The 72,089-nt window shown below is 43.6% G+C and overlaps 2 protein-coding genes across 2 annotated transcripts in view; both read left to right on the top strand.

The window, feature by feature from the left end:
* The first annotated feature begins 20,229 nt into the window (after nucleotides 1-20,229).
* On the top strand, nucleotides 20,230-33,759 carry LOC136161884 (histone-lysine N-methyltransferase PRDM9-like). Its single transcript, XM_065927014.1, has 10 exons — nucleotides 20,230-20,305; nucleotides 20,711-20,827; nucleotides 21,132-21,239; nucleotides 25,366-25,415; nucleotides 27,166-27,322; nucleotides 28,150-28,251; nucleotides 28,466-28,737; nucleotides 29,322-29,389; nucleotides 30,460-30,653; nucleotides 32,315-33,759. The coding sequence occupies exons 1-10, from the start codon at nucleotides 20,230-20,232 to the stop codon at nucleotides 33,757-33,759; spliced, it is 2,589 nt and encodes an 862-aa protein (XP_065783086.1).
* A 29,442-nt stretch (nucleotides 33,760-63,201) lies between these two features.
* Nucleotides 63,202-72,089, top strand: part of LOC136161881 (histone-lysine N-methyltransferase PRDM9-like) — a 13,669-nt gene continuing 4,781 nt past the window's right edge. Inside the window, exons 1-7 of the mRNA XM_065927012.1 lie at nucleotides 63,202-63,270; nucleotides 63,674-63,797; nucleotides 64,103-64,210; nucleotides 68,331-68,380; nucleotides 70,185-70,341; nucleotides 71,168-71,269; nucleotides 71,483-71,754. Coding sequence (XP_065783084.1) covers nucleotides 63,202-63,270; nucleotides 63,674-63,797; nucleotides 64,103-64,210; nucleotides 68,331-68,380; nucleotides 70,185-70,341; nucleotides 71,168-71,269; nucleotides 71,483-71,754 — 882 coding nt within the window. The remainder of the gene's footprint in view (nucleotides 63,271-63,673; nucleotides 63,798-64,102; nucleotides 64,211-68,330; nucleotides 68,381-70,184; nucleotides 70,342-71,167; nucleotides 71,270-71,482; nucleotides 71,755-72,089) is intronic.

Raw genomic sequence — 72,089 nt, 5'->3', positions numbered from 1 at the left:
ACTGGTCAACCACTTGTAAAAAAAATGAAACTAGAACACTTTCTAACACCATACACAAAAATAAACTCAAAATGGATTAAAGATCTAAATGTAAGACCAGAAACTATAAAACTCCTAGAGGAGAACATAGGCAAAACACTCTCCGACATGAATCACAGCAGGATCCTCTATGAAACACCTCCCAGAATATTGGAAATAAAAGCAAAAATAAACAAATGGGACCTAAAGAAACTTAAAAGTTTTTGCACAACAAAGGAAACTATAAGCAAGATGAAAAGACAGCCCTCAGATTGGGAGAAAATAATAGCAAACGAAGCAACAGACAAAGGATTAATCTCAAAAATATACAAGCAACACCTGCAGCTCAATTCCAGAAAAACAAATGACCCAAACAAGAAATGGGCCAAAGAACGAAATATACATTTCTCCAAAAAGACATACAGATGGCTAACAAACACATGAAAAGATGCTCAACATCACTCATTATCAGAGAAATGCAAATCAAAACCACAATGAGGAACCATTACACGCCAGTCAGGATGGCTGCTATTCAAAAGTGTACAAGCAATAAACGCTGGAGAGGGTGTGGAGAAAAGGGAACTCTCATACACTCTTGGTGGGAATGCAAACTAGTACAGCCACTATGGAAAACAGTGTGGAGATTTCTTTCAAAACTGGAAATAGGACTGCCATATGACCCAGCAATCCCACTGCTGGGCATACACACCGAGGAAACCAGAACTGAAAGAGACACGCACCCCAATGTTCATCGCAGCACTGTTTATAATAGCCAGGACACGGAAGCAACCTAGATGCCCATCAGCAGATGAATGGATAAGGAAGCTGTGGTACATATACACCATGGAATATTACTCAGCCATTAAAAAGAATTCATTTGAATCAGCTCTAATGAGATGGATGAAACTGGAGCCCATTATACAGAGTGAAGTAAGCCAGAAAGATAAAGAACATTACAGCATACTAACACATATATATGGAATTTAGAAAGATGGTAATGATAACCCTATATGCAAAACAGAAAAAGAGACACGGATGTACAGAACAGACTTTTGGACTCTGTGGGAGAAGGCGAGTGTGGGATGTTTCAAGAGAACAGCATTGAAACATGTATATAATCTAGGGTGAAACAGATCACCAGCCCAGGTTAGATGCATGAGACAAGTGCTCAGGCCTCTTACACTGGGAAGACCCAGAGGGAGCGGGTAAAGAGGGAGTGGGGAGGGGGGATCGGGATGGGGAATACATGTAAATCCATGGCTGATTTATGTCAATGTATAACAAAACCCACTACAACATTGTAAAGTAATTAGCCTCCAACTAATAAAAATAAATTAAAAAAAAAAATCCAATACTCACATCCATACATGAGCACTGGAAAAAGAATACACTTGACTAGACAGAACTTTGTTGACAAAGTAATGTCTCTGCTTTTTAATATGCTGTCTAGATTGCTCATAACTTTTCTTCCAAGGAGCAAGTGTCTTTTCATTTCATGGCTGCAATCACCATCTGTAGTCATTTTGGAGCCCAGAAAAATAAAGTCAACCTCTGTTTCCCCATCTATTTAGCACGAAGTGATGGGACCGGATGACATGATTTAGTTTTCTGAATGTTAAACTTTAAGACAATATTTTCACTCTCCTCTTTCCCTTTCATCAAGAGGCTCTTTACTTCTTCTTCTCATTCTGGCATAAGGGTGGTGTCAGCTGCATATCTGAAGGTATTGATATTACTCCCGGCAATCTTGATTCCAGCTTGTGCTTCCTCCAGCCCAGCGTATCTCATGATGTACTCCGCATATAAGCTAAATAAGCAGGGCGATAATATACAGCCTTGACATACCCCTTTTCTATTTGGAACAAGTCTGTTGTTCTATATCCAGTTCTAACTCTTGCTTCCTGACCTGCATATAGGTTTCTCAAGAGACAGATCAGGTGGTCTGGTATTCCCATTTCTTTCAGAATTTTCCACAGTTTCTTGTGACCCACACAGTCAAAGGTTTGGCATACTCAATAAAACAGAAATAGATCTTTTTCTGGAACTCTCTTGCTTTTTTGATGATCCAGCGGATGTTGGCAATATGATCTTTGGTTCGTCTCCCTTTTCTAAATCCAGTTTCAACATCTGGAATTTCAAGGTTCACGTCTTGCTGAAGCCTGGCTTGGAGAATTTTAAGCATCACGTTACTAGCCTGTGAGATGAGTGCAATTGTGGGGTAGTTTGAGCATTCTCTGGCATTGCCTTTCTTCGGGTTTGGAATGAAAACTGACCTTTCCAGGCCTGTGGCTACTGCTGAGTTTTCCAAATTTGCTGGCATATTGAGTGCTGCACTTTCACAGCATCATCTTTTAGGATTTGAAATAGCTTAACTGAAATTCCGTCACCTCAACTAGCTTTGTTCATAGTGGTGCTTCCTAAGGCCCACTTGATTTCACATTCCAGGATATCTGGTTCTAGGTGAGTGATCACACTATCATGATCATTTGGGTCATGAAGATCTTTTTTGTACAGTTCTTCTGTGCACTCTTGTCACCTCTTCTTAATGTCTTCTGCTTCTGTTAGGTCCCTACCATTTCTGTCCTTTATTGAGCCCATCTTTGCATAAAGTGTTCCCTTGGTATCTCTGATTTTCTTGAAGAGATCTCTAGTCCTTCCCATTCTATTGCTTTCCTCCATTTCTTTGCACTGATCACTGAGGAAGGCTTTCTTATCTCTCCTTGCTCATCTTTGGAACTCTGCATTCAAATGGGGATATCTTTCCTTTTCTCCTTTGCTTTTCACTTCCCTCTTTTCACAGGTATTTGTAAGGCCTCCTCACACAGCCATTTTGATTTTTGTATTTCTTTTTCTTTTCTGTATTTTTGGGGATGGTCTTGATTTCTGTCTCCTCTACAATGCCATGAACCTCCATTCTTAGTTCATCAGGCACTCTGTCTATCAGATCTAGCCCCTTAAGTCTATTTCTCTCTTCTACTGTATAGTCATAAGGGATTTGATTTAGGTCATACATGAATGATCTAGTGGTTTTCCCTATTTCTTCCCTTTCACTCTGAATTTGGCAATAAGGAGTTCATGATCTGAGCCATAGTTGGCTCCTGGTCTTGTTTTTGCTGACTGTATAGAGCTTCTCCATCTTTGGCTGCAAGGAATATAATCAACCTGATTTCGGTGTCATCCAGCTGTTGATGTCCATGTGTATAGTCTTCTCTTGTGTTGTTGGAAGAGGGTGTTTGCTATGACCAGTGCATTTTCTTGGCAGAACTCTATTAGCCTTTGTCCTGTTTCATTCTGTACTCCAAGGCCAAATTTGCCTGTTACTCCAGGTGTTTCTTGACTTCCTACTTTTATATTCCAGTCCCCTTTAATGGAAAGGACACCATTTTGTTGATTTTGAGATTGCATCCAATGACTGCATCTCAGACTCGTTTGTTGACTCTGATGGCTCCTCCACTTGTTCTAAGGGATTCCTGCCCACAGTAGTAGATATCATTGCTCATCTGTGTTCAACTCACCCATTCCAGTCCACCTTAGTTTGCTGATTCCTAGAATGTTGATGTTCACTCTTGTCATCTCCTGCTTGACCATTGCTAATTTGACCTGATTCATGGACTTAACATACCAGGTTACTAGGCAATATTGCTCTTTATAGCATCGAAATTTGCTTCTACCACCAGTCCCATCCACAACTGGGTGTTGTTTTTGCTTTGGCTCCATTCCTTCATTCTTTCCAAAGGTATTTCTCCACAAATCTCCAGTAATATATTGGGCACCCATCCACCTGGGGAATTCCTCTTTCAATGTCTTAACTTTTTGCCGTTTCACACTGTTTATGGGGTTCTCAAGGCAAGAATACTGAAGTGGTTTGCACTTCCCTTCTCAGTGGACCACATTCTAACCTAACCCTAACCCACACATCTTAGTTCACTTATTCTTCAAATGTCAGTGTTCACTCTTGCTATCTTCTACTTGACCGCTTCTAACTTACCTGGATTCATAGACCTAACATTCCACGTTCCTATGCAATATTGCTCTTTGCAGCATCAGACTTTACTTATACCACCATACACACCCACAACTGTTTCCGTTTTGACTTAGCCTTTTCATTCCTTCTGGATTTATTTCTTCACTCTTCTCCAGTAGCATATTGAGCACCTACGAACCAGGGGAGTTCATTTTTCAGTGTCATATCTTTTTGTCTTTTCATACTGGACAACTGAATACTAAATGCCAGCTGACTTGCTAGGCAGTTAATATTCAGGAGGATTCAGGTTTTTGTAGCTGTTCAGTTGCTAAGTCTTGTCTGACTCTTTGTGAACCCATGGACTGCAGCATGCCAGGCCTCTCTGTCCCTGACTATGTCTGGGAGTTTGCTCAAACTCATGTCTGTTAAGTGGGTAAAGCCATCCAACCATCTCATCCTCTGCTGCCCACTTCTCCTCCTGTCCTCAATCTTTCCCAGCATCAGGGTCTTTTCCAATGAGTCAACTCTTTGCATCAGGTGGCTAAAAGATTGGAGCTACAGTCCTTCCAGTGAATATTCAGGGTTGATTTCACAAGAACTTTCTCTTCAACACATACAAATTATTAGTACAGCTCAATTAAAAAAAAAAAAAAACTCACCAAAAAAAAAAAAAAATCAGCCAAAGGTCCAAATGCATGTTTCTCTAAAGAGGTCATAGAGTCGGTGATAAAAGCATATGACAAGATGCTCAGCATCACTTGTTCTTTGAGAAAGGCAAATCAAATATACCATGAGGTATCACCTCACGTTGGTCAGAATGACCACATCAAAAACCTACAACAATAAATTCTGCAGAGGGTGTGGAAAGAAAGAAACCCTCCTACACTGTTGGTGGGAATGTAATTTGGTACACTCATTAGGTAGAACATTATGGAGGTTCTTTTAAAAACTAAGCACAGAAGTACCCAGTGACCCAGAAATCCAATACCTAGAAGTAGATTCAGAATAAAAGGCAAATTTTTAAAAGACACCTGCACTCCAAAGATCATGGCAGCACTAGGTACAATAGCCAAGACAGGGAAGCAACTTAAGTGTACAAGGACAGACGAATGGATACAGAAAATGAGGCACATATACACAATGCAATATGGCTCAGACATAAAGAAGGATGAAATAATGCCATTCCCAGGTATAGGGATGGAACTAGAGGTGATCAAACTAAGGGAAATAACTGAGAAAGGGAAAATATTAGAGAGTATCACTTCAGTGGAATCTAAAAATGGATACAAATGAGCATCATTACAAAATGCAAACAGATTCACAGACTCAGAAACTTAGGCTTACCAAAATGGAAAGGTGGCAGGGGGTGGGGGGAGTAATTAGCTGGTACAGGTCAATATTTACATGTCAAAACTGGTGCGGTTTTTGTTGTTTAGTTGCTCAGTCATGTCTGACTCTTTACAATCCCATGTACTGTAGCCTACCAGGACAAAGGATGTCCGATGCCCATGGGATTCTCCAGGCAAGAATACTGGAGTGGTTTGCCGTTTCCTTCTTCAGGGAATCTTCCCAACCCAGGGATCGAGCTCAGGTCTCCTGAAAGTCTCCTGCATTGCAGGTGGATTCTTTTACCACTGAGTGAGCAGGGAAGCCATAAAACAGGTGCTGAAGGGCTCTAAATAGTCACAAGTTTGACAGAGCTTTAAATGACATCTGCCCTCAAGAACTGTCCTGGGGTACTTCATCAGAAAAGAATTCCAAACAGGGCCAAGTTGCAAGAGGCCAGTTTCAAGAGATAAATTGTACTCACAAAGTATAAAATAATAAAAGCACGTGGATAGATAGTCCACACCAATAATTACTAAATCAATGCCAATCAAAACTACACTAAAGTATCACCTCACGCTGCTCACAGTGGCCATCATCAAAATGATCTACAAAGAATAAAGATTAAATAAATAAATAAAATAAAACATATGCAAAGAATATACGGAAAATGAAATCCTCCTACAATCTTTTTGGGTATGTAAACGGTGAAGGCAGTATGGAAAACAGCATGGAGTTTCCAAGAAATACAAGACACAGAGGTATCCTATGACCCTGCACTCCCACTCATGGGCCTAGGTCCAGAGAATGTGAAGTGAAAGTCACTCTGTCGTGTTCAACAGTTTGTAGCACTATGGACTATACGGTCCATGGAATTCTCTAGGCCAGAACACTGGAGTGGGTAGCCTTTCCCTACTCCAGGGGATCTTCCCAACACAGGGATCAAGCCCAGGTCTCCCGCATTGCAGACAGATTCTTTGCCAGCTGAGCCACAAAAAAAGCCGGAGAATACTGGAGTGGGTAGCCCATCCCTTCTCCAGGGGATCTTCCGGTCCCAGGAATCGAATTGGGGTCTCCTGCATTGCAGGTGGGTTCTTAACCAACTGAGCTATAAAGGAAAGCACAGGTCCACAGAAAATCACCATTCAAAATGACACGTGCACCTTGATTTTCAGGGCAGCACTCCTTCAATAGGCAAGACATGGAATCCACCAAAAGGCCCAGTGGAAGAAGTGAAGACAAGACGGAACAGCTATAACTGGAACACCACTCAACGGTAAAACAGAGTTAAACAAGGATGCTGTCAGCAGTATGGTGTTCGAAGAAGTCATCACCCCAAGTGAGGAAACTCAGAGACAGAAAGACAATATCATGAGATATCACTTACAGGGGTAGCCTATAAATTCATACCAATGACATAATGTACGAAACGGACTCCACAGCCTGCGAAAATCAAATTATGAGTATCAAAAGAAGGAAAGAAGGGATAAAGACTTTAGGATTTATATACACACTAAGATCTAACAAATTGAAAAGCAAATAGGACCTACTGATAAGAACAGGGAACTCTACTACAGAGACTGTAATAATCTATATGAGGGGAAAAATGGAAAAAGAATAGATTCACTTCTATGTAAAACCAAATTAAGTTTCTGTACAGCTAAAACCAATAAAACAATGGAAATCAACCTGACTCCAATAGAAAATAAAAATTAAATTACAGAAAATCCATCTAGGGGACCCCAGACAGCGGCGACCCTGCAGATTAGTTCTGTGATACACTGTGATGTTAATATGACACCGCCAGAGGTTTTCACCCAACAGAACACAGAGCAGCAACCCATTCAAAGGTGCCTGACCTCATGTGAATGTCCCAAGATGAAGAGAAGAGAAAGACCACAAGTTAATCAGGGCAACACCCTCAATTCAGATGTTGGCGATCTCCAAGGGGCAATGCACACAGAGGTGAAGAGCAGACACGGGGTCTCTGGGCACAGGATCCGGACCCGTGTGGACGGGGTGAGACCCACACGGTCCCCAAAGCCCTGCATCTGCGGCTGCATGACTCTTGGTTAGGACACCAGGTCCCTGATGCCTGGCCCCAAAGGCGGAAACGAGTGGGTTCCTGGAACCTCCTGAGTTCCTGAAAGCTTCTCTCGTCCCAGCGAAGTCCTCCTCTCCTGCCCTTTGGTTCTGTCTGATACTAACGGTTTTGACAGCTCTCACGATAATGTTGAACATATTGCCTTGGTTCCAGCAGGCTCCGTTCTTTGTTTTCCCACTGAGGTGTTGAGAAAACACACCAGGCGCGGGGCTAGAAGACGGCAGGCAGGTCTGGTGTCTGCTAAGCAGGGAAGGCTGAAGGGAAAGTGATCACATAGCAACCTCACCTGCTGCCCGTTGATTTTTTGCCTGATCCTTGCAACCTGGAATCAGTGAACCACGTGAACCTGCCTCCCTACTCAAACTGAATGCGCTGAAAAACTGGAATAATTATCAAGTAGCACACCTGAGGAGTCTCCATGAGCCTCAGGGCAGGTGAGCCTGGCAGGGGGAAAGACTAAGAGCCCTACTGCAGCACTGACCCCTGAGAGGGCCATGGAACCCCTCTCAGAGCAGGGCACATTACCCAGAGAGGCCCACCTCAGCTCCAGACCCCAGACCTCTGAGCACTGACATTCAGACACAGGCACGGAGTTTTCCAGGACGGAGGCCAGGCCCAGTCTGCACCCAGGTCTCCACGTCCTCGAGCACACAGAACATGGTCAGGTGTCAATATTCTCATTGCAGAAAGCAAGCAGTCTTGTCTAAACATAATCAGTGCAGTCAGCATTGAAAAGTCAAAGTATTCATCCTTCAGACATGTCTGACTGTTTGTGACCACATGGGCTGTAGCCCTCCAGCCTCCTCTGTCCATGGGATTCTGCAGGCAAGCATACTGGATTCAGTTGCCATTCCCTTCTCCAGGGGATCTTCCCGATCCAGAGATGAACCCAGGTCTCCTGCACTGCATGCAGATTCTTTACCATCTAAGCAAACACGGAAACTCCTAGACTACCATGCAGACAGAACTTGGTCAGGATTAAACTAGCATAAATTTGCTCTCCCTGGAGGCACAGGTCTCTCATCTTTGGACAGGGGCCTCACCCTCAGGTGGGAACTAGCAAGTAAGTTTCTCAAAGAAAAACTCATCACTGGGCCCCACCTGTCACCCATGTCAGGAAACCGAAAGAATCTTTGTCATTAAACACTTTAACAGGCAAAACAAAACTGTTATCAGTATCTTTGGCCATGTGGTGGTCAGGATCCAGGGAAGATCCAGGGATTTCCTAGAGTTGAGTCCAGTGTCTTGTAAAGACAGACAGACAGTGCCCTGATTCCTTCTCCCATGCTTCCAGCAGGAGGCAGCCACACTGGAAGCCTTCTAGAAAAGGATATTCTTTATCAGAATAAGAACTGTTGAAATGGAAAGCATACTAGTTAGCATTTGCCAACCTAAAATATTCTTAAAAGCTTTGCCCCCAGATCTTTGCGGTTCCCACAGGTTCCTTTGTGTTCAGATTGTCAAGGTAGAAAGAATCCATTGTTTCAAATTGGTTTCATCTAATTCTGTTATTTGCTATTATATGAATGAAAGCTCACACTTGAAAAAAATACATAAGAAAATTGTTGCAAAAATAATTGAGTCAAGGAGCCCATAAGCTGTATGAACTCTGCCTTCTAACAGTTTCAGTTTCAAAGACTGAGGGCAGGAGGAGAAGGGGATGAGATGACAGAGGACGAAATGGTTGGAGAGCATCACCAACATAATGAACATGAGTTTGAGCAAACTCTGGTAGATGGTGAAGGACAGGGAACCCCAGCATGCTGCAATGCATGGGGTTGCAAAGAGTTGGACATGAATGAGCAACTGAACCACATCAAGCTTCAATTTTCTGCCTGGAGAAACCTGATAAAATAGGCACCCTGATTTTGTCACTTCTCTGTTTAAACTCTGCTAAGATGAAATTGATATTCACATAACATGTAAGAGTTTCTGAGTTTTGAGATGTCACACCAAGGTAAGAGGTGCTAGTGAGAATAGATCGCTGCTGGCGGGCAAAGCGTTCTTCAAACAAAGCTCTGTTTCAAACTGGATTTTGTTTTTAATTTTTCTTTAATTGGAGGCTAATTACTTCACAACATTTCAGTGGGTTTTGGCATACATTGACATGAATCAGCCATAGAGTTACACGTATTTCCCTTTCCGATCCCCCCTCCCACCTCCCTCTTCACCCGACTCCTCTGGGTCCTCCCAGTGCACTTGGCCCGAGCACTTGTCTCATGCATCCCACCTGGGCGGGTGATCTGTTTCAACATAGATAATATACATGCTGTTCTTTCAAAACATCCCACCCTCACTTTCTCCCACAGAGTTCAAAAGTCTGTTCTGTACATCTGTGTCTCTATTTCTGTTTTGCATATAGGGCCATTGCTACCATCTTTCTAAATTCCATATATATGTGCTAGTATGCTGTAATGTTCTTTGTCTTTCTGGCTTACTTCACTCTGTATAATGGGCTCCAGTTTCATCCATCTCATTAGAACTGATTCAAATGAATTCTTTTTAATGGCTGAGTAATATTCCATGGTGTATATGTACCACAGCTTCCTTATCCATTCATCTGTTGATGGGCATGTAGGTTGCTTCCATGTCCTGGCTATTATAAACAGTGCTGCGATGAACATTGGGGTGCACGTGTCTCAGATCTGGTTTCCTCAGTGTGTATGCCGAGAAGTGGTATTGCTGGGTCATATGGTAGTTCTATTTCCAGTTTTTTAAGAAATCTCCACACTGTTTTCCATAGTGGCTGTACTAGTTTGCATTCCCACCAACAGTGTAAGAGGGTTCCCTTTTCTCTACACCCTCCCCAGCATTTATTCTTTGTAGACTTTTGGATAGCAGCCATCCTGACTGGCGTGTAATGGTACCTCATTGTGGTTTTGATTTGAATTTCTCTGATAATGAGCGATGTGGAGCATCTTTTCATGTGTTTGTTAGCCATTTGTATGTCTTCTTTGGAGAAATATCTGTTTAGTTCATTGGCCCATTTTTTGATTGGGTCATTTATTTTTCTGGAATTGAGCTTCAGGAGTTGCTTGTATATTTTTGAGATTAATCCTTTGTCTGTTTCCTCATTTGCTATTATTTTCTCCCAATCTGAGGGCTGTCTTTTCACCTTACTTATAGTTTCCTTTGTTGTGCACAATAGATCACATCCTGGGCCATAAATCTTGTCTTGGAAGATTCAAAAAAATTGAAATCATTCCAGTCATCTTTTCTGACCACAGTGCAGTAAGATTAGATCTCAATTATAGGAAAAAAATTGTTAAAAATTCAAACATGTGGAGGCTAAATAACACACTTCTGAATAACCAACAAATCATAGAAGAAATCAAAAAAGAAATCAAAATATGTATAGAAACGAATGAAAATGAAAGCACAACAACCCAAAACCTATGGGACACTGTAAAAGCAGTGTTAAGGGGAAGGTTCATAGCATTACAGGCTTACATCAAGAAACAAGAAAAAAGCCAAATAAATAACCTAACTCTACACCTAAAGCAATTAGAGAAGGAAGAAATGAAGAACCCCAGGGTGAGCAGAAAGAAAGAAATCTTAAAAATTAGGGCAGAAATAAATGCAAAAGAAACTAAAGAGACCATAGCAAAAATCAACAAAGCTAAAACCTGGTTTTTTGAAAAAATAAACAAAATTGACAAACCATTAGCAAGACTCATTAAGAAACAAAGAGAGAAGAACCAAGTTAACAAAATAAGAAATGAAAAGGGTGAGATCACAACAGACAACACTGAAATCCAAAGGATCATAAGAGACTACTACCAGCAGCTCTATGCCAATAAAATGGACAACTTGGATGAAATGGACAAATTCTTAGAAAAGTATAACTTTCCAAAACTGAACCAGGAAGAAATAGAAGATCTTAATAGAACCATCACAAGCAAGGAAATCGAAACTGTAATCAAAAATCTTCCAGCAAACAAAAGCCCAGGACCAGATGGCTTCACAGCTGAATTCTACCAAAAATTTAGAGAAGAGCTAACACCTATCTTACTCAAACTCTTCCAGAAAATTGCAGATGAAGGTAAACTTCCAAACTCATTCTATGAGGCCACCATCACCCTAATTCCAAAACCAGACAAAGATGCCACAAAAAAAGAAAACTACAGGCCAATATCACTGATGAACATAGATGCAAAAATTCTTAACAAAATTCTATTTCCAGTTTTTAAAGGAATCTCCACACTGTTTTCCATAGTGGCTGTACTAGTTTGCATTCCCACCAACAGTGTAAGAGGGTTCCCTTTTCTCCACACCCTCTCCAGCATTTATCGTTTGTAGACTTTTGGATAGCAGCCATCCTGACTGGCGTGTAATGGTACCTCATTGTGGTTTTGATTTGCATTTCTCTCATAATGAGTGATGTTGAACAACTTTTCATGTGTTTGTTAGCTATCTGTATGTCTTCTTTGGAGAAATGTCTGTTTAGTTCTTTGGCCCATTTTTTGATTGGGTCATTTATTTTTCTGGAACTGAGCTTCAGGAGTTGCTTGTATATTCTTGAGATTAATCCTTTATCTCTTTCTTCATTTGCTATTATTTTCTCCCAATCTGAGGCCTGTCTTTTCACCTTACTTATAGTTTCCTTTGTTGTGCAGAAGCTTTTAAGTTTCATTAGGTCCCATTTATTTAGTTTGCTTTTATTTCCAATATTCTGGGAGGTGGGTCATAGAAGATCTTGCTGAGATTTATGTCGGAGAGTGTTTTGCCTATGTTCTCCTTGAGGAATTTTATAGTTTCTGGTCTTACATTTAGATCTTTAATCCATTTTGAGTTTACTTTTGTGTATGGTGTTAGAAAGTGTTCGAGTTTCATTCTTTTACAAGTGGTTGACCAGTTTTCCCAGCACCACTTGTTAAAGAGGTTGTCTTTTTTCCATTGTATATCCTTGCCTCCTTTGTCGAAGATAAGGTGTCCATAGGTTCGTGGATTTATCTCTGGGCTTTCTATTCTGTTCCATTGATCTATATTTCTGTCTTTGTGCCAGTACCATACTGTCTTGATGACTGTGGCTTTGTGGTAGAGTCTGAAGTCAGGCAGGTTGATTCCTCCAGTTCCATTCTTCTTTCTTAAGATTTCTTTGACTATTCGAGGTTTTTTGTATTTCCACACAAATTGTGAAATTATTTGTTCTAGTTCTGTGAAAAATACCGTTGGTACCTTGATAGGGATTGCATTGAATCTGTAGATTGCTTTGGGTAGAATAGCCATTTTGACAATATTGATTCTTCCAATCCATGAACACGGTATGTTTCTCCATCTGTTTGTGTCCTCTTTGATTTCTTTCATCAGTGTTTTATAGTTTTCTATGTACAGGTCTTTTGTTTCTTTAGGTAGATATACTCCTAAGTATTTTATTCTTTTTGTTGCAATGGTGAATGGTATTGTTTCCTTGATTTCTCTTTCTGTTTTTTCATTGTTAGTATATAGGAATGCAAGGGATTTCTGTGTGTTAATTTTATATCCTGAAAATTTATTATATTCATTGATTAGCTCTAGTAATTTTCTGGAAGAGTCTTTAGGGTTTTTTATATAGAGGATCATGTCAACTGCAAACAGCGAGAGTTTCACTTCTTCTTTTCCTATCTGGATTCCTTTTACTTCTTTCTCTGCTCTGATTGCTGTGGCCAAAACTTCCAACACTATGTTGAATAGTAGTGGTGAGAGTGGGCACCCTTGTCTTGTTCCTGATTTCAGGGGAAATGCTTTCAATTTTTCACCATTGAGGGTGATGCTTGCTGTGGGTTTGTCATATATAGCATTTGTTATGTTGAGGTATGTTCCTTCTATTCCTGCTTTCTGGAGAGTTTTAATCATAAATGGGTGTTGAATTTTGTCAAAGGCTTTCTCTGCATCTATTGAGATAATCATATGGTTTTTATCTTTCAATTTGTTAATGTGGTGTATTACATTGATTGATTTGCGGATATTAAAGAATCCTTGCATTCCTGGGATAAAGCCCACTTGGTCATGGTGTATGATATGTTGTTGGATTCTGTTTGCTAGAATTTTGTTAAGGATTTTTGCATCTATGTTCATCAGTGATATTGGCCTGTAGTTTTTTTGTGTGTGTGTGGCATCTTTGTCTGGTTTTGGAATTAGGGTGATGGTGGCCTCATAGAATGAGTTTGGAAGATTACCTTCATCTGCAATTTACTGGAAGAGTCAAACTGTATTTAAATACAACACTACATGGGTACATGAAGTATGAACCAAGAACCTAAATATAGCAGGCAACATGTAAAAACAAATTTGATATCCCATATGTCAGAGTAAAAGCTACTGGTTTTTACAGTAGTCATGCACGGACGTGAGAGTAGGACCACAAAGAAGGCAGAGCACTGAAGAACTAATGCTTTTGAACTGTGGTGCTAGAGAAGACTCTTGAGAGTCCCTGGGTCTACAAGGAGATCAAACCAGTCAATCCTAAAGGAAATCAGTCCTGAACATTCATAGGAAGGACTGACGCTGAAACCAAAGCTCCAATCCTTTGGCCGCCTGATGTGAAGAGACGACCCACTGGAAAAGATCCTGATGCTGGGAAAGCTTGAAGGCAAATGGAGAAGGGGATGACAGAGGAAGAGATGGCTGGATGGCATCACTGACTCAACTGTCATGAATTTGAGCAAGCTACGGGAGTTGGTGACGTACAGGGATTCCTGGCGTGCTGCAGTCCATGGGGTCACAAAGAGTCAGATGAAACTTAGCAACTGAACAGCAACTACAACATGAGAGTAAGTGTTTCTTGTCAGACCTGCCGCTGGTACGCACACATTGGTTTAGAACACTCTCCAACACAGATTGTCTCTAAGCTGAATAAGTCTGTCACAAGTGCATGAACCAAAAGGTAATGGATTCAGTCCGGGATGGAAGAGAATGTAACTTTGAACAGTCTGTAAAACTTACAGAGTCTGTAATCCACTCAAGATTTCAAATAATAAAACATTCACCTGAAATTTAAAGCCTCTTGGAAAGTTGTGTTCTATCTATGAAAACATTCCATAGATTTCTTTTCATAATCATTTTTCACAGTGATAACACTTTAACTCTTCAGTTGCTGATATTATTACCTAGATGAACTTGTCCTCATGGCTGTGGGAGATGAAGTGGATCCATTGTGATTGCTCCCTGGTCAAATGACTCTCACAATTTCTAATTATGTTCTATATCCACAATATTTATTTTTACATCCATCGAAGTCTACTTCTCAGATCTTTATGTACACAAAACAGTAGATACCTGGTGAGTTCAGATTATATTAAACACTCTTTCCATAACTTTTCCAATGTCAATTGAATCAGAACAAGGTGAAGCAGGGAGAAGAGTTGAAATTGTAAATGATCTCTAAGGACCCTAAAAAAAAAAAAATTAGACCGAAATCCTAACCATTACTGGTCTATACAAAAGAATCACAATGTGTCTTTTTCATGAAACTGCAACAATTGACTAACTAGAGTTGCAACAAGTTGGAGTTATGCTTGATTTGAGTTGAAACAGGTTGGATATGGGCATATGAGGATACATAGGATGATAAGTACTTAAGGAGGTAACAACTATGAACCCAAACATTTATAAGGTATACTTTGTAAACAAAGATGAAACATTTAACTTGTTTTTACCATCTCACACTTCCAGACTTTGACATCAGCTACTGACCCCCTGTGGACTTGTTGGTTTATTGCCATCAGATAAAAACTAGTCACATGCATCTTGTTTAGCTCTGTTCTCTTTGTTTGAAATTGTTTATGTTTCTCTCTCCTAGTATGCTCCTATAAGTGCCACTATCTGTATCATTTATTTTGTATATAAGGTGGTCTCCTTCATTGTCCACTGTGTAAAGCTCCTCCGTGTATACAGATATTTACATGGCTATGTATATAGATACCTATGCCTATATGTATCTATAATAGATATTTATATATGTATATACATAGATAGTTATGTCTATATCTACATACATATTTATATGTCTATGCATATAGATATTTATGTCTCTATGAAGCTAGGTATTTATACATCTATGTACCTAGAATGTATATTTCTATGCATATAGACATTTGTATATCTATGTACCTAGATATTTATATCTCTATCTGGAAATTTACATATCCATGCACCTAGATATTTACATTTACGAACACTTATGTTTATACAAATAGATGTCTAACCAGTATAACAAGGCCTGTAGAAAAGGGAACGCTCCTACAAAAAGACCTGACTCGGCAACTAAACAACAAAATAGAAAATACATTCGGTTCACCTGCCACCAACAACACATGGTATATCAATGTTACTACAATATGAAATGAAGGTTACTTTAAAAAAATAAAGCTTAGGGGGAATTCCCTGCAGTCCAGTGGTTAAGATCCTGTTTTTCAGATGCAGGGGGCGAGGGTTCAACACTTGGTCGGGGAACTAAAAACCCCACATGCCACATGGATCTACCAGTAAACTAAAAAAATTATTACAATAAATAAATAAGAATGTTCAGAAAAAACACACAAGCTTTTGTGTGTTTCTTCAGGTACATTCCATATTGAATTACAGTCTTGAGTTAAAACTTGAAAGTTTTCACATTCAAGGCAATCAAAACTGGGCATGAAAAAGTCCTGACGCCTTGTGGCCATTCCCTGCAATAGCAACCTTAAAACTTATGCTTATGAGAACATTTCATGCAGAGATGGGCTCAGTAAAGGACATCAATGGTATGGACCTAACAGAAGCAGAAGATGTTAAGAAGGGGTGGCAAGAAAACACAGAAGAACTGTACAAAAAAAATCTTCATGGACCAGACAGTCATGATGGTGTGATCACACATCTAGAGCCAGACTTCCTGGAATGTGAAGTCAAGTGGGCCTTAGGAGACATCACTACAAACAAAGCTAGCAAAGGTTATGGAATTCCAGAAGAGCTATTACAGATCCTAAAAGATGATGCTGTGAAAGTGCTGCACTCAATCTGTCAGGAAATTTGGAAAGCTCAGCAGTGGCCACAGGACTGGAAAAGGTCAGTTTTCATTCCAATCCCAAAGAAAGGCAATGCCAAAGAATGCTCAAACTACTGCACAATTGCACTCATCTCATACACTAGCAAAATAATGCTCAAAATTCTCCAAGCCAGGCTTGACCAATCCGTGAACTGTGAAATTCCAGATCTTCAAGCTGGTTTTAGAAAAGGCAGAGAAACCAGGGATCAAATTGCCACCATCCACTGGATCATCGAAAAAGCAAGAGAGTTTCAGACAAAATATCTATTTCTGCTTTACACATTATGCCAAATCCTTTGACTGTGTGGGTCACAATAAACTGTGGAAAATTCCCAAAAGATAGGAATACCAGACCACCTGACCTGCCTCTTGAGAAATCTGTTTTTATGCAGTCAATAAGTAACAGTCAGAACCAGACATGGAACAACAGACTGGTTCCAAATCGGGAAAGGAGCATATCAAGGCTATATATTGTCACCCTGCTTATTTAACTTCTATGCAGAATACATCATGAAAAATACCGGGCTGGATGAAGCATAAGCTAGATTCAAAATTGCTGGGAGAAATATCAGCAAAGGACATGGCACAGTCCTTATGGCAGAAAGTGAAGAAGAACTAAAGAGCCTCCTGATGAAAGTGAAAGAGGAGAGTGAAAATGTTGGCTTAAAGCTCAACATTCAGAAAACTAAGATCATGGCATCTGGTCCCATCACTTCATGGCAAATAGATGGGGAAACACTGGCTGACTGTATTTCAGGGGGCTCCAAAATCAGTGCAGATGGTGACTGCAGCCATGAAATTAAAAGACAGTTACTCCTTGGAAGAAATGTTATTACCAACCTAAACAGTATAATAAAAAGCAGAGATGTTAGTTTGCTAACAATGGTCTGTCTAGTTAAGGCTATGGTTTTTCCAGTGGTCATGTATGGATGGGAGTGTTGGACTGTGAAGAAAGCTGACTGCTGAAGAATGGAAGATTTTGATCTGTGGTGTTGGAGAAGACTCAAGAATCCCTTGGACTGCAAGGGGATCCAACCAGTCCATTCGAAACGAGATCAGACCTGAGTGTTCATTGGAAAGACTGATGTTGAATCTGAAACTCCAATGCTTTGGCCACCTGATGTGAAGGACTGATTCATTTGAAAAGACCCTGATGCTGAGAAAGATTGAGGGCAGGAGGGGAAGGGTACCACAGAGGATGAGATGCTTGGATGGCATCACCGACTCAGTTGACACGAGTTTGGGTAACCTCCGGGAGTTACTGATAGACAGGGAGGCCTGGCGTGCTACAGTTCATGGGGCTGCAAAGAGTCAGACACGACTGAGTGATTGAATTGAACTAATAAGGGGAAAGAATATGAAGAAGAATAGATATCTATATCTATATCAAGAATAGATAGCTATATGTTTACCAGACCAGCTGGAATGTAAGGCATGCTGATGGTGACTGGTTCTGACTCTCAAGACTTCAAGCAACTGAAGCTTGGAGTCTCCCACAGCACAAGACCCTTAATGAACCTGCCTGTAAAGTTAAAGTGTTAGTCACTCACTCATGTCTGACTCTTTGCAACCCCATGGACCACCAGCCTGCTCTGTCCATGGGATTCTCCAGGCAAGAATCCTGGAGTGGACTGCCCCGCCCTCCTCTTGGGATCTTCCTCATTTAGGGGTTGAACCTGGGTATTCTGCTATGCAGAGGTTGTTGACCATCTGAGTCACCACAGAAGCCAGAACATGCCTGTACTCATAGATTAAAGCTTCCCCAACTTTGTGGTTTACAGAGACAGTGTTCTGGAAAGCTCCATGGTGTTCTCCATAGTTCTGCAAGTAATAAACTTTTCCTTTCCATGAGCTTTGGCTGCGTTGTACCTTCTGGCTCTACACCCACCAAGAGGCAAACTCGCTTTTCTGGTAACATTTCTCCATCCAGACTCCAAACCACCACTTGATACTAATTCTACAGTCAGTTGCGTTGCTTCCAACACATGGAAATCACATTATTTCTCTGTGAGCAAAGCTACCTAAGTGCCAGAACCAGTGTCCCTGTTTTATCTTTTGAAGCCAGTAGGTGTCAGGCAAACTCATCTCTATGGACCCACAGTCCTCCAGATCGATGCCTTGGCTTACAGAAAACACTTGCAAGGATTTGAGGTTTTACTTATAGCTCATTTCTGAAGACTTTTCATACCAACATTAAATAAACAGGTGGCTCATCAGTGCCACTTCTACGTTCAGGTTAAAAATCCTCCAAGTTTTTTCTAACATCCTTATTCCATGCGTTGTGCTTAAATCTTTGACCATGCCGTGTTTATCTTGTGTCTCATCAGAATGTAGTTAATTACACCGTTTCCCTGGAATAATGCAGTACTCACCACATAAGAGTTCTCGCCAAAACTGGATTTGATAAGGCAGGGCACAGTGGGCCTAGGATAAACTCCGGGAGCGTGGTTACAGTCTGGTGGAGCCGATATACCAGTTGAGGGCACTGGAAAGAAACATTCAGCCTGAGGACAGCCCGCCCACCTGAGGATCCCGGCCTCAGAGGCCATGCCTGAAAACAAAGAGACCAGCCAAGCTGCGCCTGCGCACTGGAGGCTTGGCAGACACGCCCACAGAGCAGCCAATCCCCGAGCGGTGGGGCGGGGCCTGCATCGCCCTCCGCACCCTTCGGGCGCCTATTGGCCAGACTGCCTCAGTCACTACGCCGATTGGTCTCTTGAGCCTGACAGGGTACAGGCAGGCTGCCGGCCCTTCACTTCACCTCAGCGCCGAAGGACTGGACTTCGCTGAACCTCTAGCGCTCCTGGGGACAGGGTGGGCAGTGTGGCAGGACAGCGGGGAGGCTGAAGGGAACGCGTCCTGCACAATTTTGGTAAACTCTTAGCCTGATGGCTTCAAATTCCAGGGTGGGAGGCCCGAAATCCTGTCAAATTTGAGTAACCTAAGTCCTAATCTGAAGCGGGCTTCCGTCTCATCAGCTTCAGGGATTACAAGTCCCTTCACCCACAGAAACACCGAATCGCCTAGTGGTGCGACACTCAAATACCTAGATTAATCCCAGTTCCCCTCAGCCTGAGGCACCCTAAAAAAACCACCTGCAGAGAGACCAAATTTACTCAACCTCGGAGACAGTGAATACCTCAGCCTGGGAGCTCTTAAAACTCTTCCTCCTCAAGACCCTAACTGTCCTGCCTATTGGAGACCTAAAGTCCCTTAATAAGAGACCCCCGATTTCCTCACCCTCACAGATCCCAAGTTTTCTCACCTTGTGCATTCTACATCAGACAAAAGATCCCCAGTCCCCTCTATCTGAGGACATCAGTTACTTCAGCCCGTGGGACCCAGATCTCCTCAAGCCGAGCGACTTCTCCCTTAGTCGTAGAATCTAAGTTATGTCCAGATTTTTCTGAGTGTTCAGGAGGAGATCCTCAAAACCCTTCGTGGAGAAACGTTCCCTCTGCTGCACTGGAACAGAGCCCTGATTTCAGCCTGACCCAAGCACAGCAGTAGGGGTTTCCGGGTCTCCTCGAGAATCCCTCCGTCACCCACAGACACATCCCTCCCAGTGACTTCCCTCAGAGGGGCTGAATTGTAGGGGAACCAAAGAAACCAAATTTAATTCACATTAGGCTGATCTGTCATATCTAGTCAGGATCCGTCCATCCCACCAATACCCTCAACCTGACTTTCCCCTCACCTTTCTACCCTGGACACTCCACCAAAGGCAGGCAGCTCAGGCTCTGGACAGTGGTCTGGGCTATCTCAGCACCTTCTTCTTCCACAGGCACCTTGGTCTTGAGCACTCCAATGGCCATGAGGCCGAACAGGTCGCCAGAGGAGGGCACTGAGGGAAATGCCAGGAGAACAGAGCAGAGGCCCACGGTGAGAGGTGGAGGCGGCAAAGCTGGGCTCGAAGCCAGCTCTATAGGAAGGACATGGCGCTGGTCCCTGAAGCACCACAGACTGCTTGTCTGGGCAGCTGAATGAACTTCCCTGTGACCGTACACAGGATGGGAATGCCTGGTCCTCTCTGAGATGTTGGGGTGGAGTGGGACAAAACAGGACACTAGCTTCTCAACTGCTCTGTGTCCAGGGAGAGCTAAGAAAATACTCAGTGTTTGTTCAGTTAAGCAGGACGCAGTCGGGAAGGAATGTCTTCATCCCTGTCTCACACAGACCATCCAGGAGCTTCAGGCTGTTCCCCGCACAGAAGGTGGAGGAGAAGGCTCAGCTCTAAGGTCTGACTTAGATTAGTAAATCACTGATGAAATCTATTATTTCCCTTAGGCCAAAGATGCTTTCAAAGACATCTCCGTATACTTCTCCAAGGAAGAATGGGAAGAGATGGGAGAATGGGAAAAAATCCGATATAGGAATGTGAAAAGAAACTACGAAGCACTGATTGCTATAGGTAACAGGAAGTGCTGCGTGCCTGTGAGCCTGGGAAACACGAAACAGGTCTTCACCCTTAGGGTTCACTTGGCCCGCTCTTAGGTGGCCTCACCTGCTCACAGTTCCCTTTTGTGTGGAGACTAACCTGGAGGAAATGTTTGCAGTTCTGTACCAGAGGGAGGGTGACCCTGCAGTGCAGAGCTCAGCTCTTGCCTTATTCTAGATTCCCCCAGCCCATCCTACAGATTCTGACTCTGTGACACTTTCCATTGCTTCTATGCTTTGTTTCCCCTTCTTAGAACAAATGTTTTGCTTCTTTCCAGGTTTCAGAGCCACTCGACCAACTTTCTTGCATCCCCGCAGGCAGGTCATCAAGCCCCAGGGAGATGACACTGAGGATTCTGATGAAGAATGGACACCAAGGCAGCAAGGTGAGAGGCCAGGAGGGTGTGGACGTGTCTTCCAGAAACCAGCCTGGGCTTAGGTCTCAACTACATCTCAGCCAGTAGCAAGGAAAACATAATTTTCAGCATTCCAAAGTGGCTGTGGCTGAGTATTGACAGTACCCTGAATGAAGATGAATGTATAGGTTTTCCAGTGTAATTCTCAAAAGTTTTAGCGTTAAAATTTATCATTCTTTTAAAAAAGAATTATCTTGCTAAACATTCTTAGTGAAAGGCAGTTAAACAAACCTTAGAAATAAATTCACCAAAGAGATTGGTTATTGGTTATTGGATTAAATCTCTTCAAAGAGGAAATGATTAACATATTATGTCAAGATACATTATTTGTGTATGTATATAAAGCAAGACCTGTGATCTTCTTACCCTAAGGTTAAACTAATTCTTTATTTTGATTCTGGGAAAGGATTGGAGAGAACTATTTATTCACCATGATCTTTCCCACATTTCACTGACCAGAGATGTCATCAGGTAAATAAAATGAAGTTCACTTTTTATAAAATAGAAGTGAGCAGCTCACTTCCTCTTCTGCTGCTCAAATAGTTTAGAAGAGTTAATCTCCCTGACTGGAGAAAACAGTTTAGATAGTGCTATGATTCTCCATCTATGGATTTTTGTTCTCCCAGATTTTTAAAAATTACTTATTTAGTTTTGGCTGCACTGGGTCTTGGTTGCTGTCCACGGGCTTTCTCTGGCTGCGGTGAGTGTCTTCTCATTGCAGAGCACGTGCAGGCTCTGCAGTTTCTGACACACAGGCTTAGCTGCCCCGCAGAAAGTGGCATCTCCCTGGACCAGCCATCGAACCTGTGTCCTCTGCACTGGCAGGCAGATTCTCATCCACTCTGCACCAGGGACGTCCCTCTGTTCCCTTAGGTTATTAAAACTAGGGAAAGGGACATGAAAACCAAACATTTGGTTGTCTGCAAAGGTTTTGACATAAGGAGAGACTCTTCATAGGGAATACATACGCCTTGGTTCACCATACGCCTGCTCGTCTTTATTTACCTTTTTAACAGTTTCTGAGTGTATGGCACACCGCTGCTAACTATGTACACGTTAGTGTTAGCGGCCGCAGTGCTAATCCCTCAGTCATGGCTGACTCTGGGTACCCATAGACTGGAGCCCACCAGGCTCCTCTGTCCATGGGATTCTCTAGGCAAGAATCCTGGGGTGGGTTGCCATGTCCTGCTCCAGGTGATTTCCCAACCCAGGGATTGGGCCTGCATCTGTTGCATCTCCTGCATTGCCAGTGGATTTTTTACGGCTGAGCCACCGGGAATATATACACACATTGCTGTACAACAAATTTGTAGAAGTGTTACATCTTGCGTGACTGAAGCCCTAACCCACTGAGGAACAATTCTCCAATCATTCCTCCTCATAGACTTTGGCAACCACGATTATATTTTCTGTTTCCATAGATTTGATTAATTTAGATACCTCAGAGAAGTGGAATCAGGCAATATTTGCCTTTTTTGATTGGTTCATTTCACTTAGTATAATATCATCAAGGCCCATCCATGACGTAGCATGTGACAGAATTCTTTTTGAAGGCTTCAAAACATTCCATGTGTGCATGTGGATATAATAGCTATAATATATATCTTATATATAATCCCTATCTTTTATCTCCAATGAACATTTAGATTGCTCACACATCTTGCCCATTGGGAATGATGGGGCAAGAAACATACATGTGCCCACTATTTAGTCAATATCTTGCTTTCAATTTTTTGTGGAAACAAACTCTTGAGTTGGATTGCTAGAACATATAGCAGTTCTAACTTTCTGTGGAAACTCCATACTGTTTCTAGAAAGCTTGCAACATTTTACATTGCCAACAGTAGTGTATAAGGGTTCCAATTTATCCATATCCTTACCAAACTTGCTATTGTCTTCTTATACATATTGCCCATCACAGAAGGTTTCAATTTGCATTTCCCTATTGATTAGTAATATTGAGCATCTTTTCGTATGTTTGTTGGCCATTTGTGTATTTTCTCTGGAGAAATGTCTATTCAATTCCTTCTCTCACTGTTAGTCATCTCAGACTGCCATAACAAAGCAGACTGCATTCCTTAAACCACAGAAATTGGTTTTCTTACAATCCTGGAACTTGGAAATTTGATATCAAGGTGCCATCATGGTCCATCAGGTTCCCTTCCTGGCTTATAGGTAGCCTTCATACTGATGTATGCTTAGTAACCCCGTATCAGATGCATATTTTACAAATATTTTCTACCATCCTATAGGTGGCCTTTTCAACTCTGTTCAGTGTCCTTTGCTGCACAGAGGTTTTAAGATTAATCTCATTTGTCTATTTTTACTTTGTTACTAATACTTGTGCACTTGGCACCATATCTAAGAAATCATTGCTGATTCAGTGTCGTGAAGCTTCACCCTTGTTGTCTTCTAAGAGCCTTATCAAGTCTTGCGTTTAGGTCTTTCATCCATTCTGAGTGATTTCTCTTCAAGATGTAAGATGTTCATTATTTTGCATATGGTTATTTTGTTTCCCCAGCACCATTCATTACAGGCAGTAAACTTTCCCCATTATCTTGACACGCTAGATGAAGATCATTAGACCATGTATCCAAGAGTTGATTTCTGGCTGTCTATTCTGTTCCATTGATTGACATACTGTATTTATGCCAGCCAGCTTCCTCAGTGGCTCAGCAGGTGAAGAATCTGCCTTCAGTGCAGGAGACACAGGAGATGCGGGTTCAATCCATGGGTTAAGAAGTTCCCCTGGAGAAGGCAATGGCAACCCTGTCCAGTATTCTTGCCTGAGAAATCCCCTGGACAGAGGAGCCTGGTGGGCTACAGTCCAAAAGGTCACAGAAAGTCAAGAAGACTGAGCGGCTAAGCACACATGTTTTGCCAAATCCACACTCTTTTGGCTCTTGTACCTTTGTAGTGTGTTCTGAAATCAGAGGCCTCCAGCTTTGCTGTTCTTTCTAAGATTGCTTTGCCTATTTGGGGTGCTCTGGGATTCCGTGTTAACTGTTGGATGGATTTTCTATATCTGAAAAAAATTCCATTGGGATTTTAATAGGAATTGCATTGAATCTTTAAATTGCTTTGGGTAGTATGAACAGCTTAATAATATTAAGCCTCTAAATCCATAAACATGAGACACCTATCGATTATTTCTGTCGGATTCCTTTCAGCAATATTTTGTAGTTTTCAACATGAGTCTTTCATCTCCTTAAGTTTATTCCTAATTACTTCATTCTTCTCAATGCTATTATAAATAAGATTCTTTGTCCAGTGGCTAGGACTCCACACTCCCAATGCAGAGAACTTGGGTTCAGTCCCTAGTCAGGGAACTAGATCCCACATGCCGCAACAAAAGTCCTGGAAAAAACAATGAAATAAAAATAAATATATTTTCTTAATTTATCTCTTGAATATAGCTTTAAAAAAATAAAAAACAAATAGTATTGTTTTCTTATTTTCCTTTGTGCAATGGTCATTCTTCATGCATGGAAAGATATTTGAGTGTTGATTTTGTACCGTGAAACTTTCTCTGCAGGAATTTTGTGTGTTTGGATTAAAAGATTTTTCTGCACATAAAACCATGCCCCTGTGAGCAGACAGAATTTTACTTCTTTCTTTCCAAATGGAAGCCTTTTGTTTCCATTTCTAACCTACAGCGCTGGCTAGGAGTTCTAATATTATGGTGAACAGAAATTTGATAAAGGGCATCCTTGGCTTTTCTCTTGATCTTTATCACTGATGACTATGATGTTAGAGGTAGACTTTCAATATATGACCTTTATTATATTGCAGTCACTTCCTCCTATTCCTACATTGTTGAGAACTTTTGTCATGAAAGACTATTAAATTTATTAGATATTTTATGAAAAGCAGATGAGGCACGGATGAAGTTTCATATATTTTTTTAATTTTAAGAAAACTATGTAATACTCCCAGTGGAACCATGGGAGTTGATGATACAGAAATCATTTTCCATTCCTCCTTTGGTAATCATTGTCTTTGTCACTCTCTGGCTTAGAATTATGTGTCCTTAATTAGAATACACAGAGTTTGGAAACATTTACCAACCAAAACACTGATTCCCATTGTTTTTTAGGTAAACCTTCTTCGATGCCCTTCAGAGTGGAGCACAGTAAACACCAGAAAGTGAATATTTCCCAAATCCTGTTGCCAAAATAACCTCCTCATGGATCCAGTCACAGGTGAGAATAGCAGAAAACACAGAGATTCTGGAGACCGCTGCCTTCCTGTCCTGAATCTTTAGCACAATGTCTGATATCATCACCATCTTTGCAGTTAGTAAGAACAACAGCAGTAGTAGGTTGTTCTGTTGTTACATTATTTTCATAATATTTTAGACTTCAAGTATTTTATGTGAATAAACTTGCTAAACCTTAAATCAATCCTACAGTACCTATAAGCAGGTATAGAGCTATCACCATTATAGACACACACACAAAAAAAGGTAAGAAACATTTGATTATATACCTGAGACCACAGTATCACTGGAAGTGCAATCTAAACCAATGCACATTCTCTAAACACCTTACAAACTGATTAAAACTTCCATAGTTCTATGAAGCTTATTCATACATCTTTATATCATTCATCTGAGAGATGTTTTCAACCTCAGTTTTTTGTGCTTTGCTAGGGAGGGATATGCTAAGACATTTGACTAAGGGAAGGTTAAGGACATGCTGGGAAGTTTGTAGAGTGGACAGTCCAAGATGAAGAAGGAGACAGGATCCCTACCTCAGAGCCTCCCACTCCAATAAGAGGAAGCAACTTGCAACCCTGATAAGCCTCAGGTTTATGACTGAAAAGCAACAAATAGGAAAGTAACAGAAGGACTTCACATAGATTACCTGCTTTTGAGTAGAAACTCATCATCTGGGCATCATTTCAAATGCTCATTCTTTTAGGAGGGACTAACAACTCCTCCCTCTGAGATCTAACTAGGCAACTCTCCTGTTTGGAATCATGTGTTTAGCCTGCCCCTGTGTTGTGAGGTTTGAGATCCTAGCCCACACCCATTAGTTCTCAGAAGTCCAGGCCCACCTCAAAGCCCCTAAGTGCCCCCTGAATGGTTCGTGAGTGAGTGACTCCACATTTAGGCATTCATCTAGGAGTAGAAAGGTCAAAGGATGCTGAAGATAGTATCTGTGAGCTGCACTTGAAATATAGTGGCAGTTTAGGGAATAAATTGATACGTAAGGGATGTACGTTCACGTTCTTACTGTATTAAATACCTCACACAACAATTTGTTGAAGGTTATTAAATTTCATGCCCATTGTAATATTAAGAATTAGGCTGTATACCAATTCATGGATCAGGAAACTGAGTAGAACCAGCTAGTCATACAGCCTTGTTCGAGGAGAACTGACGAGACCAGCTACTTTAATTCCAAACATTGTCGCTAGGACATGGCCACCTGCAGCTTTCATCTCATTTCCTTTCTTGTCTAAATGTGTTTCTGCCAATCGTCTTTTCTCTTCTTAATCTCACTGCTCTGTCACCTTGTTTTCCACATGTGTTTTGTCCCCTCTGTAATTTTCCATACGTCCTCGTCCGTCAAAGGGCCACTATTAAGAGAAACCCCCCGGATCACTCTACCAGCCCTTACCCTCTTCTTTCCCTGACCTCCAGCTTTTCTCCCTGCCTTGCTCTCACTTTTATGCAGAAAGTTGAAGGGGAAGAACCTTAAGATATGAATTCTAGTTTTGATTCACTATCCACCTAGGTCCTTATTTTACACTCCAGTGTTCAGACCCCCTCCCCCCATATCAGGTATTTCCAAGAATTGTCAAAGTATTAACTAAAGTCATGCATGTGAAAACACTTCATAAAGTCCTAAAGAACTAAAGAAATGCATGTTGTCTTTTACTCACATGGAAGAGAATGTCCAGGGAACGATTAAGTAATGAATCTAGTTTGAAGGAATTGCCGGGAGCAGCAGAATCACTGAAGACAAGTGGCTCCAAGCAGGCTCAGAATCCAGTGCCCCATCACAGAAAAGCGAGGACCCCTGGACAGCACCCCAGACAAAAAGCCGGTAAGAGAAATTTGGGGAGTTCCTCTAATTAGTTCCTCTAATTCCTGTAGAAAAACTAATAAGCATGGCCTAGGTGTGTGGCATGGACTTTGGGTAGGCGGGGTTTCAGCTGGACTGATCTGAGACATGAAGTTAGCACTGGGGCATTGGGAAAATCTTATACATTTTCTGAGATCCTGAATGCTATCTGTAAAATGAGGATAAGGATACATAACTCATACAGTGCTTGAAAGCCTTACATTAAATGCAAAAGTCTGACACCTACAAGTAGTTCAGTAAATCCAACTGTGATAAGAGGAACCGTGTTTTGTTCGTGTTCATGCCCAGACCTCTGCTCAATGCCTTACTTGTCATGAGCCCTTAACACATATTTTCTGAGTAGATGTGTCGGTGAACTATTACCTAAGTAGGAAGGTTGGGAAGTTAAACCTACTAACGGGAAGTGCAGGATGCTATCACTGAACTGGGCATCTGTGGTCAGTGGCGCCTCAGTCTCCTGAACCTGTAGTTAAAGGGAGAAGAAAGAAAATGTAGAGAAGGGACTCCCTGGTGGTTAAGAGGTTAAGACTCCACGCTTCCACTGCAGGAGGTGTGAGTTCCATTCCTGGTCAGGTAACTAAGATCCCACAAGCAATACAGTCTGGCCGAGAAATAAATAATGGAACATGAAAACATAAAATTACGAAAGTACAAGTTTGAAAAATACATATAAGAAAATTTTAACAAAGTGTAGAGATGGACAGGTAGGAGATCTCACACTTTCTGATAAAATGGGGCTAACTCCCCAGACCCCACCAGCCTTGCTGAGCTTCTGTTCTCCATCTTAGAACTCAGAAGAAAGGAGACTGGAGTGAAGAGGTACAGTCTACGGGAAAGAAAGGGCCACGTGTACCAAGAGGTCAGCGAGCCCCAGGATGACGACTACCTCTGTGAGTGACCCCGCTGGCCCACTCACGGAGAAGGGGCTACGAGGCCTTGGTCCACTAACCTCACCTCACCATTTGGTCCCCCGGCCATCCCCTTCCTCTATGACTTGGGGTGCAGGATCGAGGCCAAATGCCATGAATGCCCTAGTTCTTTATGAAGGTCATTACGACCAGCAACATCACTGTACCTCCTCTCATTCCCTGTTCTCACCTCCAGATTGTGAGGAGTGTCAGAACTTCTTCATCGACAGCTGTGCTGCCCATGGGCCCCCAACATTTGTAAAGGACTGTGCAGTGGAAAAGGGGCATGCCAATCGCTCAGTCCTCACGCTGCCCCCTGGGTTAAGCATCAGACTGTCGGGCATCCCTGACGCTGGGCTTGGAGTGTGGAACGAGGCATCCGATCTGCCGCTGGGCCTGCACTTTGGCCCCTATGAGGGCCAGATCACAGATGATGAAGAGGCCGCCAACAGTGGATACGCCTGGCTGGTGAGAAGCACCCGTTTCCCTGTCCTCTGGCCTCTAATCACTTGTACGTGGTGGGGGGTATTTCATGTCTACATATGAGGATGCAGATGGTGATAACACGGTCGGCAAAGACACAGTCAGCCCTGTGTACTGTGTGCCGTGGGCGTGAACAGAGGACTTCCATCTAAAGGCCAGAGGAGAGGAGGGAACACAGTGTACAGACACTCAGACCTCTATCTAAAGCTCAGAGGAGAGGTGGGAACACCTTGGTACACACTCACAGGACTTCCATCTAAAGGTCAGAGGAGAGGTGGGAACAGAGTGTACAGACACTCAGGTCCTCTATCTAAAGGTCAGAGGAGAGGTGGGAGCACAGTGTAGAGATACACAGAAGTGACTCCTCCCTTGTGGAACCCTTGCCTTCAATGAACCAAGAGACTCAGACTTGGAATGATGAGTAAGGAGCTTACCGTGTGGTCCGACAGGCAGTTGAATCCATGCAGGCTGAAAAGCACCAATGACTACACAGGGAAATAGCTCTTCTATTGCTTCCTACCAAAAAAAAAAAAAAGAGGAAAGCTTGTAACTCTTTCTCTGACACTCAGATCACCAAAGGGAGGAACTGCTACGAGTATGTGGATGGAAAGGACACGTCTTGGGCCAACTGGATGAGGTGAGTGCAGTGAGTCTGCGGTGTGTAGACATTGAGACGCCCTCCATCCCACGCCCCTTTCCGTCTCAACCCGGCTCCCTCAAGAGCTTTCACATCTCTTGTCCTCTTTTCCCTCCATATCATGCTCTTTCATTTCAAAAGACACTGGAAAGAAGGAAATAAAAATATGGCATGTGCCGTCAAGATACAAGTCTATATGCTGAACAAAACTGGTGGACTTGAAAACAACTTGAAGCGTTGAGATTCACCAGGGACACTTTAACTCACTTAATGGACACTTACCACACCCTTTATGGTTCAGTTTAGACAGTGAACATCAGTACTGAAGCAGATCACACAACCCATGTCCTTTTGGAGAACATACTGCAAACAGACATTAGCCAATTGATTTTAGGAACAGTATCCTTACTTTTTCTATCTTTGAGTAACTGCACAGCGCCAGGATAACCTAACACAGGAGACCTTGACTCTCTGTGGGCAACAACCTCCTCAGGCTTGGTTCCCGTGAGAAGCGGGCCCTGAGGCCTCAGAAGGAATGGGGGGCAGCTTGGCCCTGAGCAGGGCCATTCTCTGAGGGCCTCTCCTTTCATCAGGGCAGGCAGACAGTGAACAGACTATTACTGTTCCGTGTCTCAAGCTATATCAGAGCTCTCTCCAAGTTTCCATGGGAGGGGGTGGGCAAGCGAATAGGACCCTGGATACATGTGGGGAGATGGGAGAAAGCCTCGGGAGAGACGGCAGGCTGGGGTGAGTGCTGAGGGCTGCATGTTAGCCAAGAAGTACCAAGTCCTGTGGATGAAAGAGAACTTAATTCAGAGTTTAGAGGAGCTGAAGGTCACCAGCCTCACGGACAGTCCAGGTGGAGATGAGTCTGGAACTGGGCTATGTAAAATGGCTACTTAGGTAAGGAGAGAAAAGCATGGGAATTCACATGGCCTGGTCGAAGGTGTGAACAGAAGGTCCACATGAGGGGCGGACGCAGAGGCGGAAGGCAAGGAACTGGGCATGGGCGGACAGTGGAGGGCACTCACCACCTGAGATTTCTTTCCCTTTCCCGGCCTCGACCCCAGGTATGTGAACTGTGCCCGGGACGACGAGGAGCAGAACCTGGTGGCCTTCCAGTATCACGGGCAGATCTTCTACCGAACCTGCCGGGTGGTCAGGCCGGGCTGTGAGCTGCTGGTCTGGTACGGGGACGAGTATGGTCAGGACCTTGGCATCAGGCGGAACAGCAGGGGGAAGAGTGAGCTCGCGGCTGGGAGAGGTGAGTGTCTCCCCTCTTCCAGCACCCCACCCCATCCTGGGAGCCTCCGTGGTCCGATTTCGAAGCAGAGGACAATCCAGTCCACAGTCAGTTGAGTTGCAATTAAAATGCCTCAGAGTTTCGTTCCTTTCATATGATTGTTAGGAAAAATTTTATATTAAAAATATTCTAATTTTTAATATTTCATGCAGAAAAATGTGCAACATCACCTTCTGCTGAAAGACTTAGAAGCAAAAAGCAACATTTCTAGCACCTACCAGCTCTCTGCCCTGTATTTGTTTCTGCTTAATTTCCTCCCATTTCTAAGCGACACGTGTACAGTGATGCGCATTCAGTTACTGTTCCAGTCTGTTGTCATGTGAGTTCACGCTCTGTGCCAGACGGGGCTCCACGCACCAAAACAGACAGAACCACTGGGGCAGCAGGGGCTTCATACCAGACAGGGGCTGGTGCTGAGGAAAACCAGCGCAGGGAACGTGCCTCGGGTCAGCGTGAGCAGAGGGTAGGGTGCGGGGCAGGACGGTGCGGCAGGGTCTCTGCAGAGATAAGACCTGCGGGGAAGGATTCCAGGCAGGGGAGCAGCCAGTGCCTCAGCCCCAGGGCCGGGAAGCGAGGCCATGCCGGGGTTGCGGGAGGAAGCACAGAGGGAGAGGAAGGAGGCTGGACGGGACACGGAAGCCTCAGGGCCTGTGTCCACGCGCAGGCCCCAGGGGTCCTCCTGGGTGACACAGAACAACCGCAGGCTTTCAGCTGCAAGCAGCATGTTCTCTGTGGTAAGAAGATGTTTTGGTTCACTTTTGGGAAGAGACAGCAGCGGGGAGTCCCCTCAGAGGTCAGTTCATTGCCAGACATGAGGGGAGAGTGGGTTGGCTGAAGATACTTGGGAGTGAGGGTGTGAAGGGTCTGACTGGACATGTATTTTTAAACAGGGATTCCTAATGCATGTTAAGTGGATTAAGCCTGAATGAATTAAATGAGGTATGAATACTGGTGAGGCTTGAGAAAGGATATGCCTTTATTTTATGATTTATGGGAAACTGAAAGAGGAGCAATTTGTGAATCGGTTTGGGCAGCAGGAGCCAGAACTGTAGTCAGTGGGACCTGAGTCGCTCGGTCTCATCGAGGCTCAAACCCACTTCCTGCAGAGATCGGCACAAAGGCTGCTCTTTCAACAAGGAACCACAAACTCAGATTTACCCACACCTGCTCTACCCACCCCCTGTGCAGCATCCCATATGCAGAGAGCTCCAGGTCAGGCGCCCCTAACGTAATAGACATCTTCCCCCCACAGGGAGCCTCTCAGGAGATTTCACCTAAGTCATCAAGTCTTATCCCTCATTAGGGTAAATACCTGTGGCCATTGTGACGTGACTTTTCAGACACTTACGCGCAGGGAAAGTCCCTGCAGATCCACCTCTATCAGGAGAGACGCTGCCTCTGATGCAGCTGGAAGGTCCCTATCTGGGTGATATGTAGAAAAGGACCCTGACACCTGATTCCTGGATTTCTGTAGATGCAGAGAATAAGAGTGGAATTGAAAAGTGGACTGTAAAGGCACTTGATGGGAGACAGATCGTGCACTGTCAACACTTAGATGATCAGTGGGGAGGGTCTGACCACAGCAAACCAGCTACCTGACCAAAAGCTTCCTCTTTCAGCAGAACCGAAGCCCAAGATCCACCCATGTGCCTCCTGCTCTCTGGTCTTCTCCAGCCAGAAATTCCTCAGCCGACACATCCAACGCAGTCACCCCTCTCAGACCCTCCTGAGACCATCTGAAAGAGACCTCCAACCAGAGGATCCCTGCCCAGGCAGTCAAAATCAGCAATATTCAGATCCACACAGCCCGAGCGACAAACCTGAGGATCAGGAGGCCAAGGACAGGCCCCAAGCTTTGCTGAAAAGCGTAAGGCTGAAGAGGATTTCAAGGGCCTCTTCCTACTCACCCGGAGGACAAATGGGGGGTTCTGGGGTGCATGAGCGAATGAAAGACGAGCCCAGCACAAGCCAGAAACTGAATCCAGAGGACACAGGCACATTGCTCACAGGGGCAGGGTTCTCAGGGATTATGAGGGTCACATGCAGAGAGTGTGGGCAAGGCTCCCAGGACAGGTCAAGTCTCATCACACATGAGAGGACACACACAGGGGAGAAGCCTTATGTTTGCGGGGAGTGTGGGCGAAGCTTCATTCAGAAGTCAGATTTCATCAGACATCAGAGGATACACACAGGGGAGAAGCCCTGTGTTTGCAGGGCCTGTGGGCAAAGCTTCCGTCAGAAGTCAGATTTCATCAGACACCAGAGGACACACACAGGGGAGAAGCCCTATGCTTGCGGGGAGTGTGGGCGAAGCTTCAGTGATAAGTCAGTCCTCATCAAACACCAGAGGATACACACAGGTGAGAAGCCCTATGTTTGCAGGGAGTGTGGGCGAAGCTTCAGACAGAAGTCCCTCCTCATAAGCCACCAGAGGACACACACAGGAGAGAAGCCCTATGTTTGCGGGGAGTGTGGGCGAAGCTTCCATCGGAAGGCCCATCTCATCACACACCAGAGGACACACACAGGGGAGAAGCCCTATGTTTGCGGGGAGTGTGGGCGAAGCTTCAGTGATAAGTCAGTCCTCATCACACACCAGAGGATACACACAGGGGAGAAGCCCTATGTTTGCAGGGAGTGTGGGAGAAGCTTCAGTCAGAAGTCCCTCCTCATCACCCACCAGAGGACACACACAGGGGAAAAGCCCTATGTTTGCAGGGAGTGTGGGCGAAGCTTCAGTCAGAAATCCGACCTCATCAAACACCAAAGGACACACACAGGGGAGAAGCCCTATGTTTGCGGGGACTGTGGGCGAAGCTTCAGTGATAAGTCCAATCTCATCAGACACAAGAGGACACACACAGGGGAGAAGCTCTACGTTTGCAGGGAGTGTGGGCGAAGCTTCAATCGGAAGGCTCATCTCATCACACACCAGAGGACACACACGGGGGAGAAGCCTTACGATTGCAGGGAGTGTGGGCGAAGCTTCAGTCGGAAGTTCCTCCTCATCACCCACCAGAGGACACACACAGGGGAGAAGCCCTATGTTTGCAGGCAGTGTGAGTGAGTCATGAGCAACAAACCACACCTTAACCACAGGAGGATTTCTGCAGCCACCCCATGCCTCAACTCTAAGGGGGCCTCAGAGGAGGCCTGTGACCCCTTACTGTCCCCACGAGTATGAGGAGAGAATTCCCAGGTGGTCCAGGGGTCAAAACTCCAATGCAGAGACCCATGTTCAGTACCTGCTTTGGGAACTAGCTCCCACATGCTGCAACTAAGACACGCCACAGCCGAATAAATAAATATATAATAAATATTTTAAAGAAAGAGTGTGATAAGCACAGAATTACTTGTTAAATAGACCTTCCACTTTCATGACATGAGAGGAGGTAGATAAACAGCAGAGGGTTTCTTAAGTGTTCTGGAGATGTTCATGCCAATTGCCTTCGTGGTTTTTTAGGTCCCCTCTTCTAATAAATTTTGTCTCCAAACAAATCTGAATCCCAGACTATGTACTCATTCCCCCCTTAACACTGACAGCATTGGGGTCCAGTTAGCTGAACCCCTGAGAAGGCATAATTCTGGAGCCAACTCAGTTAGGTCACTGGACAGTCAATCCTTGGTCCAGCGAGAGGAATGCAGAGTGGAGTCAGACTCACCAGGGAAGGGAATTCCCCGGCCTCCTGGGAAGTGGGGCCTCTCCTCCTTATAGACCCCGGCTCTCCTTTGGCCTCTCCTGGTGGCCCTCTGGTTCCCTCTGACTTCTGTAGCCGCAAAGGTGAAGGCCACGTGTACATGTGTGTGTGCGCGCATGCGCCTGGCTCAGTATGGGCCGTCTGGTCTCTGCCGCTCCCTCAGGTCATCACAGCATCTGGACTCCAGATTCGACCACAGGGGTCCAGTTCTCAGCTCTGCCCTCTGCAGCTGCGTGAGCTGGGGCAAGATGCTCAACCTCTCTGTGTCTCTATTCTCATCTGTGATACGGCGTGGGAGCACCAGCATTTTGGTCTGATGCGTCAGCACAGGCGGAATCTGGCAGAGTCTGGCTGAAAACACAAGCCCCATCTTTGCTGTGTTTTGTGTTTTATTCTTTAATCTTTTTTTATTTTTAATAGAATGATAATTGCTTTACAGAATTTGTTTTTTGCATCTACTCTAGCCCCCACACCTTCCAGGTCTTCAGAGCTAGGTGAGGAAGGGGCCGTTTGGCACTGGGCTGGCCTGATGATGGGGTGTGAGGTCAGGAGCGCTAAGGGAGGCCGACCTCCCTTCGCACCCCTGCCGTTCCTGCTGAGCTGGGCAGCCCCAGGGGCCCTTCACAGACAGGCAGGGCCCACAGTCGTCCCCCTGCCGAGCACAGAGCCTGGAGCTGCATTTGCAGGAAATCCCCGTCCGGCCCCCATCCCACCCCCACACAGAGGGTCCTTGAAGCCCACACCACGGCTTCTCTATGCATGGGCCTCGTACATGTGCCTGAGCGCTCTGGTCAGCGCTGTCGCGACCTTGAAATTCTCAACCATGGAATAATTCATCCTTACACTTCCCTTTCATGAGTGAAGTCTGATGGGCCCCGGGTTGCACTGTGAGCAGAGCAGATGCCCACACAGCACGGGTCCCGGGGTGACCAGGCTGCACGAGGGGACAAGGTGGACACAAAGCCCCCCACCCTGGGTGAATGAGGATGGGGACCACCCCAGGAAGCCACGCTTGCTCAGACCCGGAACTGAGCTCCAACACAGAGTGAAGTCCGTGGTGTTCTTAAGGTCAACCACACCCGTGGAGACACAGGTTCAATCCCTGATCTGGGAAGACCCCACGTGCCATTGAGCAACTAAGTCCTTTCACAGCTACTGCAGTCCAAGAGCCTAGAGTCTCTGCTTCCCAACCAGAGCAGCCTCCACAGGGAGAAGTTCAGCACAGAAATGAGAGAGCAGCCCCCATGCCCTACAACAAGAGAAAAGCCCGCACAGCAGCGAAGACACAGCACAGCCAAATATAAATAAATAATCTTTTTTTAAGTAGGAGATCGCAGCATTCTCTGCTGATCCACAGGCTAGGACTCTGAGCTACCAACAGAGGGGGCCACGTTCAATCCCTGCTCAGGGCACTATTTCCCACATGCGGCAACTGAAGGCCCTGCATGCCACAGCTAAGACCTCGAGCAGCCAATTAAATGAATACTTAAAAGTAGGAGGCTGTTCATCTGTCAACATAGAAAACTGCAACATTTTAGGAAAAAAAAAAAAACAAAAGATCTTATTTTGCAAGTGCTCATGGTTGATTGCAAAAGTTTCTCATAATATGCAGTTGTTTAAAAAAGAAGAAATTTAGAAAATACAGAAAGTAAAACCCACCCATAAATGTGTGAGGAACACCAATTACTGCAGCATCCGGCCACCACACACGGGAACACACGTCCATGTTTTTCTTCTACAAAGAACCTTTCAGCCTCCACCCGACTTCCCACCGGCCTCTGCTCTGCTCACCGAGAAGACTGCGCTTTGGCCTCGTGACCGGGGGGTTTCTGTTGAACTCATGGAGGCAGGGGAGCAGGGCTGTGCGGTTGGGGGCACCGTCTGGCCTGCAGTGAGGAGAGAAGCAAGAGTGCTCCCCCTCTGGGTCCAGCAAATCCAGGGGCGTCGGGGAGCCGCCCGGGAAGAAATCTCTCAAACACCTTCCTTGCAGTCTCCACAGTTACAGCACGTCCCACGTCTCGGGGTTCAGTTGGGGGTTAACAAGTCCTCGCTTGTTGGACAGAAAAGTGTTTCCACAGAGAATCTGCCCAGATCTTGGCCTAGTTTGGTTCTCTCATTGGACATGGAAAGTGTTTCCACAGAGAATCTGCCTGGATCTCGGCATCAGTTGGTACAGATGTAACAGGCAGTACGTTCAGGACTCAGGGAAGTTAGTTCTGAAGCTCTCTGGGTTTAGGGCTACAGCGCCTCCTCACCTCCACCCCTTCCACGGTCATGGAGCCTTCTGTTCCAGAGGAAGGTGTTTGGCAACATCAGCCACAAAGAGACATACTGAAGATGAGAAAGGCTGGGTGTTCCTGGGGGAGCAGAGGGGCCTTGGGCACTCCATGCTGGACCCCTGCCCCACCGGCTTCTCCTCCTTCTCGCTGGGCATGCAGCTTTCACCTCCGGGGTGCCCGCCAGTGAGGGGCTCCCAAGACACCAAGCTGGGGTTGGCGATGGGGGAGCTGGATGCCAGGGAACCCGAGACCCGGCAGCAGGTCAGTGCACTGTGGACGAGGGCCGGCCTCACTGAACGGTTAGGCCCTGTGCATTCGGGACACCCTCTCTGCACCCCAGGTGGAGGTGCTGCTGCCCCCAGGGCCCACCTGCGTCTCAGGAGGTGGAAGAGGGACCGGGTGGTCCTTCCCACCTCCTGCCCAGAGAATGACAAAGGCCAGTTCCCAAAAGTGGGAGCAGGGCGGGCAGAGTGAGTCTAGGTCTCACAGGGTCCCTGTAAAGAGGGGTTCACTGCTGCCTGAATCCCTCTTGGCTGGATCCCCTTCTGTGTTGTCTTCACACGAAATCTCACAAGGACGAGGCAGTACAGGTGCCCACAGCATCACTCGCCAGGTGCTGACAACCCTCCTTATTTATTATGGGCAGGGAGACAGGGTGGCTGGTGTGACGCTCCCCTGGACCAGAGAGGAGATCCCCTAGGGTCGGTCCCTGCCACCTGCTGAGACCCAGGTGGGCACTGGGGGCAGAGCACCTCCAGCTGGGGTCTGGAGAGGGTGTCCTGAATGGACAGGTCTTAACTGTTCAGTGTGGCTTCAGGGGGTATGGGCAAGAGGGGCTCGAACTCCTTTCTAAACATTTCAGACAACCACTGAGCTCCTTTTGGTTTTTGGTTTCAGATCTTTTTATATGGTCCATTTTCAGAGACTTTATTGAATCTGCTACAATATTGCTTCCATTTTATGTTTTGATTTTTTGACTTCAAGGCATGTGGGATTGTTACCAAGTCCAAGCTCGCTCTGCATGCCTCACAGCAGGCCGATAAATCAGAGGCGAGGTGCTGAGGCAAGGAATATGACTTTCCTTGGAAAGCCAGCAGATTGAGAAGATAGCAGACTAATATCTCGAAGAAACCATCTTGTCAGGGTCTGGATGCCAGTGTCGTTTATACAACACAGAGCTGGGAGGTGAGGAAATACAGTAAAAAGGCCATTAATCTGGCAAATATCTGGAATGGCGAGCCTCGGGAGGAGATGTGTTACTTTCTCCCTGCTGTAGCCATCCACAGGTGGACAGGTCCTAGACAGAGGCAGAGGGGCGGGGCTTCCTGAGGCAGGCCATTATGTATGGACCGTATCCCTGTAGCAAACAGACAAACAGGAAGAAAAGATTAAAGTAAAAGATGTAATTTGAAAAAAATATATATTTTGAACATGGAGTCAGATTTTGTTCTTCCCTGTATAATTCCCCAGACTCAGTGTTCATTCCACAATCTTATGGGAAAAGGGGTGATGACTGTTTTAATCGCTCCATCAGTTGCATCTTTTTGGGAGTGTCCACCATTGGTGCCAGTGTGCTGAATGTTGAGATTTGTCATCTTTCGTTGCTCTTTTGAAAGTGTCTACTTCATATGTGTAGACATAAAAATATTTATAATCTAGGTGTTGAGAGTTAAATTTTATTCAGCAAGAATCTTTTAGGACTTCAAAAATGCAGGCAGCATCTAAAGGTGAGGAATTTGGCATTTTTAATGTAAGGGAAGGTGCAAGAGTCCTCTCATTGAAATTATTCCTTTTGATACACACCTCATCATCTGGGGTCAGTATCCGGTCTTTTCTTTCCGGAGTTTCCTCAGGGCTCCCTGTGGGGAGTGGCTGCACTCCAATGGCTGCTAGAGAGAAGGAGGGGGAACGTGGGTCCCCGTTGAGATCATCTCAGCAGAGATAGCAAGCACGTCCTCTGACTCCAGACAAACTTCCAACGTTCAGGGCTCAGCGTTCAGCCTGCAGGATCCACAGCCGTCAGCTCAGCCACCATGCTCTGCACTTAGCTGCTATCTAGCCCTGAAACCTGCGCTGCAGGAGGCCCTCTAAATGTGGCGTCCTCTGCAGCAAACTCTTAGTCACCCCCTCCAAGCCTGATTCAGGCCCAGCTCTGCTGAGAGGGTCTCACTGGGGACCCAGGCTCCCCCTCCTGCTCTCCCACATTCCCTTCTGTTCTGTGTGATATTAACTGTTTTTACAGCCATCATAATAATGTTGAACACACTACCTTGGTTCTAGCAGTCTGGGTCTTCTATTACCCCACTGAGATTCTGTGAAAGCACACCAGATGCTGGGCTAGAAGAGGCGGGGCAGGTCTGGTCTCTGCTGAGTGAGTATGACGTCTACTGGAAGGAGAACACAGTTGCAACCTCACCTGCTGCTCAGTGGCTTTTTGCTGGTCCATGTGCTCTGCAATCAATTGCACAGATAAACCTGCTCCCTTCTCCCCATGGTCTTGCTGGTGAATTGGAATAATTACCAGGTAGCTCACCTGAGGAGTCTCCAGGAGCCCCAGGGATGGGGAACCGCTCAGGGGTGAAGAGGAAATAGGCAGAGATCTGGATAAAACGATACTGTAAAGCATTGATTCCTAAACACAAGTCAAGTGAGGCTCACATGTGATCTTCCCTTTTTATAAACTTCGAGTGTATGGGCTCCCTCTGCACATGATTCTGGCCCACGCAGATGGGGTCAGACTCAGTCCCCAGACCTCCCTAACTGGGGTCACACGTTCCCTTGGTCAGGGCACCATGGCTGTGGTCGGCAGGCCCCTAATGTGTAAACAAGCCAGGTCCACATGGTCAAAGCTGTGGTTTGTTCAGTAGGCATGCGCGGATGTGAGAGCTGGACCATAAAGAAGGCTGAGCACTTGGGAGGGAGCTACGATGGCAGAGGAATAGGACGGGGAGACCACTTTCTCCCCCACAAATTCATCAAAAGTACATTTAAACGCAGACCAAACTACACAAAACAACTTCTGATTGCAAGCAGAGGACATCAGGCACCCAGAAAAGCAGCCCGCTGTCTTTAAAAGGAAGTAGGAGAGAAGATAAACAGACAGACAAAAGAGGTAGGGATGGGGATCCGTCCAGGGAAGGGAGGCTTAATAGAGGAAGTCTCCAAACAACAGGAAACCCTCTCACCGGCGGGTCTGGGAGAAGTTTTCAAATCTCGGAGGGCATCCTAACCAGGAGGAAAAATAAACAAAACCCACAGATTATATGCCTAAAAGCAACTCCCAGCAGAAAAGCATCCCAAACACTCGCATCCGCCACCAGCAAGGGGGGCTGAACAGAGAGAAGCGGGCAGCATTGCTTAGGGTAAGGACCGGACCTGAATGCCCTGAGGGCCATCTGAGGGAGCTAACGTGAGATAGCAACTTAAACTGTGGGATGGCAAGAGAGAGAGAGAGAATTAACCTGCGAAAAGCCCCAACCTAAGGCACAGCCAGCCCATTCACAGAACAAAGGACTGAGCAATACCAGAGAAGAGCTAGCTGGGCTGCGGACCAGCCCATCACCCGCTGGAGGCAGGGGGGAGAGGGGCTCCAGGCAGAGCCGGAAAGGGGCAAACTCGGCCCCAGAGATGGCATCACCTACCAAACTGCAAACCGGCTTCAGTTTCTAACCAAAGACTTCCTGAGACTCTGGATGGTTGACATCCGCCAGGAGGGTCGCCGCCAGAGATCAGCTCCCCAGCAGAGACACAAGGCGCACCCAAGGGCGCGCCTGGAAACTGAGGCTGGGACCGCGGAGGGGAGAAGGCGCGCTGCACCTGCGGAGAGTGCGCTTCTCAAGCTCCTGGTTCCCTGAGCTGCTCAGACGGGGAAGGCATGAAACGCAGACCCAACCGAGTCTGCGCCTTCGTGGAGTACCCGAGGACCTGAACCTGAGCGGCCTGGGCCTGGGAAGTGCATGCAACTCAGGGCCCGCTCCCTGGAGAGCAACCAGGAGCCTGAGCAGTGTAGACGGGAAAGCATTCACGCCGTGAGCGGGGGCAAACCCAGTGTGGCCAGAACGCTGCGAGTGCTCCCCACACATGCCAGTGACATTTGTCTGCAGCGCCCCTCCCTCCTCACAGCACGACTGAACAAGCGAACCTAAACAAGAGACCACCTCTGCCCACTTGTTTCAGGGGGAGATTAGACACTGAAGAGACCTGCAAACAGAAGCCAAATAAACAAAGGGAACCGCTTCAGAAGTGACAGGTGCAACAGATCAAAATCCCTGTAGTTAACAGTGGCTGCAGTGGAAGGGGCCTATAGCTATCGAGAAGTGTAAGCTGGAACAAGGAGCTATCTGAAACTGAACCGAACCCACACTGCCTGCAACACCTCCAGAAAAATTCCTAGATATACTTTTACTACTATTATTTTTTTATTAAAATTTTTTTTCTTTCTTTTAAAGTAATTACTCCTTAATTTTCATATTTTTAACCCACTATAACCTTGCAAAAAAATTAAAAAGACCCTATTTTTAAAACAAACTTCAGATATATTTCTTAAATTTGTTGAGGTTTTTTTCTTAATGTTGTATTTTATAAAAGTCTAACCTCTACTCTAGAATTTTAATCTTTGTTTTTCAGTATTTGATATCAGTTTTGGACATTTATGAATCCAACCTTCAGTACCCATTTTTACTCAGGAATGTGATTACTGGTTTGATTACTTACTCCTTTTTTGACTCTCCTTTGTCTCCCCCAGATCACCTCTATTTCCTCCCTCCCCCTTCTCTCTTAAGTTAAATTCTATGAATCTCTGTGGGTGTTCTGGGCTATGGAGAACACTTAGGGAACAGAGTACTGTGTAGATCTGTCTGTCTCCTCTTGAATCCCCCCTTTTCTCCTCCTGCTCACCTCTATCTCCTTCCTCCCTATCCTCTTCTTCATGTATGTCTCTCCGCATATTCCTCACTGTGGAGAATCCTTACACCATTAACCTAGAGGTTTTATTATCAGTGTTGTATAGATGGAGAAGTCTTAAGGCTAAAGGAAGGATAAGACTGAACTCCAGAGGCAGGAGGCTTAAGCCCAAAACCTGAGAACACCAGAAAATTCCTGACTATGGGAAACATTAATTAACAAGAAATCATCCAAAAGCCTCCATACCTACACTGAAACCAACCACCACCCAAGAGCCAATAAGTTCCAGAGCAAGACATACCATGCAAATTCTCCAGCAACGCAGGAACATAGCCCTGATCGTCAACATACAGGCTGCCCAAAGTCACAGCTAGCACACAGACCCATCTCAAAACTCATTACTGGGCACTCCATTGCACTCCAGAGAGAAGAAATCCAGTTCGACACACCAGAACACCGATGCAAGCTTCCCTAACCAGTAAACCTCAACAAGCCAATCGTCCAAACCCACCCACTAAGTGAAACCTCCACAATAAAAAGGAACCACAGACCTCCAGAATACAGAACGCCCACTCCAGACGCAGCAATCTAAATAAGATGAAAAGGCAGAGAAATACCCAACAGGTAAAGGAGCATGAAAAATGACCACCAAGTCAAACAAAAGAGGAGGAGATAGGGAATCTACCTGAAAAAGAATCTAGAATAATGATAATAAAAATGATCCAAAATTTTGAAAACAAATGGAGTTACAGATAAATAGCCTGGAGACAAAGACTGAGAAAATGCAAGAAATGATTAATAAAGACCTAGAAGAAATTAAAAAAGACTCAATTAAAAATGAATAATGCAATAAATGAGATCAAAAACACTCTGGAGGGAACCAAGAGTAGAATAATGGAGACAGAAGATACGATTAAGATAAAATGGTGGAAATAAATGAAGCAGAGAGGAGAAAAGAAAGAAGAATCAAAAGAAATGAAGACAACCTCAGGGACCTCTGGGGCAATGTGAAATGCCCCAACATTCAAATCATAGGAATCCCAGAAGAAGAAGACATAAAGAAAGGCCATGAGAAGATACTCGAGGAGATAATAGCTGAAAACTTCCCGAAAATGGGGAAGGAAATAGTCACACAAGTCCAAGAAACCCAGAGAGTCCCAAACAGGATAAACCCAAGGCAAAACATCCCAAGACATATATTAATCAAATTAACAAAGATCAAACACAAGGAACAAACATTAAAAGCAGTAAAGGAGAAACAACGAATAACACACAAGGGGATTCCCAGAAGGATAACAGCTGATCTTTCAATAGATACTCTTCAGGCCAGAAGGGAATGGCAGAACATACTTAGAGTAATGAAAGAGAATAACCTACAACCCAGAGTACTGTACCCAGCAAGGGTCTTATTCAGATATGAAGGAGAATTCAAAAGCTTTACAGACAAGCAAAAGCTGAGAGAATTCAGCACCACCAAACCAGCTCTTCAACAAATGCTAAAGGATCTTCTCTAGACAGGAAACACAGAAAGGTTGTATAGACGTGAACCCAAAACAACAAAGTAAATGGCAACAGTAACATACCAATCCATAATTACCTTAAATGTAAATGGGTTGAATGCCCCAACCAAAAAAAAAAAAAAAGACTGACTGAATGGAAACAAATGCAAGACCCCTATATATGCTGTCTACAAGAGACCCACTTCAAAACAAGAGACACATACAGACTAAAAGTGAATGGCTGGAAAAAAATATTTCACGCAAACAGAGAACAAAAGAAAGCAGGAGTCGCAATACTCATATCAGATAAAATAGACTTTCAAATAAAGGATGTGAAAAGAGACAAAAAAGGACATTACATAATGGTCAAAGGATCAATCCAAGAAGAAGATATAACAATTATAAATATATATGCACCCAACATAGGAACACCAAAATATGTAAGGCAAACGCTAACGAGTGTGAAAGAGGAATTTAATAGCAACACGATAATAGTGGGAGACTTTAAAACCCCACTGACAACTATGGATAGATCAACTAAACAGAAAATTAACAAGGAAACACAAACTTTAAATGACGCAATGCACCAGCTAAACCTAATTGATATCTATAGGACATTTTACCCCAAAACAATCAACTTCACCTTTTTCTCAAGTGCACACGGAACCTTCTCCAGAATAGATCACATCCTGGGCCATAAATCTACTCTTGGTAAATTCAAAAAAATTGAAATCATTCCAGTCATCTTTTCTGACCACAGTGCAGTGAGATTAGATCTCAATTACAGGGAAAAAATTGTTAAAAATTCAAATATATGGAGGCTAATAACACGCTTCTTAATAAACAGCAAATCATAGAAGAAATCAAAAAGGAAATCAAAATATGCATAGAAATGAATGAAAATGAAAACACAACAACCCAAAACCTATGGGACACTGTAAAAGCAGTCTTAAGGGAAGGTTCATAGCATTATGGGCTTACCTCAAGAAACAAGAAAAAAGTCAAATAAATAACCTAAGTCTACACCTAAAGCAACTAGAGAAGGAAGAAATGAAGAACTCCAGGGTTAGTAGGAGGAAAAAATATCTTAAAAATTAGGGCAGAAATAAATGCAAAAGAAACTAAAGAGGCCATAGCAAAAGTCAACAAAGCTAAAAGCTGGTTTTTTTTAAAAAAATAAACAAAATTGACAAGCCATTAGCAAGACTCATTAAGAAACAAAGGGAGAAGAACCAAATTAACAAAATTAGAAATGAAAATGGAGAGATCACAACAGACAACACTGAAATACAAAGGATCATAAGAGACTACTACTAGCAGCTCTATGCCAATAAAATGGACAACTTGGAAGAAATGGACAAATTCTTAGAAAAGTATAACTTTCCAAAACTGAACCAGGAAGAAATAGAAGATCTTAACAGACCCATTACAAGCAAGGAAATCAAAACTGTAATCAGAAATCTTCCAGCAAACAAAAGCCCAGGACCAGATGGCTTCACAGCTGAATTCTACCAAAAATTTAGAGAAGAGCTAACACCTATCTTACTCAAACTCTTCCACAATATTGCAGAAGAAGGTAAACTTCCAAACTCATTCTATGAGGCCACCTTCACCCTAATTCCAAAACCAAAGATGCCACCAAAAAAGAAAACTACAGGCCAATATCACTAATGAACATAGATGCAAAAATCCTTAGCAAAATTCTAGCAAACAGAATCCAGCAACACCCATTTATGATTAAAACTCTCCAGAAAGCAGGAATAGAAGGAACATACCTCAACATAATAAAAGCTATAGACGACAAACTCACAGCAAGCATTACCCTCAATGGTGAAAAATTGAAAGCATTTCCCCTGAAATCAGGAACAAGACAAGGGTGCCCACTCTCACCACTACTAGGCAACATAGTCTTGGAAGTTTTGGCCGCAGCAGTCAGAGCAGAAAAAGAAGTAAAAGGAATCCAGATAGGAAAAGAAGTGAAACTCTCGCTGTTTGCAGATGACATGATCCTCTACATAGAAAACCCTAAAGACTCTACCAGAAAATTACTAGAGCTAATCAACGAATATAGTAAAGTTGCAGGATATAAAATTAACACAGAGAAATTCCTTGAATTCATATACACTAACAATGAGAAAACAGAAAGAGAAATTAAGGAAACAATACCACTCACCATTGCAACAAAAAGAATAAAATACTTAGGAGTATACCTACCTAAAGAAACAAAAGACCTATACATAGAAAACTATGAAACACTGATGAAAGAAATCAAAGAGGACACAAACAGATGGAGAAATATACCGCGTTCATAGATTGGAAAAATCAATATTGTCAAAATGGCTATACTACCCTAAGCAATCTACAGATTCAATGCAATCCCTATTAAGCTACCAACGGTATTTTTCACAAAACTAGAACAAATAATTTCACAATTTGTGTGGAAATACAAAAAACTTCAAATAGTCAAAGTAATCTTGAGAAAGAAGAATGGAACTGGAGGAATCAACCTGCCTGACTTCAGGCTACACTACAAAGCCACGCTCATCAAGACAGTATGGTACTGGCACAAAGACAGAAATATAGATCAATGGAACAGAATAGAAAGTTCAGAGATAAACCCACGAAACTATGGACGCCTTATCTTCGAAAAAGGAGGCAAGGATATACAATGGAAAAAAGACAACTTCCTTAACAAGTGGTGCTGGGAAAACTGGTCAACCACTTGTAAAAAAAATGAAACTAGAACACTTTCTAACACCATACACAAAAATAAACTCAAAATGGATTAAAGATCTAAATGTAAGAGCAGAAACTATAAAACTCCTAGAGGAGAACATAGGTAAAACACTCTCCGACATGAATCACAGCAGGATCCTCTATGAAGCACCTCCCAGAATATTGGAGATAAAAGCAAAAATAAACAAATGGGACCTAAAGAAACTTAAAAGTTTTTGCACAACAAAGGAAACTATAAGCAAGATGAAAAGACAGCCCTCAGATTGGGAGAAAATAATAGCAAACGAAGCAACAGACAAAGGATTAACCTCAAAAGTATACAAGCAACTCCTGCAGCTCAATTCCAGAAAAACAAATGACCCAAACAAAAAATGGGCCAAAGAACGAAATATACATTTCTCCAAAAAGACATACAGATGGCTAACAAACACATGAAAAGATGCTCAATATCACTCATTATCAGAGAAATGCAAATCAAAACCACAATGAGGAACCATTACACGCCAGTCAGGATGGCTGCTATTCAAAAGTGTACAAGCAATAAACGCTGGAGAGGGTGTGGAGAAAAGGGAACTTTCTTACACTCTTGGTGGGAATGCAAACTAGTACAGCCACTATGGAAAACAGTGTGGAGATTTCTTTCAAAACTGGAAATAGAACTGCCATATGACCCAGCAATGCCACTGCTGGGCATACACACCGAGGAAACCAGAACTGAAAGAGACACGTGCACCCCAATGTTCATCGCAGCACTGTTTATAATAGCCAGGACACGGAAGCAACCTAGATGCCCATCAGCAGATGAATGGATAAGGAAGCTGTGGTACATATACACCGTGGAATATTACTCAGTCATTAAAAAGAATTCATTTGAATCAGTTCTAATGAGATGGATGAAACTGGAGCCCATTATACAGAGTGAAGTAAGCCAGAAAGATAAAGACCAATACAGTATACTAACGCATATATATGGAATTTAGAAAGATGGTAATGATAACCCTATATGCAAAACAGAAAAAGAGACATGGATGTACAGAACAGACTTTTGGACTCTGTGGGAGAAGGCGAGGGTGGGATGTTTCAAGAGAACAGCATTGAAACATGTATATAATCTAGGGTGAAACAGATCACCAGCCCAGGTTAGATGCATGAGACAAGTGCTCAGGCCTCTTACACTGGGAAGACCCAGAGGGAGCGGGTAAAGAGGGAGTGGGGAGGGGGGATCGGGATGGGGAATACATGTAAATCCATGGCTGATCTATGTCAATGTATGACAAAACCCACTACAACATTGTAAAGTAATTAGCCTCCAACTAATAAAAATAAATGAAAAAAAAAAAAAAATCCAATACTCACATCCCTACATGAGCACTGGAAAAAGAATACACTTGACTAGACAGAACTTTGTTGACAAAGTAATGTCTCTGCTTTTTAATATGCTGTCTAGATTGCTCATAACTTTTCTTCCAAGGAGCAAGTGTCTTTTAATTTCATGGCTGCAATCACCATCTGCAGTCATTTTGGAGCCCAGAAAAATAAAGTCAACCTCTGTTTCCCCATCTATTTAACACGAAGTGATGGGACCGGATGACATGATTTTAGTTTTCTGAACGTTAAGCTTTAAGACAATATTTTCACTCTCCTCTTTCACTTTCATCAACAGACTCTTTAATTCTTCTTCTCATTCTGCCATAAGGGTGGTGTCAGCTGCATATCTGAAGTTATTGATATTACTCCCGGCAATCTTGATTCCAGCTTGTGCTTCCTCCAGCCCAGCGTATCTCATGATGTACTCCGCATATAAGCTAAATAAGTAGGGTGATAATATACAGCCTTGACATACCCCTTTTCTATTTGGAACAAGTGTGTTGTTTTATATCCAGTTCTAACTCTTGCTTCCTGACCTGCATATAGGTTTCTCAAGAGACAGATCAGGTGGCCTGGTATTCCCATTTCTTTCAGAATTTTCCACAGTTTCTTGTGACCCACACAGTCAAAGGCTTTGGCATAGTCAATAAAACAGAGATAGATCTTTTTCTGGAACTCTCTTGCTTTTTTGATGATCCAGCGGATGTTGGCAATATGATCTTTGGTTCGTCTCCCTTTTCTAAATCCAGTTTCAACATCTGGAATTTCAAGGTTCACGTCTTGCTGAAGCCTGGCTTGGAGAATTTTAAGCATCACATTACTAGCCTGTGAGATGAGTGCAATTGTGGGGTAGTTTGAGCATTCTCTGGCATTGCCTTTCTTCGGGATTGGAATGAATACTGACCTTTCCAGGCCTGTGGCCACTGCTGAGCTTTCCAAATTTGCTGGCATATTGAGTGCTGCACTTTCACAGCATCATCTTTTAGTATTTGAAATAGCTCAACTGAAATTCCGTCACCTCAACTAGCTTTGTTCATAGTGGTGCTTCATAAGGCCCACTTGATTTCACATTCCAGGATATCTGGCTCTAGGTGAGTGATCACACTATCATGATCATTTGGGTCATGAAGATCTTTTTTGTACAGTTCTTCTGTGCACTCTTGTCACCTCTTCTTAATGTCTTCTGCTTCTGTTAGGTCCCTACAATTTCTGTCCTTTATTGAGCCCATCTTTGCATAAAGTGTTCCCTTGGTATCTCTGATTTTCTTGAAGAGATCTCTAGTCCTTCCCATTCTATTGCTTTCCTCCATTTCTTTGCACTGATCACTGAGGAAGGCTTTCTTATCTCTCCTTGCTCGTCTTTGGAACTCTGCATTCAAATGGGGATATCTTTCCTTTTCTCCTTTGCTTTTCACTTTCCTCTTTTCACAGGTATTTGTAAGGCCTCCTCAGACAGCCATTTTGATTTTTGTATTTCTTTTTCTTTTCTGTATTTTTGGGGATGGTCTTGATTTCTGTCTCCTCTACAATGCCATGAACCTCCATTCTTAGTTCATCAGGCAGTCTGTCTATCAGATCTAGTCCCTTAAGTCTATTTCTCTCTTCCACTGTATAGTCATAAGGGATTTGATTTAGGTCATACATGAATGATCTAGTGGTTTTCCCTATTTCTTCCCTTTCGCTCTGAATTTGGCAATAAGGAGTTCATGATCTGAGCCATAGTTGGCTCCTGGTCTTGTTTTTGCTGACTGTATAGAGCTTCTCCATCTTTGGTTGCAAGGAATATAATCAACCTGATTTCGGTGTCGTCCATCTGTTGATGTCCATGTGTAGAGTCTTCTCTTGTGTTGTTGGAAGAGGGTGTTTGCTATGACCAGTGCATTTTCTTGGCAAAACTCTATTAGCCTTTGTCCTGTTTCATTCTGTACTCCAAGGCCAAATTTGCCTGTTACTCCAGGTGTTTCTTGACTTCCTACTTTTATATTCCAGTCCCCTTTAATGAAAAGGACACCATTTTGTTGATTTTGAGATTGCATCCAATGGCTGCATCTCAGACTCGTTTGTTGACTATGACGGCTCCTCCACTTCTTCTGAGGGATTCCTGCCCACAGTAGTAGATATAATTTCTCATCTGTGTTCAATTAACCCATTCCAGTCCACCTTAGTTTGCTGATTCCTAGAATGTTGATGTTCACTCTTGTCATCTCCTGTTTGACCACTACCAATTTGACCTGATTCATGGACTTAACATACCAGGTTACTAGGCAATATTGCTCTTTATAGCATCGAACTTTGCTTCTATCACCAGTCCCATCCACAACTGGGTGTTGTTTTTGCTTTGGCTCCATTCCTTCATTCTTTCTGGCAGTATTTCTCCACAAATCTCCAGTAATATATTGGGCACCCATCCACCTGGGGAGTTCCTCTTTCAATGTCTTAACTTTTTGCCGTTTCACACTGTTTATGGGGTTCTCAAGGCAAGAATACTGAAGTGGTTTGCACTTCCCTTCTCCAGTGGACCACACTCTAACCCTAACCCTAACCCGCACATCTTAGTTCACTTATTCCTCAAATGTCAGTGTTCACTCTTGCTATCTTCTACTTGACCGCTTCTAACTTACCTGGATTCATAGACCTAACATTCCACGTTCCTATGCAATATTGCTCTTTGCAGCATCAGACTTTACTTATACCACCATACACACCCACAACTGTTTCCGTTTTGACTTAGCCTTTTCATTCCTTCTGGATTTACTTCTTCACTCTTCTCCAGTAGCATATTGAGCACCTACGAACCAGGGGAGTTCATCTTTCAGTGTCATATCTTTTTGTCTTTTCATACTGGACAACTGAATACTAAATGCCAGCTGAATTGCTAGGCAGTTAATATTCAGGAGGATTCAGGTTTTTGTAGCTGTTCAGTTGCTAAGTCTTGTCTGACTCTTTGTGACCCCATGGACTGCAGCATGCCAGGCCTCTCTGTCCCTGACTATGTCTGGGAGTTTGCTCAAACTCATGTCTGTTAAGTGGGTAAAGCCATCCAGCCATCTCATCCTCTGCTGGCCACTTCTCCTCCTGTCCTCAATCTTTCCCAGCATCAGGGTCTTTTCCAATGAGTCAACTCTTTGCATCAGGTGGCTAAAAGATTGGAGCTACAGTCCTTCCAGTGAATATTCAGGGTTGATTTCACAAGAACTTTCTCTTCAACACATACAAATTATTAGTACAGCTCAATTTAAAAAAAAAAAAAAAAACTCACCAAAAAAAAAAAAAAAAATCAACCAAAGGTCCAAATGCATGTTTCTCTAAAGAGGTCATAGAGTTGGTGATAAAAACATATGACAAGATGCTCAGCATCACTTGTTCTTTGAGAAAGGCAAATCAAATATACCATGAGGTATCACCTCAAGTTGGTCAGAATGACCACATCAAAAACCTACAACAATAAATTCTGCAGAGGGTGTGGAAAGAAAGAAACCCTCCTACACTGTTGGTAGGAATGTAAATTGGTACACTCATTAGGTAGAACATTATGGAAGTTCTTTGAAAAACTAAGCACAGAAGTACCCAGTGACCCAGAAATCCAATACCTAGAAGTAGATTCAGAATAAAAAGCAAACTTTTAAAAGACACCTGCACTCCAAAGATCATGGCAGCACTAGGTACAATAGCCAAGACAGGGAAGCAACTTAAGTGTACAAGGACAGACGAATGGATACAGAAAATGAGGCACATATACACAATGCAATATGGCTCAGACATAAAGAAGGATGAAATAATGCCATTCCCAGGTATAGGGATGGAACTAGAGGTGATCAAACTAAGGGAAATAACTGAGAAAGGGAAAATATTAGAGAGTATCGCTTCAGTGGAATCTAAAAATGGATACAAATGAGCATCATTACAAAATGCAAACAGATTCACAGACTCAGAAACTTAGGCTTACCAAAATGAAAAGGTGGCAGGGGGTGGGGGGAGTAATTAGCTGGTACAGGTCAATATTTACATGTCAAAACTGGTGCGGTTTTTGTTGTTTAGTTGCTCAGTCATGTCTGACTCTTTACAATCCCATGTACTGTAGCCTACCAGGACAAAGGATGTCCGATGCCCATGGGATTCTCCACGCAAGAAAACTGGAGTGGTTTGCCATTTCCTTCTTCAGGGAATCTTCCCAACCCAGGGATCGAGCTCAGGTCTCCTGAAAGTCTCCTGTATTGCAGGTGGATTCTTTTCCCACCGAGTGAGCAGGGAAGCCATAAAACAGGTGCTGAAGGGCTCTAAATAGTCACAAGTTTGACAGGGCTTTAAATGACATCTGCCCTCAAGACATGTCCTGGGGTATTTCATCAGAAAAGAATTCCAAACAGGGCCAAGTTGCAAGAGGCCAGTTTCAAGAGATAAATTGTACTCACAAAGTATAAAATAATAAAAGCACGTGGATAGATAGTCCACATCAATAATTACTAAATCAATGCCAATCAAAACTACACTAAGGTACCACCTCACGCTGCTCACAGTGGCCATCATCAAAATGATCTACAAAGAATAAAGATTAAATAAATAAATAAAATAAAACATCTGCAATGAATATACGGAAAATGAAATCCTCCTACAATCTTTTTGGGAATGTAAACGGTGAAGGCACTATGGAAAACAGCATGGAGCTTCCAAGAAATAAAAGACACAGAGGTATCCTATGACCCTGCACTCCCACTCATGGGCCTAGGTCCAGAGAATGTGAAGTGAAAGTCACGCTGTCGTGTTCAACACTTTGCAGCACTATGGACTATACGGTCCATGGAATTCTCTAGGCCAGAACAGTGGAGTGGGTAGCCTTTCCCGTCTCCAGGGGATCTTCCCAACACAGGGATCAAGCCCAGGTCTCCTGTATTGCAGGAAGATTATTTGCCAGCTGAGCCACAAAGAAAGCCGGAGAACATTGGAGTGGGTAGCCCATCCCTTCTCCAGGGGATCTTCCGGTCCCAGGAATCGAACTGGGGTCTCCTGCATTGCAGGTAAGTTCTTAACCAACTGAGCTATAAAGGAAAGCACAGGTCCACAGAAAATCACCATTCAAAATGACACGTGCACCTTGATTTTCAGGGTAGCACTCCTTCAATAGGCAAGTCCTGGAATCCAGCAAAAGGCCCAGTGGAAGAAAAGTGAAGATAAGGCGGAACAGCTATAACTGCAACGCCACTCAACGGTAAAACAGAGTGAAACAAGGATGCTGTCAGCAGTATGGTGTAGGAAGAAATCATCACCCCAAGTGAGGAAACTCAGAGACAGAAAGACAAACATCATGAGATATCACTTACAGGGGTAGCCTATAAATTCATAACATTGACCTAAAGTACAAAACGGACTTCACACCCTGCGAAAATCAAATTATGAGTATCAAACGAAAGAAAGAAGGGATAAAGAGTTTAGGATTTATATACACACTAAGATCTAACAAATTGATAAGCAAGTAGGACCTACTGAAAAGAGCAGGGAACTCTACTACAGAGACTGTAATAATCTATATGAGGGAAAAAATGGAAAAAGAATAGATTCACTTCTATGTAAAATCAAATTAAGTTCCTGTACAGCTAAAACTAATAAAACAATGGAAATCAACCTGACTACAATAGAAAATAAAAATTAAATTACAGAAAATCCATCTAGGGGACCCCAGACAGTGGTGACCCTACAGATTAGGTCTGTGATACACTATGATGTTAATATGACACCGCCAAAGGATTTCACCCAGCAGAACACAGAGCAGCAACCCATTCAAAGATGCCTGACCTCATGTGAATGTCCCAAGATGAAGAGAAGAGAAAGGACCACAGGTTAGTCAGGGCAAGACACTCAATTCAGATTTTGGGGATCTCCAAGGGGCAAGACACACAGAGGTGAAGAGCAGACACGGGGTCTCTGGGCACAGGATCCGGACCCGTGTGGATGGGGTGAGACCCACACAGTCCCCAAACCCTGCATCTGCAGCTGCATGACTCTTGGTTAAGACACCAGGTCCCTGATGGCTGGGCCCCAAAGGCAGAAACGACTGGGTTCCTGGAAACTTCTCTGGTCCCAGAAAAGTCCACCTCTCCTGCCCTTTGGTTCTATCTGATACTAACTGTTTTGACAGCTGTCACGATAATGTTGAACACACTGCCTTGGTTCCAGCAGGCTCCGTTCTTTGTTTTCCCTCTGAGATGTTGAGAAAATACACCAGGCGCAGGGCTAGAACACGAGGGGCAGGTCTGCTGTCTGCTAAGCAGGGATGGCTGAAGGGAAGGCGATCACATAGCAATCTCACCTGCTGCCCATTGATTTTTTGCCTGATCCTTGTACCCTGGAATCAATGAGCCAGGTGAACCTGCCTCCCTACTCAAACTGAATGCGCTGAAAAACTGGAATAATTACCAAGTAGCCCACCTGAGGAGTCTCCATGAGCCTCAGGGCAGGTGAGCCTGGCTGGAGGAAAGACTACGACCCCTACTGCAGCACTGACCCCTGGGAGGGCCATGGAATCCCTCTCAGAGCAGGACACATTACCCAGAGAAGCCCACCTCAGCTCCAGACCCCAGACCTCTGAGCACTGACATTCAGACACAGGCATGGAGTTTTCCAGGAAGGAGGCCAGGCCCAGTGAGCACCCAGGTCTCCACGTCCTCGTGCACACAGAACACGGTCAGGTGTCAATATTCTCATTGCAGAAAGCAAGCAGTCTTGTCTAAACCTAATCAGTGCAGACAGGATTGAAAAGTCAAAGTATTCATCCTTCAGACATGTCTGTTTATGACCACATGGATTGGAACCCTCCAGTCTCCTTTGTCCATGGGATTCTGCAGGCAAGAATACTGGATTCAGTTGCCAATCTCTTCTCCAGGGGATCTTCCCGATCCAGAGAAGAACCCAGTTGTCCTGCACTGCATGCAGATTCTTTACCATCTAAGCCACCAGGGAAGCCCCTATACAAGACAGAGAGGTCTAAATCTACCATGCAAACAGAACTTGGCCAGGTTTAAACTAGCGCAAAGTTGCTCTCCTGGAGGCACAGGTCACACACATGCAGGGTCTCTCATCACTGGACAGGGGCTCACCCTCAGGTGGGAACTAGCAAGTAAGTTTCTTAAAGAAAAAATCATCACTGGGTCCCAAATGTCACCCACATCAGGAAACCGAAAGAATCTTTGTCATTAAACACTTTAACAGGCAAAACAAAACTGTTACCAGTATCTTTGGCCGTGTGGTGGTCAGGATCCAGGGAAGATCTAGGGATTTCTTAGAGTTGAGTCCCCTGTCTTGTAAAGACAGACAGAAACTGCCCTGATTCCTTCTCCCATGCTTCCAGCAGGAGGCAGCCACACTGGAAGCGTTCTGGAAAAGAATATTCTTTATCAGAATAAAACTTGTTGAAAGGGAAAGCATACTAGCTAGCATTTGCCAACCTAAAATATTCTTAAAAGCTTGGCCCTCAGATCTTTGCAGTTCCCACTGGCTCCTTTGTGTTCAGATTGTCAGGGTAGAAACAACCCGTTGTTTCAAATTGGTTTCTTCTAATTCTGTTATTCGCTATTATATGAATGAAAGGTCACACTTGAAAAAGTACATAAGAAAATTTTGGCAAAAAAAAAAAAAAAAAAAAAAAATGGAGTCAAGGAGCCCATAAGCTATATGAACTCTGCCTTCTAACAGTTTCAATTTCAAAGACTGAGAGCAGGAGGAGAAGGGGATGACAGAGGATGAGATGGTTGGATAGCATCACCAACATAATGAACAGGAGTTTGAGCAAACTCTGGTAGATGGTGAAGGACAGGGAAGCCCAGCATGCTGCAGTCTATGGGGTGGCAAAGAGTTGGACATGACTGAGCAACTGAACCACATCAAGCTTCAATTTTCTGCCTGGAGAAACCTGATAAAATAGGCACCCTGATTCTTTCACTTCTCTGTTTAAACTCTGCTAAGATGAAATTGATATTCATATAACATGTAAGAATTTCTGAGTTTTGAGATGTCACACCAAGGCAAGAGGTGCTGGTGAGAATAGAACGCTGCTGGTGGGCAAAACGTTCTTCAAATAAAGCTCTGTTTCAAACTGGATTGAAATGCAACACTACATGGGTACATGAAGTATGAACAAAGAGCCTAAACATAGCAGGCAACATGTAAAAACAAATTTGATATCCCATATGTGAGAGTAAAAGCTACTGGTTTTAGCAGTAGTCATGTACGGACGTGAGAGGAGGACCACAAAGAAGGCAGAGCACTGAAGAACAAATGCTTTTGAACTGTGGTGCTAGAGAAGACTCTTGAGAGTCCCTGGGTCTGCGAGGAGATCAAACCAGTCAATGCTAAAGGAAATCAGTCCTGAACATTCATAGGAAGGACTGACGCTGAAACCAAAGCTCCAATCCTTTGGCCGCCTGATGCAAAGAGCCGAGCCACTGGAAAAGATCCTGATGCGGGGAAAGGTTGAAGGAAATGGAGAAGGGGATGGCTGAGGAAGAGATGGTTGGATGGCATCACTGACTCAACTGTCATGAATTTGAGCAAGCTTCGGGAGTTGGTGATGGGAAGGGATTCCTGGCGTGCTGCAGTCCATGGAGTCACAAAGAGTCAGACGCAACTTAGCCACTGAACAGCAACTACAACAACATGAGAGTAAATGTTTCTTGTCAGACCTGCAGCTGGTACGCACACATTGGTTTAGAACACTCTCCAACACAGATTGCCTCTAAGGTGATTAAGTCCGTCACAAGTGCATGAACCAAAAGGTAATGCATTCATTCCGGGATGGGACAGAATGTAACTCTGAACAGTCTGTAAAACTTACAGAGTCTGTAATCCACTCAAGATTTCAAATAATAAAACATTCACCTGAAATTTAAAGCCTCTTGGAAAGTTGCATCCTATCTATGAAAACATTCCATAAATTTCTTTTCATAATCATTTTTCACAGTGATAATACTTTAACTCATCAGTTGCTGATATTATTACCAAGATGAACTTGTCCTCATGGGTGTGGGAGATGAAGTGGATCCATTGTGAGTGCTCTCTGGTCAAATGACTCTCACAATTTCAAATTATGTTCTATATCCACAATATTTATTTTTACATCCATTGAAGTCTACTTCTCAGATCTTTATGTACAGAAAACAGTAGATATCTGGTGAGTTCAGATTATATTAAACACTCTTTCCATAACTTTTCCAATGTCAATTGAATCAGAACAAGGTGAAGCAGGGAGAAGTGTTGAAATTTTAAATGATCTCTAAGGACACTAAAAAAAAAAATATTAGACAGAAATCCTAACCATTACTGGTCTATACAAAAGAATCACAATGTGTCTTTTTCATGAAATTGCAACAATTGACTAACAAGAGTTGAAACAAGTTGGACTTATGCTTGATTTGAGTTGAAACAGTTTGGATGTGGGCATATGAGGATATATAGGATGATACATACTTTAGGAGGTAAAAAGTATGAATCCAAAAATGTATAAGGTATACTTTGCAAACAAAGATGAAACATTTAACTCGTTTTCACTATCTCACCCTTCCAGACTTTGACAACATCTACTGACCCCCTGTGGACTTGTTGGTTTAGTGCCCTCAGATTAAAACTAGTCACATGCATCTTGCTTAGCTGTGTTCTCTTTGTTTGAAATTGTTTATGTTTCTCTCTCCTGGTATGCTCTTATAAGTGCCACTATCTGTATCACTTATTTTGTCTATAAGGTGGTCTCCTTCATTGTCCACTGTGTAACCATCCTCCGTGTATACAGATATTTACATGTCTATGGATATAGATATCTATCTCTATATGTATCTATAATAGATATTTATATCTGTATATACATAGATATTTATGCCTCTTAGAACCTATGTATTTATACGTCTATGTACCTAGAATGTATATTTCTTTTTTATTCCATTTATTTTTATTAGTTGGAAGCTAATTACTTTATAATATTGTAGTGTTTTTTGTCATACATTGACATAAATCAGCCATGGATTTACATGTGTTCCCCATCCCGATACCCCCTCCCACCTCCCTCTCCACCCAATTCCTCTGGGTCTTCCCAGTGCACCAGGCCCGAGCACTTGTCTCATGCATCCAGCCTGGGCTGCTGATCTCTTTCACCCTAGGTAATTTACATGTTTCGATGCTGTTCTCTCGAAACATCCCACCCTCGCGTTCTCCCACAGAGTCCAAAAGTCTGTTCTGTACATCTGTGTCTCTTTTTCTGTTTTGCATATAGGGTTGTTGTTACCATCTTTTTAAATTCCATATATATGTGTTAGTATACTGTATTGGTCTTTATCTTTCTGGCTTACTTCACTCTGTATAATGGGCTCCAGTTTCATCCATCTCATTAGAACTGATTCAAATGAATTTTTTTTAATGGCTGAGTAATATTCCATGGTGTTTATGTACCACAGCTTCCTTATCCATTCGTCTGCTGATGGGCATCTAGGTTGCTTCCATGTCCTGGATATTATAAACAGTGCTGTGATGAACACTGGGGTGCATGTGTCTCTTTCAGATCTGGTTTCCACAGTGTATATGCCCAGAAGTGGGATTCCTGGGTCATAGGACAGTTCTAATTACAGTTTCTTAAGAAATCTCCACACTGTTCTCCATAGCGGCTGTACTAGTTTGCATTCCCACCAACAGTGTAAGAGGGTTCCCTGTCCAAGTTGATTTTAAAAAACAGCCACTGAGGTTCCCAAATTTCATGTGCATCACCATCAACTGAAAATCAATTCAAAATTTTCTCATTAATCGGGTTTGGGTGGGGCCCATGGTTTAAAATAAAAGAATTCTTTTTTTTTTTTTTTTCATTTATTTTTATTAGTTGGAGGCTATAACTTTACAATATTGTAGTGGTTTTTGTCATACATTGACATCAATCAGCCATGGATTTACATGTATTGCCCATCCTGATCGCTCCTCCCACCTCCCTCTCTACCCGATCCCTCTGGGTCTTCCCAGTGCACCAGGCCCAAGCACTTGTCTGATGCATCCAACCTGGGCTGGTGATCTGTTTCACCATAGATAATATGCATGTTTCGATGCTGTTCTCTCAAAATATCCGACCCTCGCCTTCTCCCACAGACTCTAAAACTCTGTTCTGTACATCTGTGTCTCTTTTTCTGTTTTGCATAGATAGTTATGTCTATATGTACATATATATTTATATGTTTATGTATATAGATATTGATGTCTCAATGAACCTAGGGATTTATATATCTATGTACCTAGAATGTATATTTCTATGCATATAAACATTTGTATATCTATGTACCTAGACATTTATCTCTCTCTCTGGACATTTACATACCTATGTACCTAGATATTTACATTTATGTACACTTATGTATATACAAATAGATGCCTTACCAGTATAACAGGGCCTGTAGAAAAGGGAACGCTCCGACCAAAAGACCTGACTCGGCAACTGAAAAAAACAAAATAGAAAATACATTCGGTTCACCTGCCACGCACAATACATGGTGTATCACTGTTACTACAATATGAAATAAACGTTACTTTAAAAAAATAATGCTTAAAGGGACTTCCCTGCAGTCCAGTGGTTAAGATTCTGTGCTTCAAATGCAGGGGGCAAGGGTTCGACACTTGGTCGGGGAACTAAAAATCCCACATGCAACATGGCACTGCCAGTAAATTTAAAAAAATTATTACAATAAATAAAAAAGAATGTCCCGAAAGAACACGCAGGCTTTTGGGTGTTTCTTCAGGTACATTCCATACTGAATTACAGTCTTGAGTGAAAACTTGCAAGGTTTTCAATTTCAAGGCAATTACAACTGAGCATGAAAAAGTCCTGACGCCTTGTGGCCATTCCCTGCAATAGGAACCTTAAAACACGCTTATGAGAACATTTCATGCAGAGATGGGCTCAGTAAAGGACATCAATGGTATGGACCTAACAGAAGCAGAAGATATTAAGAAGGGGTGGCAAGAAAACACAGAAGAACTGAACAAAAAAGATCTTCATGGACCACATAGACATGATGGTGTGATCACTCATCTAGAGCCAGACATCCTGGAATGTGAAGTCAACTGGGCCTTAGGAGACATCACTGCAAACAAAGCTAGCAGAGGTCATGGAATTCCAGTTGAGCTATTTCAGATCCTAAAAGATGATGCTGTAAAAGTGCTGCACTAAATCTGTCGGGAAATTTAGAATACTCAGCAGTGGTCACAGGACTGGAAAAGGTCAGTTTTCATTCCAATTCCAAAGAAAGGCAAAACCAAAGAATGCTCAAACTACCCCACAATTGCACTCATCTCATACACTAGCAAAATGGTGCTCAAAATTCTCCAAGACAGGCTTGACCAATACATGAACTGTGAACTTACAGATCTTCAAGCTGGTTTTAGAAAAGGCAGAGAAACCAGAGTTCAAATTGCCACCATCCACTGCATCATCGAAAAAGCAAGAGAGTTCCAGAAAAAAAAAATCTATTTCTGCTTTATAGGCTATGCCAAAGCCTTTGACTGTGTGGGTCACAAAAAACTGTGGAAAATTCCCAAAAGATGGGAATACCAGACCACCTGACCTGCCTCTTGAGAAATCTGTATGCAGGTCAAAAAGCAACAGTCAGAACCAGACATGGAGAAACAGACTGGTTCCAAATCGGGAAAGGAGCATATCAAGGTTATATATTGTCACCCTGCTTATCTAAAGTCTAAGCAGAGTACACCATGAGAAATACCACGCTGAAGGAAGCACAAACTAAATTCAAGATTGCCGGGAGAAATATCAGCAATGCAGATGGCACAACCCTTATGGCAGAAAGTGAAGAAGAACTAAAGGGCCTCCTGATGAAAGTGAAAGAGGAGAATGAAAATGTGGGCTTAAAGCTCAACATTCAGAAAACTAAGATCATGGCATCGGGTCAGATCACTTCATGGCAAATAGATGGGGAAACAGTGGCTGACTTTATTTCGGGGGGCTCCAAAATCACTGCAGATGGTGACTGCAGCCATGAAATTCAAAGACACTTACTCCTTGGAAGAAAAGTTATTACCAACCTAGACAGTATATTAAAAAGCAGAGATGCTACTTTGCTAACAAAGGTCTGTCTAGTCAAGGCTATGGTTTTATCAGTGGTCATGTATGGATGGGAGAGTTGGACTCTAAAGAAAACTGAGTGCTGAAGAATGGATGCTTTTGAACTGCGGTGTTGGAGAAGGGTCGATAATTCCTTGGACTGCAAGGGAATCCAACCAGTCCATTCTAAACGAGATCAGACCTGAGTGTTCATTGGAAAGACTGATGTTGAAGCTGAAACTCCAATGCTTTGGACACCTGATGTGAAGAGCTGACTCATTTCAAAGGACCCTGATGCTGAGAAAGATTGAGGGCAGGAGGAGAAGGGGACAACAGAAGATGAGATGGTTGGGTGGCATCACCGACTCAATGGACACGAGTTTGGGTAAACTCCGGGAGTTACTGATAGACAGGGAGGCCTGGGGTGCTACAGTTCATGGGGCTGCACAGAGTCAGACACGACTGAGTGACTGAATTGAACTGATAAGGGGAAAGAATATGAAGAAGAATAGATATCTATATCTATATCAAGAATAGATAGCTATATGTATACCAGACCAGCTGGAATGTCAGAGATGCTGATGGTGACTGGTTCTGACTCTCAAGACTTCAATCAAATGAAGCTTGGAGTCTCCCACAGCCCAAGACCATTAATTAACATGTCTCTCAAGTTAAAGTGCTAGTCACTCACTCATGTCTGCCTCTCTGCAACCCCATGGACCACCAGGCTCTTCTGTCCATGGGATTCTCCAGGCAAGAATACTGGAGTGGACTGCCCTGCCCTCCTCTTGGGATCATCCTCATTTAGGGGTTGAACCCGGGTCTTCTGCAATGCAGAGATTGTTTACCATCTGAGTCACCTCAGAAGCTGGAACATGCCTGTACTCATAGATTAAATCTTCCCCAACTTTGTGGTTACAGAGACACTGCTCTGGAAAGCTCCATGTTGTTCTCCATAGTTCTGCAAGTAATACACTTTTTCTTCCCATGAGCTTTGGCTGTGTTGTACCTTCTGGCTCTACACCCACCAAGAGGGAAACTCGCTTTTCTGATAACATTTCTCCATCCAGACTCCCAACCACCACTTGATGCTAATTCTACAATCAGTCGCTTTGCTTCCAATACGTGGAAATTACATTATTTTTCTGTGAGCAAAGCTAGCTAAGGGCCAGAAACAGTGTCCCTATTTTATCTTGTGAGGCCAGTAGGTGTCAGGCAAACTCAGCTCTATGGATCCACAGTCCTCCAGATCGATGCCTTGGCTTACAGAAAACACTTGCAAGGCTTTGAGGTTTTACTAATACCTCATTTCTGCAGGCTTTTCATACCCACATTAAATAAACAGATGGCTCATCAGTGCCACTTCTACTTTCAGGTTAAAAATCCTCCAAGTTTTTTCTAACATCCTTATTCCAAGCGCTGTGCTTAAATCTTTGCCCATACGGTGTTTATCTTGTGTCTCATCAGAATGTAGTTAATTACACCGTTTCCCTTGAATAATCCAGTACTCACCACATAACAGCTCTCGCCAAAACTGGATTTGATAAGGCAGGGCACAGGAGGGCCTAGGATAAACTCCGGGAGCGCGGTTTCAGTCTGGTGGACCCGAGATTCCAGTTGAGGGCACTGGAAAGAAACATTCAGCCTGAGGACAGCCCGCCCACCTGAGGATCCAGGCCTCAGAGGCCATGCCTGAAAACAAAGAGACCAGCCAAGCTGCGCCTGCGCACTGGAGGCGTGACAGACACGCCCACAGAGCAGCCAATCCCCGAGCGGTGGGGCGGGGCCTCCATCGTGCTCCCCACCCTCTGGGCGCCTATTGGCCAGACCGCCTCAGTCACAACGCCGATTGGTCGCTTGTGCCTGACAGGGTACAGGCAGGCTCCTGGCCCGTCACTTCACCTCAGCGCCGAAGGACTGGACTTCGCTGAACCTCTAGCGTTCCTGGGGACAGGGTGGGCAGTGTGGCAGGACAGCGGGGAGGCTGAAGGGAACGCGTCCTGGGCAGCCATCATAAACCCTTAGCCTGATGGCTTCAAATTCCAGGGAGGGAGGCCCGAAATCCTGTCAGCTTTGAGTAACCTGAGTCCTAATCTGAAGCGGGCTTGCGTCTCGTCAGCTTCAGGGATTACAAGTTCCTTCACCCACAGAAACCCCAAATCCCCTAGTGCTGCGACCCTCAAATACCTAGATTAACCCCAGATCCCCTCAGCCTGAGGCACCCTAAAAATAACACCCGCAGAGACACCAAATTTCCTAAACCTCGGAGACCCTGAATACCTCCGCCTGGGAGCTCTTAAACCTCTTCCTCCTCAAGACCCTAACTGTACTGCCTGTCTGAGCCCTAAAATCCCTTAGTAAGAAACCCCCGATTTCCTCAGCCTCACAGATCCCAAGTTTTCTCACCCTGCGCATTCTACATCAGCCAAAAGATCTCCAGTCCCCTCTGACTGAGGACCCCAGTTACTTCAGCCCGTGGGACCCAGATCTCCTCAAGCCGAGCGACTTCTCCCTTAGACGTAGAACCTACGTTATGCCCAGATTTTTCTGAGTCCCCAGGAGGAGATCCTCAAAACCCTTCTTGGAGAAACATTCCCTCTGCTTCACTGGAACAGAGCCCTGATTTCAGCCTGCCCCCAGTACAGCAGTTAGGGGTTTCCGGGTCTCTTCGAGAATCCCTCCGTCACCCACAGTCACATCCCTCCCAGTGCCTTCCCTCAGAGGGGTTGAATTGTAGGGGAACAAAAGAAACCAAATCTAGTTTATATTAGGCTGATCTGTCATATCTAGTCAGGATCCGTCCATCCCACCAATACCCTCACCCTGACTTTCCCCTCGCCTTACTGCCCTGGACACTCCACCCAAGGCAGGCAGCTCAGGCTCTGGACACTGGTCTGGGCTATCTCAGCACCTTCTTCTTCCACAGGCACCTTGGCCTTGAGCACTCCAATGGCCATGAGGCCAAACAGGTCTCCAGAGGAGAGCACTGAGGGAAATGCCGGGAGAACAGAGCGGAAGCCCACGGTGAGCGGTGGAGTCGACAAAGCTGGGCTCAAAGTCAGCTCTATAGGAAGGACATGGCGCTGGTCCCTGAAGCACCACAGACTGCTTGCCTTGAAAGCTGAGTGAACGTCCCTGTGACTGTACACAGGATGGGAATACCTGGTCCTGTCTGAGATGGTGGGGTGGAGTGGGACAAAACAGGACACTAGCTTCTCAACTGCACTGTGTCCAGGGAGAGCTAGGAAAATGCTCAGTTTGTTCAGTTAAGGAGGACACAGTCGGGAAGGAAAGTCTTCATCCCTGTCTCACACAGACCATCCAGGAGCTTCAGGCTTCTCCCTGCACAAAAGGTGGAGGAGAAGGCTCAGCGCTAAGGTCTGACTTAGATTGGTAAATCACTGATGAAATCTATTATTTTCCTTAGGCCAAAGATGCTTTCAAAGACATCTCCATATTCTTCTCCAAGGAAGAATGGGAAGAGATGGGAGAATGGGAAAAAATCCGATATAGGAATGTGAAAAGAAACTACGAAGCGCTGATTGCTATAGGTAACAGGAAGTGCTGGGCGCCTGTGAGCCTGGGAAACATGAAACAGGTCTTCACCCTCAGGGTTCACTTGGCCCGCTCTTAGGTGGCTTCACCTGCTCACAGTTCCCTTTTGTGTGGAGACAAACCTGGAGGAAATGTTTGCAGTTCTGTACCAGAGGGAGGGTGACCTGCAGTGCAGAGCTCACCTCTTGCCTTGTTCTAGATTCTCCCAGCACATCCCACAGATTCCCTGACTCTGTGACACTTTCCATTGCTTCTATGCTTTGTTTCCCCTTCTTAGAACAAATGTTTTGCTTCTTTCCAGGTTTCAGAGCCACTCGACCAGATTTCATGCATCCCCGCAGGCAGGCCATCAAGCCCCAGGGAGATGACACTGAGGATTCTGATGAAGAATGGACACCAAGGCAGCAAGGTGAGAGGCCAGGAGGGTGTGGACGTGTCTTCCTGAAACCAGCCTGGGCTTAGGTCTCAACTACATCTCAGCCAGTAGCAAGGAAAACATAATTTTCAGCATTCCCAAGTGGCTGTGGCTGAATATTGACATTAGCCTGAATGAAGATGAATGTATAGGTTTTCCAGTGTAATTCTCAAAAGTTTTATGGTTAATATTTATCATTATTTTTAAAAAGAATTATTTTTGCTAAACATTCTTAGTGAGGGCAGCTAAAGATCCTTTAGAAATAAATTCACCAAACAGATTGGTTATTGGTTATTGGATTAAATCCCTTCAAAGAGGAAATGATTAACATATTATTTCAAGATACATTATGTATATATGTATATAAAATAAAACTCATGATCTTCTTACCCTAAGGTAAAACTAATTCTTTATTTTGATTCTGGGAAAGGGTTTGAGAGAACTATATATTCTCCATGATCTTTCCCACATTTCACTGACCAGAGATGGCATCAGGTAAATAAAATGAAGTACACCTATTATAAAATAGAAGTAAGCAGCTCACTTCCTCTTCTGCTGCTCAGTTTAGAAGAGTTAATCTGCCTAGACTGGAGAAACAATTTAGATAGTTCTATGATTCTCCATCTATGGATTTCTGTTCTCCCAGATATTAAAAAATTACTTATTTAGTTTTGGCTGCACTGGGTCTTTGTTGCTGTGGACAGGCTTTCTCTGGTTGCGGTGACTGTCTTCTCGTTGCAGAGCACGTGCAGGCTCTGGAGTTTTTGAAAAAAAAGGCTTAGCTGCCCCGCAGAAAGTGGCATCTCCCTGGACCAGCCATCGAACCTGTGTCCTCTGCACTGGCAGGCAGATTCTCATCCACTGTGCACCAGGGACGTCCCTCTGTTCCCTTAGGTTATTAAAACTAGTGAAAGGGACATGAAAACCAAACATTTGGTTGTCTGCAAAGGTTTTGACAAAAGGAGAGATTCTTAGGGAATACATACGCCTCGGTTCACCATACGCCTGTTCGTCTTTATTTACCTTTTTAACAGTTTCTGAGTGTATGGCACACCGCTGCTAACTATGTACACGTTAGTCTTAGTGGCCGCAGTGCTAATCTCTCAGTCATGTCTGACTTTGCGTCCCCATAGACTGTAGCCCACCAGGCTCCTCTGTCCATGGGATTCTCTAGGCAAGAATATTGGGGTGGGTTGCCATCTCCTGCTCCAGGTGATCTTCCCAACGCAGGGATTGAGCCTGCATCTGTTGCATCTCCTGCATTGCAGGTGGACTTTTTACCCCTGAGCCACCGGGATTCTATATACACATTGCTGTACAACAAATCTGTAGAAGTGTTACATCTTGTGTGACTGAAGCCCTAATCCACTGAGGAACGATTCTTCAATCCTTCCTCCTACAGCCCTTGGCAACCACGATTATATTTTCTGTTTCCATGGATTTAATTTAGATACCTCAGAGAAGTGGAATCAGGCCATATTTGTCTTTTTTGATTGGTTCATTTCACTTAGTATAATATCATCAAGGCCCATCCATGTAGCATATGACAGAAATCTTTTTTAAGGCTTCAAAACATTCCGTTGTGTGCATGTGGATATAAGAGCTAAAACATATATCTTATATATAATCTTTATCTTTTATCCACCAATGAACATTTAGAATGCTCACACATCTTGCCCATTGGGAATAATGCGGCAATGACTATACATGTGCCCACTATTTACTCATTATCTTGCTTTCAATTTTTTACGGAAACCCACTCTTGACTTGGATTGCTAGATCATACAGCACTTCTAATTTTCTGTGGAAACTCCATAGTCTTTTCTAGAAAGCTTGCAACATTTTACATTGCCAACAATAGTGTATAAGGGTTCCAATTTCTCCATATCCTTACCAAACTTGTTATTGTCTTCTTATACATATTGCCCATCCCAGAAGGTTTCAATTTGTATTTCCATACCGATTAGTAATATTGAGAATCTTTTCATATATTTGTTGGCCATTGTGTATTTTCTCTGGAGAATTGTCTATTCAATTCCTTCTCTCACTGTTAGTCAGCGCAGACTGCCATAACAAAACAGACTGCATTCCTTAAACCACAGAAATTTGTTTTCTTACAATGCTGGAACATGGAAATTTGATATCAAGGTGCCATCATGATCCATCAGGTTTTCTTCCTGGCTTATAGGTAGCCTTCAAACCGGTATATGCTTAATAACCCCTTATCAGGTGCAGATTTTATAAATATTTTCTACCATCATGTCGGTGGCCTTTTCAACTCTGTTCAGTGTCCTTTGCTGCACAGAGGTTTTAAGATTAATCTCATTTCTCTATTTTTACTTTGTTACTAATACTTGTGCACTTGGCACCATATCTAAGAAATCATTGCTGAATCAGTGTCGTGAAGCTTCACCCTTGTTGTCTTCTAAGGGTCTTATCAAGTCTTGCATAAATGTCTTTAATCCATTCTGAGTTGATTTTTCTTCAAGATGTAAGATGTTCATTACTTTGCATATGGTTATTTTGTTTCCCCAGCACCATTCATTACAGGGATTAAGCTTTCCCCATTATCTTGACACCCTAGATGAAGATCATTAGACCATGTATCCAAGAGTTGATTTCTGGCTGTCTATTCTGTTCCATTGATTGACATATCTGTCTTTATGCCAGCCAGCTTCCTCAGTGGCTCAGCAGGTGAAGAATCTGCCTTCACTGCAGGAGACACAGGAGATGTGGGTTCAATCCATGGGTTAAGAAGATCCCCTGGAGAAGGAAATGGCAACCCTGTCCAGTATTCTTGCCTGAGAAATCCCCTGGACAGAGGAGCCTAGAGGGCTACAGTCCAAAAGGTCACAGAAAGTCAAGAAGACTGAGCAGCTAAGCACACATGTTTTGCCAAGTCCACACTCTTTTGGCTCCTGTCCCTTTGTAGTGTGTTCTGAAATCTGAGGCCTCCAGCTTTGCTGTTCTTTCTAAGATTGCTTTGCCAGTTTGGGGTGCTCTGAGGTTCCGTGTTAACTGTTGGATGGATTTTCTATATCTGAAAAAACTTCCATTGGGATTTTAATAGGAATTGCATTGAATGTTTAAATTGCTTTGGGTAGTATGAACAGCTTAATAATATTAAGCCTCTAAATCCATAAACATGAGACACCTATCGATTATTTATGTCAGATTCCTTTCAGCAATATTTTGTAGTTTTCAACATATGAGTCTTTCATCTCCTTAAGTTTATTCCTAATTACTTCATTCTTCTCAATGCTATTATAAATAAGATTCTTTGACCAGTGGCTAGGACTCCACACTCTCAATGCAGAGAACTTGCGTTCAGTCCCTAGTCAGGGAACTAGATCCCACCTGCCGCAACAAAAGTCCTGGAAAAAACAAAGAAATAAAAATAAATATTTTTTTATAATTTAGCTCTTGAATATAGCTTTAAAAAAATAAAAAATAAATAGTATGGTTTTCTTATTTTCCTTTGTGAAATGGTCATTCTTCATGCATGGAAAGATATTTGAGTGTTGGTTTTGTACCGTGCAACTTTCTCTGCAGGAATTTTGTCTGTGTGGATTTAAAGATTTTTCTGCACATAAAACCATGCCCCTGTGAGCAGACATAATTTTATTTCATTCTTTCCAAATGGAAGCCTTTTGTTTCCATTTCTAACCTACAGCGCTGGCTAGGAGTTCTAATATTATGGTGAACACAGATTTGATAACGGGCATCCTTGGCTTTTCTTCCTGATCTTTATCACTGATGACTATGATGTTAGAGGTAGACTTTCAATATATGACCTTTATTATATTGCAGTCACTTCCTCCTATTCCTACATTGTTGAGAACTTTTGTCATGAAAGACTATTAAATTTATTAGATATTTTATGAACATCAGATGAGGCACGGATGAAGTTTCATATATTTTTTTAATTTTAAGAAAACTATGTAATACTCCCAGTGGAACCATGGGAGTTGATGATACAGAAATCATTTTCCATTCCTCCTTTGGTAATCATTGTCTTTGTCACTCTCTGGCTTAGAATTATGTGTCCTTAAATAGAATACCCAGAGTTTGGAAACATTTCCCAACCAAAACACTGATTCTCATCGTTTTTTAGGTAAACCTTCTTCGATGCCCTTCAGAGTGGAGCACAGTAAACACCAGAAAGTGAGTATTTCCCAAATCCTGTTGCCAAAATAACCTCCTCATGGATCGAGTCACAGGTGAGAATAGCAGAAAACACAGAGATCCTGGAGACCGCTGCCTCCCTGTCCTGAGTCTTTAGCACAATGTCTGATATCATCACCATCTTTGCAGTTAGTAAGAACAACAACAGTAGTAGGTTGTTCTGTTGTTACATTATTTTCATAATATTTTAGACTTCAAGTATTTTATGTGAATAAACTTGCTTAAACCTTAAATCAATCCTACAGTACCTATAAGTAGGTATAGAGCTATCACCATTATAGATACAAAAAAAAAAAAAAAAGGTAAGAAACATTTGATTATATACCTGAGACCACAGTATCACTGGTAGTGTAATGTAAACCAATGCACGTTCTCTAAACACCTTACAAACTGATTAAAACTTCCATAGTTCTATGAAGCTTATTCATACATCTTTATATCATTCATCTGAGAGATGTTTTCAACCTCAGTTTTTTGTGCTTTGCTAGGGAGGCATATGCTAAGACATCTGAATAAGGGAAGCTTAAGGACATGCTGGGTAGTTTGTAGAGTGGACAGTCCAAGATGAAGAAGCTTAAAGATATGCTGGGCAGTTTGTAGAGTGGACAGTCCAAGATGAAGAAGGAGACAGGATCCCTACCTCAGAGCCTCCCACTCCAATATGAGGAAGCAACTTGCAACCCTGATAAGCCTCAGGTTTATGACTGAAAACCAACAAATAAGAAAATAACAGAAGGACTTCACATAGATTACCTGCTTTTGAGTAGAAACTCATCATCTGGGCATCATTTCAAATGCTCATTCTTGTAGGAGGGAGAAACAACTCCTTCCACTGAGCTCTAATTAGCAACTCTCCTGTTTGTAATCATTTGTTTAGCCTGCCCCTGTGTTGTGAGGTTTGAGATCCTAGCCCACACCCATTAGTTCTCAGAAGTCCAGGCCCACCTCAAAGCCCCTAAGTGCCCCCTGAATGGTTCGTGAGTGAGTGACTCCACATTTAAGCATTCATCTAGGAGTAGAAAGGTCAAAGGATGCTGAATAGAGTATCTGTGAACCACACTTGAAATATAGTGGCAGTTTAGGGAATAAATTGATACGTAAGGGATGTACGTTCACGTTCTTACTGTAGTAAATACTTCACACAACAATTTGTTGAAGGTTATTAAATTTCATGTCCACTATAATATTAAGAATTAGCCTGTATACCAATTCATGGATCAGGAAACTGAGTAGAACCAGCTAGTCATACAGCCTTGTTCGAGGAGAATTGACGAGACCGGCTACTTTAATTCCAAACATTGTCGCTAGGACATGGCCACCTGCAGCTTTCATCTCATTTGCTTTATTGTCTAAATATGTTTCTGCCGATCGTCTTTTCTCCTCTTAATCTCACTGCTTTATCACCTTGTTTTCCACATGTGTTTTGTCCCCTCTGTAATTTTCCATACGTCCTCGTCCGTCAAAGGGCCACTATTAAGAGAAACCCTCAGGATCTCTCTACCAGCCCTTACCCTCTTCTTTCCCTGACCTCCAGCTTTTCTCCCTGCCTTGCTCTCACTTTTATGCAGAAAGTTGAAGGGGAAGAACCTTAAGATATGAATTCTAGTTTTGATTCACTATCCACGTAGGTCCTTATTTTACACTCCAGTGTTCAGACCCCTTCCCCCCATATCAGGTATTTCCAAGAATTGTCAAAGTATTAACTAAAGTCATGCATGTGAAAACACTTCATAAAGTCCTAAAGAACTAAAGAAATGCATGTTGTCTTTTACTCACATGGAAGAGAATGTCCAGGGCACCATTAAGTAATGAATCTAGTTTGAAGGAATTGCTGGGAGCAGCAGAATCGCTGAAGACAAGTGGCTCCACGCAGGCTCAGAATCCAGGGCCCCATCACAGAAAAGCAAGGACCCCTGGACAGCACCCCAGACAAAAAGTCGGTAAGAGAAATTTGGGGAGTTCCTCTAATTAGTTCCTCTAATTCCTGTAGAAAAACTAATAAGCATGGCCTAGGTGTGTGGCAGGGACTTTGGGTAGGCGGGGTTTAAGCTGGACTGATCTGAGACATGAAGTTAGCACTGGGGCCTTGGGAAAATCTTATACATTTTCTGAGATCCTGAGTGCTATCTGTAAAGTGAGGATAAGGATACATAATTCATACAGTGCTTGAAAACCTTACATTAAATGCAAAAGTCTGACACCTACAAGTAGTTCAATAAATGCAACTGTGATAAGAGGAACCATGCTTTGTTAGTGTTCATGCCCAGACCTCTGCTCAATGCCTTACTTGTCATGTGCGCTTAACACATATTTTCTGAGTAGATGTGTCGATGAACTATTACCTAAGTCGGAAGGTTGGGAAGTTAAACCTACTAATGGGAAGTGCAGGAAGCTATCACTGAACTGGGCATCTGTGGTCAGGGGAGCCTCAGTCTCTTGAAACTGTATTTAAAGGGAGAAGAAAGAAAATATAGAGAAGGGACTCCCTGGTGGTTAAGAGGTTAAGACTCCACGCTTCCACTGCAGGAGGTGTGAGTTCCATTCCTGGTCAGGGAACTAAGATCCCACAAGCAATTCAGTCTGGCCGAGAAATAAATAAGGGAACAGGAAAACATAAAATTACGAAAGTAAAAGTTTGAAAAATACATATAAGAAAATTTTAACAAAGTGTAGAGATGGACAGGTAGGAGATCTCACACTTTCTGATAAAATGGGACTAACTCCCCAGACCCCACCAGCCTTCCTTAGCTTCTGTGTCCATCTTAGAACTCAGAAGAAAGGAGACTGGAGTGAAGAGGTACAGTCTACGGGAAAGAAAGGGCCACGTGTACCAAGAGGTCAGCGAGCCCCAGGATGACGACTACCTCTGTGAGTGACCCCGCTGGCCCACTCACGGAGAAGGGGCAATGAGGCCTTGGTCCACTAACCTCACCTCACCATTTAGTCCACCGGCCATCCCCTTCCTCTATGACTTGGGGTGCAGGATCGAGGCCAAATGCCATGAATGCCCTAGTTCTTTATGAAGGTCTTTACAACCAGAAACATCACTGTACCTCCTCTCATCCCTGTTCTCACCTCCAGATTGTGAGGAGTGTCAGATCTTCTTCATCGACAGCTGTGCTGCCCATGGGCCCCCAACATTTGTAAAGGACTGTGCAGTGGAAAAGGGGCATGCCAATCGCTCAGTCCTCACGCTGCCCCCTGGGTTAAGCATCAGACTGTCGGGCATTCCTGACGCTGGTCTTGGAGTGTGGAATGAGGCATCTGATCTGCCGCTGGGCCTACACTTTGGCCCCTATGAGGGCCAGATCACAGACGATGAAGAGGCCGCCAACAGTGGATACGCCTGGCTGGTGAGAAGCACCCGTTTCCCTGTCCTCTGGCCTCTAATCACTTGTACGTGGTGGGGGGCACTTCAGGTCTACATATGAGGATGCAGATGGTGATAACATTGTCGTCAATGACACAGTCAGCCCTGTGTACTGTGTGCCGTGGGCGTGACCACAGGACTTCCATCTAAATGTCAGAGGAGAGGTGGGACCACACTGTACAGACACTCATGTCATCTATCTAAAGGTCAGAGGAGAGGTGGGAACACAGTGTACAGACACTTAGACCTCTCTCTAAGGTCAGAGGAGAGGTGGGAGCACAGTGTAGAGATACACAGAAGTGACTCCTCCCTTGTGGA

The sequence above is a fragment of the Muntiacus reevesi genome, chromosome 2, assembly GCF_963930625.1.
Source record: "Muntiacus reevesi chromosome 2, mMunRee1.1, whole genome shotgun sequence".
In the NCBI taxonomy this organism is placed as follows: Eukaryota; Metazoa; Chordata; class Mammalia; order Artiodactyla; family Cervidae; genus Muntiacus; species Muntiacus reevesi.
The sequence above is the reverse complement of the archived record's forward strand: the minus strand, read 5'-3'. Positions and strand labels throughout refer to the sequence as shown.

Excerpts from the sequence above, each read along its gene's own strand:
- LOC136161884 (XM_065927014.1), top strand. The coding sequence starts at position 20,230 with ATGAGGCCGAACAGGTCGCCAGAGGAGGGCACTGAGGGAAATGCCAGG. Across the intron at positions 27,323-28,149 it reads GCACCCCAGACAAAAAGCCG|AACTCAGAAGAAAGGAGACT; the intron begins GTAAGAGAAATT and ends TCTCCATCTTAG. Across the intron at positions 28,738-29,321 it reads ACAGTGGATACGCCTGGCTG|ATCACCAAAGGGAGGAACTG; the intron begins GTGAGAAGCACC and ends TCTGACACTCAG.